Source organism: Agelaius tricolor, unplaced genomic scaffold, assembly GCF_023055355.1.
Source record: "Agelaius tricolor isolate 1412-34295 unplaced genomic scaffold, bAgeTri1.0.p SCAF_50, whole genome shotgun sequence".
NCBI classification, from domain to species: Eukaryota; Metazoa; Chordata; class Aves; order Passeriformes; family Icteridae; genus Agelaius; species Agelaius tricolor.
The window spans coordinates 2,555,213-2,625,862 of NW_027269310.1; the positions used below are offsets into that span (position 1 = coordinate 2,555,213).

The 70,650-nt window shown below is 49.9% G+C and overlaps 1 protein-coding gene and 1 pseudogene across 1 annotated transcript; one reads left to right on the plus strand and one right to left on the minus strand.

Annotated features, from left to right (window-relative positions):
- Nucleotides 1-19,211: 19,211 nt before the first annotated feature.
- LOC139604400 (synaptonemal complex protein 1-like) lies at nt 19,212-41,805 on the plus strand (annotated as a pseudogene).
- A 17,766-nt stretch (nt 41,806-59,571) lies between these two features.
- On the minus strand, nt 59,572-65,326 carry LOC139604401 (serine/threonine-protein kinase pim-1-like). Its single transcript, XM_071455567.1, has 6 exons — nt 65,289-65,326; nt 61,495-62,194; nt 61,319-61,369; nt 60,749-61,115; nt 59,927-60,103; nt 59,572-59,678 (listed from the first exon to the last, which is right to left on the minus strand). Exons 1-6 carry the CDS (start codon nt 65,324-65,326, stop codon nt 59,572-59,574), a joined length of 1,440 nt encoding a protein of 479 aa, XP_071311668.1.
- Nucleotides 65,327-70,650: the final 5,324 nt, after the last annotated feature.

The window sequence follows — 70,650 nt, forward strand, 5'->3', positions numbered from 1 at the left end:
GGCAGCTGCTCCCTCTCTCTCTGGGCTTCGCAGGAGGACGCTGGGAGCTGCTGCCTGGGAAAAGGAATTGGTTGCTGCGGGTGGCCAGAGCAGCTTCCCCAGGCAGGCGCTGTCAGGCGCCTGCAGCACCGAAAGCGTCTCCACTTGGGGCTGCCTTGACAACTGCCCCAGCCCAGCAGACGCCTGAGCCCGGATGGTGCAATCAAAGCCTCACCAGAGGGACGAGAGGACTCCTCGCAGAGCAGATCCAGCTGGGTTTAGTAAGGGAAAATCCAAGGGCCCAGCTGCAGTGAGGGGGAAGAGGGAAACAGGAGCAAGCAGGAACACAACCTCTGCTGAAGGGAACCAGAGGCAAAGAGCCAGGAGCAGGGCTGGGGCCAGGGTATATAACTGGAGGAAGGCAGGAGGGCTCGGGGTACAAATTATCCAATGGGGAAGGGAGTCAGGGCTGGAGTTAAGGTGGGGTGACACGGGACGCACCAATGGGGGAGCAGAGTGGGAGGGGTCTCTCAGGGAAAGCCAATGGAGGAACGGGGAGTACAGAACTTTCTGGAACTGGGGGACGAGCAGCAGTCGATTGACAACAGCACATTCACATTAACAAGCAAAGAACCATGGGGAATTGCACCAGTCTCTCACCTTAACTTAAACAGTGGTGTCCTCCAATGACATCCCAGGTTTGTCTTCTCCATGGCTGTGTCTCACATCTCCCCCTTTTTTATTTATTAAATAAACATTTCCCAGTCTTTTGTGAATTCTTTTCTTAAAACACATCAGTGCTGCTCAAACGATAACAACTATGAGAAGGACCCACAATAAACTTTTAAGAATGGGGGCACCCACACAGGAGCACTCCACTGCATGAGAGTTTTGTCCATCATGTCCACAACTTTATTTTCAGTAAGAAGAATCTTCATTTGCTCTTGCATTTGTTTGATGGTGGCCTGGATGGATGTGCTTTTCCATGACAGGTTAAAACAACAAAGTCCTTTGAAATCTTCACAACCATGGCCACGGGAGAGCAGCAGGAAGTCAATGGCCGCTCTGTTCTGAAGGGTGGCATGTCTGGTGGTTTCCTCATCCGCTAGAAGGTCTGATAAGGCAGCGGATGTAGCCTTGGTCTGCTTACTAAGCCAGCACTCCAGGTGAGAAAGCTCACCGAGGGCCTTCGCAGCTGCAACCCATGGTAGAAAGATGGAAACAGCGACCCTCTTCATCTTCCCCAATTATAAATTTGGCCATCACAATTTTGATTGAATTGGGAGTACGATCTTTTCTGGGGCACCAATTGAGTTTCTTGTTTCCAATTTTTAATTTGGGTAGTGTTTGGGGTGAGGGTAGTAAGCTGACCAAGACTGCAGGGGCCCCCTTTGATCTTCAAGGGGATCCCTGCCCACTCCCTGTCACCACAGATGAGAAACACTCCCTTGGGAAGCACTCTGGGAAACGGAGAGGACTTAGATAATGTTTTGGCAGTATAATTGCACCAGTCAACATCATTGTATCTCTTATCATTTGGTGATATATCTTTTCTCACTATCATCTGTGGTTCAGATTTCTCATGCCAATTTTGTTGGGGTGGCTCGTAGAAAAAGTTGACACAAGAAGTCGCTTTGAGGAGCCCGGTAGGTCTAGTTCTTGGAGCTCCTGTGGTGCATGGGGTAAGATCTTCATCCACTCGTCCCAGGTGTCTACCAGGGTGGGCTTCTTACCTGCACAGGCATATTCATTTGGTGACAGGGGGATTCCCACCAGACATGTAGACAGCGGGTCTTTTGCACCTCCCATGGCCATGCAAAAGTTATCCTGCTTGAGAGATTTCCCCAGTGTGACCCATAGGTTTTCTGTTGGTTGTGGCACGACCCATCCAACCGCTGTTTGGATGCACAGGAGCACAGTGACGGTGGCAGCAGCTGTTAAGGTATTTCGGGGTGTCCTGGGAGTGGCCATCTGGTCCTCCAGTGAGTCAGGTATTGACTGTTTGAGCACTGATAGAAACATGAATGGTCAAGTTAGTTGTCACTGTAATTTTCTTTGTTTTGTCCCCATGGTAGGGAGGGCGAGGGATTGGCAATTGGGGCAGGTGGAGACAATTGCCTTGGCTTGGTCTCTGGAAATCTTAAATTGACCTACTAAAGCTGGAGCATTCTGAGGGAAGAATGCATGGCTTAGACGAGCCTGTTGAAAGACATGTGGTGCAGCGGGGGAAATGTGGGTGGCACTTGCTGCCATTGCTAACAAGTCTGCTCTCCGGCTGCCCTCAGTGATGCATCTTGGCAGCTCTGTGTGCAACGGGATGTGCAGGATGTGATAAGGTTGCTCTCCGTGGGAGATGAACCAATTTAATTCAGAGAGCAAGCTGTAGAATTTTTTATTTTGGACTTCCTTGAGCAGGGCACGCTCTGCCCGCTCTGCTATTCCGGTGACATATGCAGAATCTGTGACTGAATTGAAGGGTGGTTGGAATGTTCGAAACACCCTCACAGCTGCAGCAAGTTCTGCAGTCTGGGGGGAACCTTCAACAACCTGGATATCAGACTCCCACTTCGGAGTGTCCGGGTCCCTCCAGGTGAACACTGACTGGTGAGATTTGCCTGAACCGTCAATGAACTCCGTGATAGCCTTTTTGAGTGGAGTTTTACTTTTATCTGATTTTGGGGCCAAATGAAGTGAATCTTTAAAAAGCCTGTGTTAAGGATAATGAATTGAAGTTTTTCCGGGATAGCTGTCTATTGGAATTTGCAGATGTTCATTTGTTTGTAATAGAGAATCCAATTGTTCCAAAGTATAAGGGAGGTAAATGCATGCCGGATCGCAAGCTGCAAGGGTCTGGAGGTGATGTCGGCCTTTAATAATAAGTTTGGCTACAAGTTCTGGTGGGGTGGTAACTGTTTGATGTGGTTGGTGCGGCAGAAAAAGCCACTTGATGATGATGAGTGGGGTTTTTGAAGTATCATCCCACTGAAAGAGCAGCACATGGAAGTTTGGGCACTTACCAAAAATACCGAGGCTGAGGGGAAGGGACCGGTCTGTCCGATGTGCCTGGCGGTGTTTGATGGCGCTGGCGACTCTCTCCAAAGCCTCCCAGGCTTCTGGCGTTAGCGAGCGTGGGGAAGCCAGGTCGCCGTCTCCTCGTAGAAGGTCGAAGAGCGGTGCCAGTTCTTCTGTGGTGAGGCCGAGGAGAGGTCGGATCCACGTGATGACGCCGCACAGCTGTTGCGTGTCTCTTAATGTCTGGGGGTGCTCGTTGATGGACAGAGTTTGAGGCACGACGGTCTTTCCTGTGATTAAAAACCCGAGGTACTTCCATGGGCTCCATAGCTGGATTTTTTCCTGAGCTATCTGAAACCCCGCGCTTTCGACAGCTGCGACAGTCTTGGAAAGTGCTGTGTCTGAGTTAGACTTGGTGGAAGCACAGATTAGTACGTCGTCCATGTAATGTCGGTGTGAGACTCTGTCCAAAGTTTCTCTCATCTGCCTCACGATCGTCATTGGGGACCACTGAAGAAAAGCCCCTTGTCTGAAGTTTCTGGCCCTGTTGGAGAAAGTTACATGCCAAGGGCTCCGAGACCTGAGCACAGCTGCTGGCATTGCTAAGCTATTGTTCACAGGTGTGTTTGCTGTATGCTACACTGAACCCAGTGAAAGGAAGAAGGGGGCCCCTTGCCTTTTTGCAACAATAGCCTTGGAAGTTGTCCCACCTCTCGGCCTGGCTGGACTTCTCCTGAGTTTTGGGTGGTCCCCCACAGAAGACCCCTCACTTGTCTTACAACGGCCGTGACAGACAGACTGAGATGTACAAGGCCTCTCCATCCATGACCGAGACATGAAATCCCTATGTGAAAAGGCCCCCCCACACTCTTTCCAAGGACTGGGACTGAGACCCCTAACCTGGGGGAGGTGTGTGGGGGAGGCAAGCTAACCAAAGCAAGATGGATGTTGCAGGTGCGAGCAGTGGACCAAGAAGACGATGGCTCTCACCCACTGCAGAGAACATGGACTGTGTGTACCCTTCTCTAAATACCATTTTTTCCCCCAAAAATACAATAGATTACCTTTGATTCGGTTTCATGTTTTACCCCTTCTCCCATTAACAAAAAGAGTATAATAAGAGTTCGGATGAACTGCAACCCTGAGATCTCCCCAGACGTGACCTGGTGAACTCCATTGGCTGGACATCAAAGGACTGCGCCTTTTCTATGTTTGGTAGCTTTATACCTTCCTTTCTCTTCCTCCCTCTTTTTCCCTTTTCCCCAATTCCTCCCCAATGCATTTTCTTGTGGTTATTCAATAAAGGTACATTTGTTTTCATTATCACTGCAGCCCCCTGTACCGTGTCGGTGTTTTTTGCACTCTGAGATCAACCCACGAACCATCACGAAACCCGTTCGTAAGGATGGATTGTGACACTTGCATACATATTATAGAAACCTTCTATCAAACCTTAAAAATTCTCTACAAATTCATTTCCAACATTACTGGGTCTGGCACCGCCCAGATCTGGTGTTTGCTGCCACCTCCAGTGCCCAGATCTGGAAATTCCCTTGTTCCGGCAGAGCCAAGTCCAGCAATTTTCTGGTAAAGAAAGCCAAAATCTGGCAATTTCCCACTGCTGACACTGGCAATGCCAAGATCTGGTGTTTGCTGCCACCACCCGTACCCCAGTCTGGACATTTATCGGTTGTAACACAGCCCAAGTGCAGCAGTTTTTTGGAAAAAGAAGACAAAACGCAGCAATTTCCTGGTGCCACGACTGTCACCACCCAGACCTGGTGTTTGATGGCACCGCCCATGCCCAGATCTGAACATTTCCCTGTGCCACACAGCCCAAGTCCAGCAATTTGCTGGCAAAGAAAGCCAAAAGCAGGCAAATACCTGGTGCCTACACTACTCCGATCTCGTGTGTGCTGACACCGCCAGTGCCCAGATCCGGAATTTTTCAGATGCCTGCACAGCACAATTCCAGCAGTTTGCTGGCACAGAAAGGTCACATTTGGAAATTTTCCAGTGCCAGCACATTCCCCGCCAAGATCTGGTGTGCGCTGGCACTGCCAGTGCCCTCATCTGGCAATTTCCCAGTGCTGGCACAACCCAAATGCAGCCATTTTCTGGCAAAGAAAGCCAAACCCGGCAGCTTCCCAGTGCTGCCACCAGCACCACTGTCTCTGTCTCTCTGGGAGCCTCTCAGGAACCCTGGGCCAGTCCCGAGTCGGCAGACACCGGGGGCAGCCCCGACACGGCCGACAGCGGGGAGACACTCTCTGTGCCCCGAGGGTACTGAGGGCACCTGGGCTGGCCGCCTTTGCAGCACAAGAGACACCAGAGACAGCGGTAGAAGAGAAAGGGCCGACTCTTAGCAGGGGTTAATCCAAGGTTTTATTCCAGGTGTCCCAAAAGAGCCCCTACACCTCAGGGGCCTCCTGCCCAGAGCCCGGGAGATGTGCCAAGGTTACATTTAAAGGGAGGTGGAAACCCAAAGTAGAGAACATTTGACTAACCAAGAAGTGACCCTAAGGGATGGGTCCTGGGGGATGGACATTTAGGACAGCGTATGGGGCAAGGCTTGGGGGGCTGACCCCTGGCCTCTGGCTCATCACTCGACATCCTGGACCGAAGCTTCTAGAGGGAGGGGATGGGATGCTGAGTGATTGACAGAGAGCCAGGGTGGGGATTTGGGGATGATCTCAGCAAGGGCAAAGGATTACACAGGGAAAGGGAGGGGGGTACCATCTGGGATGAGCCATTTCGGAAAAATACGGGGATTCAAAACCTAAACTATCACAAAGTATTACAATGTATGAAAACACACTACAACACACCACCCAGATCTGGTGCCTGCTGCGCAAGTGCCCAGATCCGGAAATTTCCCAGTGCTGGCACAGCCCAAGTCCAGCAATTTGCTGGCACAGAAAACCAAAATCCGGCAATTTCCTGATGCCAATACAGGCGCCCAGACCTGGTGTTTGCTGCCACTGCCAGGGCTCACATCTGGATATTTCCCCGTTCTGGCAGAGCCATGTCCAGCAATTTTCTGAGAAAGAAAGCCAAAATCTGGCAATTCCCTGCTACCGTCATTGGCAATGCAAAGATCCGGTGTTTGCTGGCACCACCAGTGCCCAGATGCGGGAATTTCCCGGTGCCGGCACAGCCCGAGTCGAGGAATTTTCTGGTAAAGAAAGCCAAAACCTTGCAAACACCTGGTGCAGGCCCCACCCACATCTGGTGTTTGCTGGCACTGCCAGTGCTCAGATCCAGCAGTTTCCCAGTGGCAGCACAGCCCAAGTCCAGCAGTTTGCTGGCACAGAAAGACAAAACCTGGCAATTTTCTGGTGTCAGCACCGGCACCACCCAGATCTGCGGTGAGCTGGCACTGCCAGTGCCCAGATCTGGCAATTTCCCTGTGCCAGCACAGCCCAAATGCAGCAATTGTCTGGCAAAGAAAGCCAAAACCCGGCACCTCCCAGATCTGGTGTGTTGGGGTTGGTTTAAAAGAAGAAGGAGACCTCAGCTTAAGGCCGTGGGAAAATCCTCTTTAGTTGGGGTCAGCAGGAGCTCCCGCCCATAATCCTCTTGTTCAGTTATGCAGATTGTTACTAGAAAGTTCTGCGTTCTCTTTGCTACCGTTGGTTAATTTTACTGCAAAAATTGTAATATTCATAATCCTTCCTTCCTCTTGGATCCTTCCCTCAGATCCCACCTTAACCCCTCCCCATATATAAATGTATAAATATCCCTGCTGGACCCTGGGCCCAGGCTTTTTTCTGCTTTGCTCTGTGTACTGTGCACGCCGTCCTGTTTGTTGTGTTTGCCTGCATTAAAGTTCTGTTTCCAGACAAGCAGATGAAAGCAGTCTCTGTCTGTAAAGTGGCCAGAGCTGGTTCTCAGGGAAACCACTGGCCAATGGTCCGGACGAGGACCAGAAGGTTTCACTGGTGTTTGCTGGCACCGCCAGTGGCCAGAGCTGGAAATTTCCCTAATCTGACACAGCCCAAGTGCAGCAATTTGCTGGCACAGAAATCCAAAACCCGGCAACTTGCTGCTACTGGCTCTGGCACTGCCCACATCTTGTGTTTGCTGTGCCAGTACCCAGATTTGGAAATTTCCTGGTGCCAGCACAGCCCAAGTCCAGTGATTTGCTGGCACAAAAGGTCAAAAGTTGGAAATTTGCAGGTTCTGGCTCCAGCACCATCCAGATCTGGTGTTTGCTGGCAGCGCCAGTGCCCAGATTTGGAAATTTCCCGATGCCTTCACATCCCAGGTCCAGCAATTTGGTTTTATCTTGCTTAGGCAGAGAAGTTCCTGGGACTGGGACTTTGCTTTTTCTTGCTCTGGACTGAAAACCCAGAAAAACACCTGCAGCTCACACCTGTGGCCCACCGAGGTCTGGGACGCTGCATTCCAGCACCAGAGGGACTTAGAAGAGACCGAGTGAGCCAACTACAACCCACAAAAAAGGACTTTCTGAATTTGCCATCTCTTCAGCACAGTCAGAGGTTTTATTTAGTATTATTCATTTTTCATGCTTGTGAATACTTTACTTGATAAATAAACTGGGGTTTTATTACTTTTCCCGAGGGAAGTCTTTTCCTGAACTAGTAGGAGGAGAGGCCACTGGAACTTGATTTCTAGACTGACCCTTTTTGGAGGTTTCCTCCCAAAATTTGCCCTAAACCAGCAAAACAGTCACAATGGAAACTTCACCAGTGGCATAATTTCCTGGTGGCAAATCGTGTGACAGAAGCTTGAGCTTGTCCTCCAGGAGAGATTCTTGGCAAGAGCAGACAGGAGAAGATTCCTGGAAAACTGAAACAGCTTTCCAGAAGTGAAATTAAAATGAAAGAAACAATGCAAGATATTTTTCTCTATTTATTTCTGTGCTCCCCTTTTCCATGTTGCACTACTCCATCCCAATAATTCCAGATGCACTGCACCTCTAAGATCAGCGGCTTAGTGATTTTTAGACACTCTAAAGTACCATGAGCCACACACAGTTTTGCTTCCCCTGTTTTTACTGGAAGGCAACACTGGAGATGTAAGTGCAGTGCTGGGCTCAGGTAGGAATCCTAGCCCAAGGGAAGGTGTCCCGCCAGTGTTTGCCCCTCAGCCAGGCCAATGCAGAGCAGCAAGCGAGGGGATTGCTGTGCCAGTGTGCAGGAGTCAGGGCTCTGCACCTGGGCTCAAGGCTGCAAAGTTGCCGTGTTTGGACAGACTCAGGGGCTGTGCCCGGGGCGCGCGGGGCTCGAACGTGGGGCTCGTGGGGCGAGCGGGGAACGGACACGGGGACGAACGGCCCCGGTGCTTCAGTTGCAGCGGCGGCAGCGGCGGCAGCAGCAGCGGCGGCAGCAGCAGCGGCGGCGGCAGCAGCGGCGGCAACAGCGACAGAAGAAGCAAAAGCAGATAATCTATAACGATCTTTCTCCTTCTCTCTTTCTTTCTCTGTCTCTCTTTCTTGGTCTTTCTCTCTTTCTGTCTCTGAGTCTCCCTTTCCTGTTGTCGGGCACCCTTCTCCCGGGGTCCCTTGCCCGGCGTCCCTCTCCTCTCCCCGCCTCCCTCTCGTGTCCCCGCCTCCCTCTCCCCCTGCCGGGCCGGCCCATGCCCCCGGCCCGCCCCCGGCCCCGGGCGGGGCTGCCCCGTGCCCGGCCCCGCCCGTCCCGCCGCGGTCTCGCCTCCGCCCGGCTCTGGCCCTACTGGCGGTGGCGCTGCTGGGCGGGCATCAGTGCCGTGTGCGGGGGCGGCATCGCCGCCCTTCGCCTCCGCCTGGCCCGAGCCCGGCCCCGGCCCCGAGGCAGGCTCCAGCCCCGAGCCCGGCCCCGGCCCCGGCTCCTGCCGGGGCCCGCGGAGGACACAGGCGGCGCGGCCGCTGCCGCCGCCTCCGCAGCGGCTTCCCCGGCCCGAGCTCCGCCGCTCGGCAGCGCGGCCGCCGGCCCCGAGCCTCCCGTGCCGCGTTGCGAGGAGCGAAGGCCTGGGCATGGCCGGCCCGGGGCGGCTGAGGGGCGCTCGGGGGCCGTTGCTGGCCCCGGGCCGAGCGCTGACAGCCGCGTCCCGCCCGCAGGGACGGCGCACGAGGCCCTGCAGGAGCGCTACCGCCTGGGTTCGCTGCTGGGGCGCGGAGGATTCGGCAGCGTCTTCGCGGCCACGCGGCTCTCGGACGGCGCCCCGGTGAGCGGCGGGGCCGGCGGCGGGCGCAGGACGAGGGGGCGGAGGAGGAGGAGGAGGAGGAGGAGGATGGGGCTGGGCAGAGCGGGCGGCGAGCTGAGCCCGCTGCTGTCCTTGGCTTGCAGGTGGCCATCAAGAGGGTGCCACGGAACCGCGTCCGGCACTGGGGCGAGCTGGTGAGTGAGCGGGGCCAGCGGCAGCAGCCGGGGCTGCCGGGCGGGGATGAGCCGAGGCCCGGCACGGTGGAAGCCGCCAGGACGCCTCGAGGGGGAGCGGGCGTGGGCGCAGCGCAGGGCGCAGAGCATCCCGGGCTGGCTCAGGGCTTCCCCAGGCCTGGCACGGCATCGGCCCCACTGAGGGCATCGTGCTCCTCCCGCAGCCCGACGGCAGCAGGGCCCCGCTGGAGATCGTGCTGCAGGCCAAGGTGTCCACTGGCTTCCCCGGCGTGGTGCAGCTGCTGGAGTGGCTTGAGCTCCCCAACGACATCGTGATGGTGCTGGAGCGGCCAGAGCGGTGTTTGGACCTGCATCGTGTCATTCGGGCATGCCGGTTCGTGCCCGAGGAGGTGGCGCGGGAGCTGTTCCGCCAGGTGCTGGAGGCCGTGCGGCACTGCACCAGCTGCGGGGTCCTGCACAGGGACATCAAGCCAGGGAACATCGTGCTTGACCTGGCCACCGGGCAGGCCAAACTGATTGACTTTGGCTGTGGCACCTACCTGCAAGAGACCGCCTACACCCACTTTGCAGGTGAGCCCACGTAAGGGTGTACTCCTGGTCCCGGGATCTCATGGCTCAACATCTCCCAGCCCAAGCTGGCTGTGGCAGCGGGGATTCTCCCTTTTCCTGCCAGTCAGGGGACTGAGTCTTCAGCTGAGTTGCTTTAGAGCAGGGCTGGGTGGGGAGCCATCTTCCAGCCCTGCTGGCAGCCTTTGCCAGCCACTCTGCCCAGGACTGGAGCTGGGCTGGGGCAGCCAGCCCATCCAAAACCCCCGTGGGTGGGGGTAGCAGAGAGGGGGGTGGAACCTGTGCCCCAGCCAGTTTGGTGTGCAGGCGAGAGGAAGGGCTTGCACTGCTCCACTCGCCCTGTTTGCCTTGGCTTCCTAATATTTTTGGGGCAATGCAGACAGGGAGGAAAAGGGCATGTTTTCCCCAGCACAGAGAGGGTTTTTCCTTTGCATGTCATGGTCAGGCTTAGCCAGGGCTTCCTCTGCCCTCTTCTGACACCAGTGGCTTCTTTTCCAAGCCTTAGTTTGTGCACAAGTCCCAGGTGCTGGCGAGAGGGCAGTGGTCACCCTGTGTGCCACTGGGGCAGCCCCCGCAGGCCCAGGGATGCTGGGGCCAGGCTCTGGGAGCAGCAGCATCCCCCTGCTGAACTCCATCTGTATTCCATAGGAACACCATCCTACAGCCCCCCGGAATGGACCCACTTTGGCTGGTACCATGGCGAGGCAGCAACGATCTGGTCCCTGGGCATCCTGCTGCACCAGATGGTCTGCGGGGAGCACCCTTTCAGGAGGGGCCGGAACCTCAGCTGGGGCCAGCTCCCGCTGCCACAAGGGCTCTCTCAAGGTGGATCCTCTTCTCTGGGCACGGGGGGAATCCCAGTGCTGGGAGCCAGCAGCGGGCTCGTGAGCATCCCGCTCTGGCAGCTGCTGAGGAGGTGGCACATGTCCTGCTCTCCTCCAAAACAGGGAATGGATGGGAAAGTTTAGGCCCAGCCCTGAGCGCATCCAGAATGGCCTGGGCATGGCAATAGTGGGGCAAAGCAGACAGGAGCCTTCTCTGGCTGACCGGCAGTTTCTGCTTTCTCTGCCCAGAGTGCAAAGATCTGATCAGGTGGTGTTTATCCGTGAACTCCTTGGAAAGACCCACATTAGAAGACCTGTTCTCTGATCCTTGGGTGCAGGATATTCCTCGGCCATAGAAGAAGGGAGAGAGCCACAGGCACACTTTGATGCAGGGCCCTGGTAAGTTGCAGCTCCACACATGCCTTGGCAATCAGAAGCAAAGGAACCCAGACCTTTTTGTGCTGCCTGTGTCACTGCACCGGGGTCATGGGATGGGCACACGCAGCCCTTGTGCTGCAGCTGAGCTGCTCTGCCCAGCACTGGTGGCCGCCATCCAAGCTGGTTTTGCTTGTGCTGGTTCCCTGACAGCTGGGGCCCTGGGCAGAGCCCTGAGAGCCTGGTCTCCCCCCAGGGAAGGAGAAGGAGCCCCTGGAGAAGCTGTACCGGGTGGGGATGCTGCTGCTGCTGCTGCTGCTGCTGCTGCTGCTGCTGCTGCTGCTGCTGCTGCTGCTGGAGACAGCCAGGATGGCACCAAGGATGAGAAGCTCTTCCTCAGCCTGGCCACTGGAGGCTGAAGGTGATGGACTTTGATTCTGGCACCTTCTTCAAAGCCAGACTCCACAGGGAATTTGCAGATGAGTCCCCACCCGGGGAGATGCTGCCAGATAATGCATGGCCCAGCCTGGCTGGGAAGCAAAGGTTCCCCCTCTGCTGGGGCAGATGCAACTCATTCTTCAGTCCCTGCCCAGCTGCTTTTTGGCAGGGCTGGGGCATGGGCTGGGGTGGGTACGAAATGGGAGTGGGCTCCTGGCCCTGCCAACAGCCCCCAGCAGCCATCGTGGCCTGGGCTGGGGCTGGGGCTGGGGCAGCCAGCCCGACACAAACAAAGCCCCATGGTGGGAGCAGAGGTGGGACTCCAGAAGCTGTGCAGGGGCTGCTTTGCTCTGCAGGCAAGGAAGGGCTGGGCTGCTGCACTGCCCTTGTTTGCTTTGGGATCACGGTGATTTTGGGGGGCAGTGCAGGGTGGAAGTGAGAAAGTGTGGGCTTCCCTCAGCCATGGCTGGGTTTTTCCCTACCATGTGGGAGTTGGGCCTTCCTCAAGGCCCTGACAGAGATAAGATTTTTTCCCGTTTTTCTTGTTTTCCCTTTTTGTCTCTAATCTCTTTTCAAGAATGTGTTGTTTGTTTTTCCAGAGGAAGCGTTCCAGGTGGTCCAGTGCAGATGGGGAAGTGCTTGGGAGCAGCTGTGGCGTGGATGGGCGGTGGCCTTGGAGAAGGCTGAGGCCATGGTTTGGGAGCAGCTTTTCTTGCAGCCGTGGCTGGCGTGAGGTGGGTCCGGGTGTGCTTGGCAGGGTGGGATCAGAGCTTTTGGGAGATGGCAGCGAGCACAGGAGCATCCTGCTCTGGGCAGCTGCTGAGGGCTGGATGTGCCGTGGCTGGCTGCAGGCTGGGCACATGTCCTGCCCTCCTGCTCTGCTGCCAAAGGCAGCAGGGATGGGCAGCTCTGGGCACAGCTCTGGGCACAGCCAGCATGGCCTGGGCACAGCAGGCCTTGGCACAAGGGCACAGGAGCCCTCAGCTGACGGGCACTTTCTGCTTTCTCTCCTTGCAGCCGGGCTCTGCGGCTGCTGAGGCTGCTCTGGGCTCTGCCAGGGCTCTGCTGGGCTCAGCCCTGGGCCCAGCTGGGCTGGCTCTGCCCTCCCATTGCTCTGACAGCTTTGCATCAGACGAGCCCCTTGTGAGCACAGCGCCTGAGCTTTCTGCTTTGGCAGCTGAGTGAGACTCTGCTGCAGGCCCAGAGATTGCAGCTGGGGACACACATCCAATTGGCAAGAACCCAAACTCTCCACAGTCCCAGCTGAACGCCTGGATCTGCACAGGGTGTTTGTCTGTCCCATTCCTCCTTCTTGATTGGCTGGAATTGTGCAATTGCACTTTCTTCCTCCTCTAGAAGTGCCTGAGTGGGCCAAAGCTGGCGAGTGGGCCGTGTTCCTGAGGCAGTGCAGTCTGGAGCTGATGGATGGAGAATTGCCCTTCTGCACTGCCAAACCAGAGCAAAAAGCCCTAAGTGGCACTTTGTGTCTCTAAGAAATCCCTGACAGTTTCAAAGGGAATGTGCAGCTCCTTGCCAGGCTGAGAAGGAAGGGCATCTTCTAAAGGATTTGGGCTTGGACAGAGTTTCCATTCCCAGTCCTGCTTGGAGCGGGAAGGGCACAAAGCAATTTCCTCTTGCTTTGAGCACAATTTCAAATGGCAATGTTGGAAACAAAGCCCAAAATCTTTTCAAAGGCTGCTGGGATCAGTAAGATGGATCCATGCCATCAGTACATTTACAATGTAAATAACTGAGTTCCCCTTTAAAAAAGATCATTTACCTCTTATTGCAAAGTTTCAGAAGTTTTTCACTAACACTTGGGTTTTATTTTCATCTTTCACATTTTATATAGTTTTTTTTCTTTTTCCTTTTTTTCCTTTAAATAGAAAACAGGTCCTACAAAAGGAGTGTCCATTGCTCCTGGTTCCTGTGTGGAGCAGCTCCCTTGCTGCTGGCTGAGCTGCTCAGGCAGAGCCCGGCAGCTCCTGGCCCTGCAGGGCTGAGGCTTTTCCCCGTTGCTGGGCACAGACTGATGGAGCAGCACTGCTGAACACGGGCACACACAGAGGGCCCAGCAGCAGCTGCCTTTGGCCAATGAGGCTCCAAGGCCCAACCTCTGAGCAGCCAGGGCTGGAAGAGACTGGCAGCATCTGATCCCTGACTCTGGGCCAGGGCTGCACAAATGACCCCACAGCAGCAGCAGCAGCAGCAGCAGCAGCAGCAGCAGCAGCAGCAGCAGCAGCAGCAGATGGAGCTGACTTTCAGCACAGCCCCTGGCCCTGTTCCCTCCCGTGTGCAGCGGTGTCAGAGCAGCCTGAGGCACCTGGGAGCCCCCAGTGCCAGCAGGGACTTGAGATGGCAGCCCTGGGCTCCTGGAGGCTGTGCAAGGAACGGAGCTGGGCACTCCCTGTCAATGGGGAGCTTCCAGATGGAAAAGGCTGCTGTGCCAGTGCCACAGTCCTGGGCAGCAGCCAGCCAGCCCTGGGGGAACAGAGGGCACAGCAAGAGGGACAGAAGCAGGCAAGGGCAGAGACTGGGAAGAGCCAGGCCCGCGAGCAGGAACAGCTGCTCCATTGCACTCTTGGAGAAAGCTCTTGGCTGCTTCAAAGCGCTGAAAGGCGTGAAGGGCAGAGAGGAGGCCACAGCAAACAATGCTCCTGTTTGCACAGCCTCCCCTCTCCGTGTCCCAGAAGGAATTGGATGGACTGGATTCGTCTCTCCGAGTGCTCTCGTTCAGCATGAGCAGCTCAGCACCAGCAGCTGAAGGAGCTGAAGCCTCAGGCCACAGGAGCTGGGCAAGAGGGAACTTCTGGAGCAAAGTAATGCTGCTGAAATAGCCCCAGCTGAATGCAGCGGATCTCATCATGGAATCACAGAATCCTTTCTGTTGGAAAAGCCCTCTGAGCTCACCCAGTGCAGCCGCTCAGCCAGCAGTGCCAAGCCCAGCACTAAAGCCCGTCCCTGAAGTGCCAAGGCCTGGACAGCAGCCCTGAGTGAGGCCTGGACAGCAGGCCCTGAGCCCAAGGTGGCCTCTGGATGAACCTTCCAAGCAAAGGTTATCTTTGTATCTGCTCCCTGCTGAGATATGCATGGTCATTAGCACTGTGATAGATGTAGCCACTCCTTAGTGAAACATGGATGGACCTTTGTGTATTTAGAAGCCAGAGAAGGCCATGAAATCTGACATCTGGCCTTGTGTGGGGCTGAAGGATCAAAGTCAGCTGCCTTGGCTCCTCCTTGAGGCCTGGCCAGGCTTTGGGAGGGAGCCAAGAGGAGGATGAAAGCAGATGTTGGCACACTAGCAGTGCTGTCAGTTTGTTCATGCAGCACTGTCAGAGCTGGGCCCTCTCCCAGCGGGCCTGGAGCCTCAGCTGGGGCTGGAGGCACCTGCAGGAATTGCCAGTGCCCAGGAGTGGCTCTGCAGCCCTTGGCTGTGACAGCTTCCCCAGCTGCTGTGTGCATCTGGGGGATGGCAAAGGCTGAGGGGAAATGCTGCTGCATCTTCCCTAATCCCTGCAGGCAATCTTTGGTGGGGATGATTGGGTGCATTGCTGAGCTGCTCCTTTTGTGATTCTTTGCTGCTCTGAACTGCAGGAAATGACACTGATTCCTTCAGTTGGAGTCTGTGTCTTTGGTGCTGACTTTGGCCACTGGTCAAACCAAACTGGCCCAGTCTGGCCAGATCCCAACCAAATGTCACTTGTTCAATGTCAATGTGAGGCATCAGTGCCATCAGAAATTCCCAGATGGGAAGCCCTTCCCTGGAGTTCCCTGGCTCTGGAGTGGGCTGAGGTGGGAGCCCCGTGGGAGCAGTGGGGCAGTCGGGTAAAAGAAGCTGCAGCCCTGGATGTCTTCAAATGCATCCAAAAACTGCACATGGAAAAGGAAAAGGACTTGTGGGTTTGGGCAGACAAAGATGAATTTGTTAAGAGTCCATTGGAAACAGCACCTTCAGAAGGAACAATTATTGTTGGAATGCTCCCACATGGAGCAAGAGCAGAAGGTTTTAATCTTGAGCTCAGCTGCATTTGTGCCAGTGAAATATCAATATGATAACTAACTATATGTATTTATTGTATAATAAGACCTCAATATATATATATATTTGTACATTTATATATATATATATACATTTTATATATATGTCTGTATCTATCTGTCTATATGTATATCAATATGTATATCTACATATGAAATAATAGTAATGTGAAATAGTGCTGACAATACTAATTTGGTAGCTTTGGCTGCTCAGGGATGTAACTCTAAATACCCTACAGAACAGGATTGGCCAGGGCCCTACTGTCAGTGGTCAACTTTGTGAGATTGTATACAATGTAAAAAGGAGGAAGGGAGGAAATTGGCTATTTTCCCAGGGTTTGCTGATACTGTGATGCAGAGGGCTTTGTCTGTTGCTGTGAAAAATACAGGGATGAAGCCTGCAGGGTTTTTCATGTACCAGACTATGCACAAGCTGCAGGATTGGTTGAACGGGTGAAGGGGTTGTTAAAAGAGCAGTTGAAAAAATGAGGAGATGGGAACCTTTGCCCATGGAGAACCCATCTCCCAGATGTGCTCCTTGCCCTTAACAATGGCCCACGGGGGAAATGGAAACCCCCTGGCTGTGCACGGCTGCCCCCAATTTGCAAATCCAACCATGGGCAGTGAGACTTGGACTGCCTGGGAAATTGTTCTGGCTGTGATGGCCCCTGGCAGGGCCAGCCCAGAGGCTGCAGGGCTGGGCCTTCATGCATTGGAATTCATGAGGAGAAATTCAAAGCAAATGAGAGCCATCAATACTGAAACAGGAATTCAGATTCCTCCAGGACACTTTGCTTTGGTAACTGCTCCCTTGGAGCATGGCCTTGCAAAGTGTTCATGTCATGGCAGGAGGAATTGATGCAGAATATCCAGGAGAAATTAGAGTAATTCTGTTAAACAATAGTGAACAAGATTGGATTATTCAACCCCGTGACAGGGTAGCACAATTATTGATATTGCAATTTTAGGAACGATTGTGAAAAAAGGAGCTCCAGCTGCAATCACCACCGTTTGTGGAGATAAAGGGTTTGGATGCAGCAGTCCTAATAATGGAGCCAGAGTGTGGGTCTGGAGGCCAAATGGCCCTCCCGAGGCAGCTGAAGGAGCAGCTCCTGGGAAAGACAACTCTGAGTCCTGAAAGCTGGGCAGGAGCAATGGGAATGTGTCCCTGCAGCCAAGGATTGTGTGTGAGAGCAATAGATCTGACAGGATATTGTTTTACACATGCTGCCAGACCAAATCTCCCTGTTTGCCCCAAGGGCCCCTTTGGCAAATGCTCTGATCCACGGGGCTCCATGGGAAGGCTGCTGTGACACTGAGGGACTTGCACAGGAATTGCATCCAGGAGCCCGGGTGCCCCTCAGGGACTGGGACCCGGCCCCTTCCAGCCAGAGGGGAAAGGGCCCCCCAAGCCTTGTTAGCCCCAGACAACATGGTAAAGCTGAACAGCAAAGGGCCTGGGGGCATTATTCTGGAATTATAAAGGCGCCAGCTCCATGGACAACAGAATTCTTGTTCCTAACTCCAAGGAGATTGAGAAAAAAGAATGAAGAACGGTGTCACCGAAGTACTACTGATGTCTGTAAGGTGTACCTTGATAGTCAGCCAGAATCTTTGTCTGCCACAAACACCTCTAGTGTTTGACCAAGGGGTTAGTCATCAAAATGTAATGATGAGTACTGATGGATTGCTGAGCTTCTTTTGTAATTCTTTGCTAATGATGATGTGCTTTGCTGAGCTTATCCTTTTGTAATGCTTTGCAGCTGTGCATGATATAAATGCCACAATTCCTTCAGTTGGTGTCTGTGTCTTTGGTAGTGACCCTGCCCACTGGTGAAACAGGGCCCCCTCTTGCCTAAGTGTTAGCTGGGAAGGCAAAAAGCCTCCCTCCAAAATTCCCCCCTTGCTCCTTGTTCCCCCCCTTCATAGCCTGAGCATGATGTGCTCTGCTCTGGGCTGTGCCCGGGGTCAGTTGGGGTCACCTGTCCTGGCTGTGTCCCCTGCCAAGCTCCCCCGCAGCCCCAGCCCCTCCCCAGCGTGGCTGGACGAGGGGCAGGACAGGCCTTGGCTGTGCTGCAGCTCAGCAAGAACAAAACCATCTCTGCGTGCTCAGCGCTGTGCTCAGCACCCGGCCCAGCAGTGTCTCAGTGCCAGGGGCTGTGCCCTCAGTGCCTGCCAGGGCTTTCCATGGCAACTGCCAGGCCAGGTGCCCCAGGTGTCCCCCCCAGTGCCGGTTGCCATGGAAACAGTGCCCAGCCCTGCCCCTTTCTGTCTGGCTGACCTGGCCTTTGGCCCTGGCAGTGCCCTTGGCTGCTGGTTCCTGGTGCCTGAGCGGCCAGCGCGGCACAGGGCAGGTGGCCATGGCACAGCCCCAGCAAGGGATCCCCTCTGGCTCTGGGCACTGACACCAGCCCTGAGCAAGGGGCCCAGGGCAGCTTTCCATGCCCACCAACCATCACAATGCTTTTGCGCAGAAAAAGGTACTTGGACATCCATAACTCTTTGTTCTTATTGTCTCGTATTCTCCTAAATCCTAATTGTCCAAATTTTTATTGCTTTAATTATATTACTGTTTTATAAAACAATTTAATTGTTTTATAACATTTTTTTAAAAGTTTAAAAACAAGTGATTGGTGTTTTTCACACAGTGCCCAACACACAACATCCCATGTACTGATGTTTCTGGGGGAGCCATTTACAACACCGCGGGGTCACAGGATGTGAAAAACGTCAATCACTTGTTTTTTAAATTTTTAAAAGTTTAATAGTAATAAAATGGTTAGAAAATAGCAATATAATTTGAGTAATAATAACTTGGATAATTTGGGTTAGGACAATATGAGGCAATACCAAGAAAAAGTTATGGACATCTGGGTACCTTTTTCTGGGTAAAAGAAGCCTGAAAAAAGACACACTTTAAGAGAGGATTCACCCTTAAAAACAATAACCTGTTGCATATTCATACACCTCATACATGATGCATAAATTCCATTCAAACCAAGGAGTCTGTTCAGTGTCAACTTCTTCCTCTGAATCCTGATGGCGTCTTCAGGGCTGAGCAGGCAGGAAGAAGTTCGTTTCCTCTGATAGGAAAGCAATAAATTCTCTTTCTCTGAAAGATTTAGGTGTCCTGTGGCTGCTATCTCGCTGCAAGTCCTTTCTTTTAAAAAAAAGTATCTCACATAGCATAGTTTTCATTTTAACATTATGTTATACCCTAAAACTAGATTTAACACACTACTTAAGAAAATTAATACAGCATAACTTTCTGACATAACACATATAATATTCATTTGAATATTTGCGAAAAGCCAATCATAAAATACGCATTTTTCCCACAGGAGGACTGAGCTCCCCCAGTTATTCCCTGTACAGGCGGGACCTCCCCTTCCCCTCAGACCTCTCCCGCCTTCCCCGCGACGGCCAAAGTCCCGCTGTGCTGCCCCCGGCCGGCGACCACGGCGACATCGCCAACCCGCCCGGGCCCCCGGGCTGCCCCGAGACCTCTCTGGCCTCCACGGGCGACGAGCAAGCCCCGCCGATGGCCCCGCCGATGGCCCCGCCGATGGCCCCGCCGATGGCCCCGCCGATGGCCCCGCCGATGGCCCCGCCGATGGCCCCGCGGCCGCCGCTCTGTCCGGCCGGGCCGTGCCCGGGCCGTGCCCCGCGAGCTCCGCTAGGCGGCGCCCCCGCCCCCGCGCTGAGGGGCCGCTGCCGCTTCCCGCCCTTCGCGCCCGCCCTCAGCGGCCGCCGGGAGCTGGGGCCGCTCCGCCCGCCCTTTTATCGGAGCCATGGAGAAGGAAAACCGCTTTAAATTGTTCATGCCGCCGCGCCTGAGCGCTGGGCAGGTGTCTGCGGGCAGATCCCAGGTGAGCGCTCGGCCGCGGGGCCGCTGAGGGCGGCCCCAAACCCCCCCTCCCCGGCCGCCCCTCGGGCTGTGCTGCTCTGGAGGCCGCGGCTGAGGAGGGGACGGGGGGAAAGCGCTGGGGCCCTTCCCCGGGGACACGGGGACAGTGCTGGGCCCGGGGAGTGCCCGGCAGAGCCCCGGGCTGGAGCACACACACACCTGCCCCTTGCCCCGGCACAGCCCCGGGCTGGAGCACACACACACCTGCCCCTTGCCCCGGCACAGCCCCGGGCTGGAGCACACACACACCTGCCCCTTGCCCCGGCACAGCCCCGGGCTGGAGCACACACACACCTGCCCCTTGCCCCGGCACAGCCCCGGCCTGGAGCACACACACACCTGCCCTTGCCCCGGCACAGCCCCGGCCTGGAGCACACACACACCTGCCCCTGCATGGGCCGGGACGGCTCCTGCCTACTCGTTTCTGGCATATGCACAGACATCTTCGGTTTGAATTTCAAAGACTTTTGTTGTTGTTTTCCATCAAAACTGAAGGGAATCATCTTCTCGAGCATCCGCTCTGTGCTGTAAGTCCGCGTTTGATGTGGGTGATTCAGCCCAGAGAGCGAGCAGGGCTCTATCGCCGGCCGGGCTCTGTGTACAAATCACAAACGGGACGGGACTGCTGAGGAACTGCCTTGAGCTGTTTTCTTTTCCAGCATCAGTCTCATTACATGGTGATGACAATGGGAAGATGCCAGCAGCTCACATCCCAGGCAGCAGACCAAGAACTTAATGTTACAACTTACTTTCAAAGTTTTTTGACCAATCACACAAAGCAAAAGCATATTGACAGTAGTTCTATCCAACCACTGTAAGCACAGGTACCTTTGGTGCAAACAATGCTTGCCTTTTTTGAATACAATACCAGCTGCTTGTAAGCCTTAAAACACAATGCACGGAGCTCCATTATTAAGCTTAGAACTTCCTAATATCTCGCTAGATAAACTTCTCTGTAACTTAGGGAGTTATTCTAGACAAGCGTTAATACACAGACCATTGTTCTATTTGCCCTTACTTTTCTACTTTTTAAATAATTTTTCTGCTGACCTATCTCATGGCTACTGCTTGGCTCTAATCACAGTTCTGCTGTCTCTGAGGCTGCCTTTTGCAGCTTTCCCAAACCCCTCTGATTTGATGGATTCCCACAGGCCCCACTCAGATGCTTGCACTGGTGTTGGTGTCTTGGTCTCACCAGATCAGGTGTGCAGGGAAAATGTTCTGTCCCCACACTGAGTTATGGGAATTCAACAAGTTATTTTTTCATGTTGAAGTTCCTTATGAAATATGTTGAGATTCAAATGGGACATTCTGACAGCAGATGAGTTAGCTGTTTACAGGATGAACTTCTGTGACTTAAAAACCTTGTAAAAGGGTATTTTCATGCTAAAACATAATCAGATAGAGTTTAGAAGTGCCCTTGAAAGTAAAGCAAAACAGAACTATCAACTACTGGTCTCCAAAAAAGTAATTTGTCTCCTTGAGTCCTTTGCCATGCACCAGGGCCCAGCCAGGCAGGAGCTGCTGAGTTCCCTGCATTGAAAGCTCCCCTTTGGCCACAGTCTATAAATCAAACTGCAGGACACCAACAGTTTGATCAACCACTGGGCAGGAAGAAGTGAGTTCCAAAGCCATTACCAATACCTTGGGCTTTGAAATTTGTAGGCAGCTGTTTTATTAATGGCAAATTCTATTTTCACATCATCTGTAGGGATTTTTTATGGATTTTATAATTCTTCTTTACAAATCTACCCATAAGGAACTAATGTTTAAATTTGTGCAGGGTTTGAACAGATGCTCAGATGATGACTTTAAGCTGCCATTTGACGTGTCGAACCGTGGCGAAATCACTGATTCAGGTACGATTGGAACATTTGCCATGCACCTTCTTTAGATTTTTATATCTTGTCAAGGTTTAATTTTCATGAGTAGTCTCACAGTTTCATATCTGTAACTGTTAAACACAGTTTCACTGTTACTTTTTTTTTAGAAAGACATTGACCAAAATCTCTTCATGTTTCAGATACAATTTCACAGCAAGTGAAACTTTGCTCTGAAGTAGATGAAGAGGTCAGCTAAGTATCAACTCTGCACATCTAATTCCTTGGGGTCTTTTGAATTTGTTCCCAAACAGTGCCTAAAGCATTATTCAGTAGATATTTCAGGGCTAAAGGAAGTAGTCAAAAGGGAATAATGTTTTCTGTCTCCTGTTTAAAGCTGAATCACTTAGAAGAGATATTTGTGATTTAGTGAACATGCCTGGAAACAAATCTTTAAAAATTAAGGTGATTGCAATATTGCTGTTGTTCTTTCTTTGTTTGAAGTGCCTGTGAAGTCCATGAGCTTTAATTAGAGTAAGATTTAAACACTTAAGTATCCTTGTGGAACTGTATCTGAATATTCTGTTGAGGGGCAGAAGGGTTGAAATCAGAGTATTCTTTGGAAAACTGAAGTAGATTATCCCCATTGCCTTGTCTGGCTTTGTTTTATCTGTAAAACAATGAATTGAGTGGTTTCCAGCCTTGTCTGGCTTTGTTTTATCTGTAAAACAATGAATTCAGTGGTTTCCTCAAGCACTGGATTCTTTTGACAGTGTCTTTACCAGCAGATCTCTGCTTTAGCACAACTCAGTCCAGCTCATTTTTTTTGCAATAGCTTCTGTACTTTGCAGCTACAAAACACTCTTTGCTACCACAAAATAAAACACATTTCTTGCACTCTCCCTGCTGATTTTCATATCCCTGACAACTTTTTAGACTTTTTAATCCTAAGCTATTAAAGTACCATCAGGACTGGAACAAAACTGTGATGCAGCCAAAACAAGGATGGTGTCTGGGGGTGTTGTAAGTGAACCAAAGGGCCCTTTGGGCTCGTGTGTTGCTCTCCCTGCCTCGACCACTGGCCCAGCACTGCTTGTAGGACACTTTCAAGGTGTTCTAAGGGCACAAGGGTGGTGGTTTTCCTTCCTGCTGCGTGTGTGAGCAGAGAACTGCTGGGACACTTGGATATTTGTAAATCCCTGGGTCCAGATGGGATCCATGCCAGGGTGAGGAGGGAGCTGGCAGATGAGCTTGCCAAGCCTCTCTCCATCATTTATCAAGAGTTGTGGCTCACTGCTGAGGTTGCAGATGATTGGACACTGGCCAGTGTGACACCCATTTACAAAAAAGGTAGGAAGGAGGATGCTGGTAATCACAGGCCAGTTAGCCTGGCCTCAGTGCCAGGTGAGATAATGGAGCAGTTCATACTGAGTGCTATCCCACAGCACTCACAGGATGGCCAGGCTATCAGACCCAGCCAGCGTGGCTCTACGAAGGGTAGGGCATGTCTGACCAACCTGGTCTCCTTCTGTGACCAGGTGACCGCCTGGTGCACGCAGGAAAGGCTGTGGATGTTGTGTATCTGGACTCCAGCAGGGCCTTTGGCACTGTCTCCCCCAGCACACTCCTGGAGAAGCTGCAGCCCATGGCTTGGACAGGAGCACTCTGTGCTGGGCTCAGAACTGGCTGCATGGCCGGGCCAGAGAGTGATGGTGAATGGTGCTGCATGCAGCTGGCAGCCAGGCACCAGTGCTGTCCCTCAGGGCTCTGTACTGGGACCAGTTCTGTTCAATGTTTTTATAGACGACGGGGATGAGGGCATCGAGTCCTTCATTAGTAAATTTGCAGAGGACACTAAGCTGGGAGCTTGTGGTGATCTATTGGAAGGAAGGAAGGAAGGAAGGAAGGAAGGAAGGAAGGAAGGAAGGAAGGAAGGAAGGAAGGAAGGAAGGAAGGCAGGCTCTGCAGAGAGACTTAGATCAGTTGGATGGATGGGCAGAGTGCAGCAGCATGAAGTTCAATAAGTCCAAGTGCTGAGTTCCACATTTTGGCCACAAAAATCCCCCACAACGTTCCAAGCTGGGGACAGTGTGGCTGGACAGTGTTGAGGCAGAAAGGGCCCTGGGGGTGCTGCTGACAGCCGGTTGAATATGAGCCAGCAATGTGCCCTGGTGGCCAAGAAGGCCAATGGCTCCTGGCCTGCATCAGGAATGGTGTGGGCAGCAGGAGCAGGGAGGTCATTCTGCCCCTGTGCTGGGCACTGGTGAGGCTGCACCTTGAGTGCTGGGTCCAGTTCTGGGCCCTCAGTTTAGGAAGGATGTTGAGGTGCTTGAGCACATCCAGAGGAGGGCAACAAGGCTGCTGAGGGGTTTGGAGCACAAGCCCTGTGAGGAACGTTGGAAGGAGCTGGGCTTGTTTAGCCTGGAGAAGAGGAGGCTTAGGGGTGACCTTATTGCTCTCTCCAACTGCCTGAAGGGAGGTTGTAGCCAGGTGGGGTCGGTCTCTTCCACCGGGCAGCACTGACAGAACCAGAGGACACAGTCTCAAGCTACAGCAGGGGAGGGATAGGTTGGAAATTTGGAGGAAATTTTTCACCAAAAGAATAATGAAGCACTGGAATGCTCTTCCCAGGGAGGTGGTAGAATCACCATCTCTGGATGTGTTTATAAAAAGACTGGACATGGCACTTGGTGCTATAGCCCAGGTGTTGGGGCAGAGGTTGGACTCGATGATCTGAGAGGTCTCTTCCAACCTCATTATTCTGTGACTCTGTGATTCTGTGTGTGTTCATGGCAAGATCACAGGTACTCTTGGGCAGAGTCTCTGAAGCTGCTTTTACTTAACTCAGCAGTGTCTGTCAGAAGGAGAGGACAGAAATGGTGTGAAGAACCTGCTAGAAGGAATTTTGGCTTCACTGATAATTCTGGCAAAACTTTATTGATTTTGGTGGACTGCAGTTATCCATGTCTTTAAGCCCATCTATTTGGTGATGTCTGAAGGGGGTTTGGGATATTTCATTGTATTTGTTTCTCCTGTGTGCTCTGTAAAGCCTTTTGATACATACATAGAGGATGCACAGATTTGTGCATCCTCTGCATAAACTTGGGCTCCTGATCATATATCAACTTATATCACCATTTGTAGAAAAATATTACTCTTGTGATGTTTCTAAGAGATAAATACATTATCTACAACAGTATGAATTAGATATTATGTACTATTAATTAGATAGTATTTGAGATTAAATTGTGGAACCTGTTTCAATAGAATACAGAAACAATGAATGAATTGTTCTCAAAACTCTACAAAGAGGCTGAGAAGATCAAGCAGTGGAAACTGACTGTGGAAACTGAATTAAACCAGAAAGAAAGAAAGCTCCAGGAAAATAAAAAGACTATTGAAGCACAGAATAAAGCCATTCAAGAACTGCAGGCCAGTATTGTATAGTATACATTCAATAAACAAAGTTAAGTGCTTCCTGATTCAGTATGACACTATTATTGATACAATTAAATCTTAAAGACTGTTGCAGTTTGGTTTGTGCCTTGAGAAAATGATTATTTTGAGAAGTTGCAGGCACCTGTCCTGTGTGAGTGTTTGTCTGAAGAATATACCTGTAAGTGTCTCATTTGCTGCTAAATTATTGTTCATTAATGATTGCATCTTTCATGCAAAAGATGACTCAGCATGTAATACCAGCTAAAACAGACTTCTGTCTACTGATGTCCCAAATTACTTTTTCATGAGGGATTTGAGAAGTCAAAGTGCATTTCTAATCTATTTTCAATAACAGTGTCTTTTTGCATTTATTCCCTATGAAATTAGTTTGAAAATGAAAAACTCCATTTGAAACTGGAAGATGAGATATGTGAAAATAAAGATCTCTTGAAAGAGTAAGTAATAGAACCAAGTATATATTCTTGTGGTGAAAATAATCAGTTTCCATGTGGGCAGTTTTATGTAGCTGTTAAATTTTGAAGGTCATTTCCATTGTTACTCCTTAGGTACACAAAGTACTGTGCACTCCTGTGCAAACAGGATATTTTTTCCCTCCTTTAGAGCTGCTGCTTCGAGGCATCTGTGTAATGTGCTCAAGGAAACCTGCACTCGCTTCACAGAGAAGACCAGCAAACGTAAATGCTTTTTTAGCTTTTATTGATCAGAGTAAATGTACTTCTAGCTTGCTCTAAATTCACAAACAGAAGAAAGAAGAAGAAATTTCTCGTGCTGTTCAGAGAAGTTCTCCAGTTGGGATCGACTGGATGTGGCTCTCAGAGTGAAAAGTGAATTTTAAGTGGCTCACAAGATTGGAAGTGAAGCCCCAGGTCTAACAGACTTTTGGTGTGTAATGCTGAATGCAGAGGGCTTTTGAAGCCAGTGAAATTGTTTGCTGAAAGGTGCCAGCCTGGGAGCTCTTTGGGTGCCCAAACAGTGACCCAGGGTTGAGGCCGTGCCCACAGCCCTGACTGGCCCTGGCAGCCGCTCCAGAGCAGGGCAGGGCTCCTCAAGGCTGCTCAGCCCATTGAAGGTTTGCAGGGCCATCCACACACTGGGAATATATTAAGACAGAAGAAGTGACACTTCATGCCTGTTTTTAGGCAGTAGAATCTACTCTAAATTCCCAGCACTCTCTAACAAATTTCCAGAGCTGACATTTCCTGTTTTCAGCCATCACACATTTATGGGGAGAAAAGGTCTTAACCCCAAGGTATAATGAGTAACTGGAATTCTTCTCATGAAACTGAACAAGCCAAGACAGTTGGATAACTTAATGAAGTTTAAATTCTTGAGGTTTTAAAATATGTTCTTGATTGGAAGTTCTACTTTATATGCAATTTAGAATTGTTATTCTAATCATTAGAATTTTACTAACTTGATCCTGGATACTTAAGAAGTGTCGATTTCTTTTTAGCCTTAATTCTAGAAACACTTGTATATAGATGGACTGTTCTTTTTTGATAGCTGTTTCTTTTACTGGTCTCTTTTTAATTGTTTTCTTGGGGAAAAATAGTATCAATTACAAAAGTGAAAGAAGGAAAATATGGACATGGAGTGTTGCAATTTTCTAATGACAGCTCTGTGGTTATAGGTATCTGCTGATAGGAAGAAATTCAGTGCTAAACCCTAGATTACAGTTTAGAAATACTAACAGTCTTGATACATTATTATTCAACAGCATTAATGCTATAATAATTAATATGGTCACATCAACTGATCCAGAATTACACTTTTCACAGAAAAAAATATCTTAGGAAGGAAATTTAAAAGCTGAGCTTGCTTAATGTTTCAATGAACTACACATTTTCCCTAAATTCTGTAACTTTTGGCACCATGTTTCATAAGGACTTATTAAATAAGAATGGAGCTGGTAATTCCTTTTTTAATTCATTATGCTGATTAAGTATAATGACTTGGACAGCTGGCATTCTTGTTCAAAAGAAAAACTTTCTCATATGCTCTTGCTTTGATAGATGAACAGGAAAAGGCAGAAACAATACAATTGTATGAGGAACTTCATAGCAACATAGAAGTAAGTGACCAGGCTTGATGAAAGGAATGTGAGTTATGTGAGCTGAGCTGAGTTCCATGTTTATGTTGGGATACTGTTTGTATCCATCATGTGTGGGTATCATGTCGTGTGTGATGCAGGAAGTTGGGCTTTCAATCCCTTTTCAAGAATGATTTTTGTGTTCCATAAAACACATTCAATGGAGAAAGTGCAGCAGTGTGTGGGATGTGGATCCCTGTGATCTGTGGGATGGGTGCTTAGTGCTGGGTCACTGCCACAACTTCTGGCTTCTTTCTGGGCTCTGTTTCACCCACCTGCTGGTTCCTCAGAATGGCTGAGGTGGGCAGCAGCCCCTGGAGAAGTTCCAGGGTTTCCAGTATTGAACTTCAGATATTAAATTTTGTTTTTAGAGACTGACAGCGGCATTTGAAGAGCTTCGTGTGCAAGCAGAGAACGACAGATCGGAAATGAGTTTCAAATGTGAGAATTCAGTTTATTGTGTTTATGCAGCTGGCTCAATTTTGTACTTCATAGCTTGTGTTCCACATGCAGGGCCAGGGCAGACAGATGTGAAGGGCTGGAATGGTGAGCAGGTCACCCTGAGACACTGGGACCCTTCTTTTATTCATGCAGCCTTTGTTCACTGCCTGGCCCCTTCTGTTGCTGTTCCACTGGGCCAAATTGGGAACTTTATTTTTCAAACTGTCACTCAACATTGAAGTTTTGTCTGTGAAGTACAGTCTAGAGATCAATACTTACTTCACATAGTTGGTTTATTTAAATGATAATGCACTAGTGTATAGCTACAGAAACTTTAGCTAAATGCTCTCTCTCTGTATGTATAGCCTGGTATGTTCCTGTTTCATTTTCACATGCTCTTTTCTGTTTGTATTTTGATTATAAAATCAAACATTGCCTCAACAATTACTCTTGGGAAACAAAAGGTACAGCTGTACAATTCCAAGCAATCTTAAAGTGGAAGTTGTATTGAACTTGGAGTATATTTCAGCTAGAATGTTAACTGTGGATGTTTACTGTATCTCAAAAGTAAAAGAAGAAGCAGAAAAAGTGGACAAGTTTGAAAAAGAATGCAAACTGGAAGTCAGTCAAAAGGAAAAGCAGGTTTGCTCATTTTACCATCTCATATGTAGAGCTTTATTTGTGACTAAAGGGGCAATGCAAGAGCCAAGAAGTGTTTCTGGGTATTAGTAAAAAAGACAAAATAACATCTGAAGCTGCATTTAAGTCAAATTCTGCTAAGTTTAGTGATCTTTCAGTACCTTTAGTCTACTGGAATTTATGGTTTGATTTTGAATTGGAGAACTTTTTTCTTTAGAGTAATGTGACTTGATCAATATTTGACTAAGATTATATCTAGCCAAATATTTTCTATCTGTCTGTCTGTCTATCTATCTATCTATTTAATCTAACTTGAATGACAGCAAAATATCTGCTTATCATACCTGGGGTACAAATGAAAATTAGCATCTGTCCCTTTTCCAGACTTCATGATGATATTTCTTGCATTTTTCTAGATTTCAGCTCTCACCATAGAGACAGATGAAAAAGATGTTATCATAACAGACATCAAGGCTCAGCTGCAGACATCACAAAATAAGATTGCTGACTTAATGGAAGCAAACTGTAAGAGTTCTGCCTGCTGTGTTCAAATGTAATTGTTTATAGAATTTAAATGTAATTGTTTATGATTGTTTATTTATGATATGTAATTGTTCATAGAAGCATAGGAAACAGGATCATGATGGTTTTATTCTGTTGCTGGTTGGCAGCAGAATTTTGGGGCCTTGAAGGCCTTATTTTTGTTTGGAACAGGAGCTGCTCCTGTGGGAGCAGGACTGGCAGTGTCGTTTTTAGGGTGAGTCAAGCACTGAGAGCTTTGGAAGATTGCAAGGGGAAAATATGTTGCTTCAGTTTTGCAAATTTACAGTCAGGCAGATGTCACTGAGGAAACTTACTTTTCAGAACTTGATTTTCAATATGTTTAAGCCATCTATATTCAAATTTTATCTATTATTTTATACTATATGATGTTAGTACCATTGGTCTTTATTAAATTCTTTAAATGTATGTAATTTTCCATTTTTAGCAGTACTTTTTAGTAAATATCCTCTTTTTAAAAATATTAACATCTTTTTTTGTTTAGTACATCATGAAGAAATGTTAACGGAATTCCAGGTCAGTAAAGAACATTTGAGGGCAGAGCTGGAAGAGGCTAAAATGTCATTGCAAAAGGCAGAGGTACCCCTTGCTTATAGTTTTACAGTAGAAATAGACTAGAGGAGTATTTGCATAAATAATTATGGATACTTTAGACATGAAACAGCTGTAGCTGTTTGTTGAAAAACATGTTTAGAAATGATATCATGTCTTGAAGGTTACTCAAAAGAACTTGGAAACTGAGCTCCAGACTAGAGTGAAAACATTAATTCAGGTTACTGGAGAAAAGGAAGAGCAGGAGGAAGAATGTAAAAAAATGAAGGCTTTGCTTGCAGCCCTGACAGAGGAGTTGGAGACTTCTGTTGCCAATTTGAAAAGCTTGCTGCAAGAAGAGCAAAATAGGTAAATTAATGAGTTTCAATTCCAAGAGTGATCTTACAGGTTGCAGTCTATGACAAAATCAAGAACAATTGGAAATGAAGCTGAAATTTGGAGGTTTTTTCCACACAGTGGTCTAAATGCAGAGAATTGAATGTAAATTTTTTTGTTGGTGATAGTTGATAGTGGTCTATAAAAAGTAAATTTTTGCCCCCTCCAACTTCCATAACTCTGTCTTTAAGAAATAGAGATTTCTGTAGGTATATATTTGTTTACTTTTATGTCTACTGTTCTGAGGTTGTAAAAGTGTAATTTGATATGTGCTGCAGGCAGATTCATCATCTGCCTGTTGAAAGGTAAATGTTCTTAAAGTGCTTGTGCTAAGACTTTGTCTTATTGTCCTTGAAGTTTCAAATGCAGTGAGTGCTTTGTACCCTACATTTGGGGTTTTTAATTTACCATTTTCTTAGATTAAAGAAATATGAAGATGATTCAAAGCTGCTTACCTTGGAGCTCCAAAAGAAATCTGCTGAACTGGGTAAGGCTTGTAGAAAGGCAGAAAATGAGCCAGGCAGTAATAAAAATGCTTTCTGCTGTTGTCTGGAAATGGACTGTCTCTAGTAGGTGGAGAAATGATTTTACAGTACCTGTACCTATCAGGAATGCCTGAATTTATTTTGACTCAGCTGATCCCTTTTCTTTGGGGGTCATTGGTACTGGCAGCAGCCAAAGGGCAGTGCTGTGCAGAGCTCCAATAGTGAGACCATTCCTGCATGAATTCTTCTGGAGGTAATTTTGGTTTCCAGCTAAGAGCAGCAGCACTGCAGGTGCCAGGAGTGACTTCTGCAGCAGAGATAAAACCCTCCCATTGAGGTTTCTGGGACCCTGCCCGTGCTGGAAGTGGAATGATGCTGGCAGGGGTTGTCTTTAAATATCATAAATTTGATATCCTGTGCTTTCTAGGGATGTGCTCCTTAGTCCCCAGAGTAAGAGCTCTGCCTTGCTGTTGAGAACTTGCAGAAAATACCAGCACTGTCAATGTGCACATAGAAACCATTTGGAAGTCAGTAACAACTGGTTTCCTTTCTCAGCATATCCATGTGGTACCTTCAGCAGTTCAGATTTTTTTCTGGAACAATGCAGGTGCATCAATACTTGCAGAATACTCTAGTCTAACAGTCCATGGTTATTTGAAGTTATAATTGTGGAAAACATAGAAAGGCTCTAAATTTTATTTAAGATAAATATTTAGTTTCTCTTCAGATAGAGATTTGCTAATGTCTGAATCATTTTTTCAAGTCTACATTTAGATTAAGTCATAAATTAGCTTTTCAGCTTCTTAACTTAATCCAACAAGTTTTGAGAACTGGGTATTGCAAAGGGGTAAATGTTTTATACTGCCTGCTAAATCTGAAAAATCATTTCTGTTCCATTAATTTTACATTCCATGTGCTGTAGAAGCGATGACTAAAGTAAAATATGATAAAGAAGTGCACCTTGAAGAGCTGTCAGAAACTCTGGTAAATATTCATTTTATTAATCTCATGGCATTTGCTCTTCATATGAAATTCCTCTTGCTTTGTAAGCATCTTAAATGTCATAAATAAACACCATCTAGTCTACCTTAACATTTCTACTAAACTTTCTCACACACAATTTCAGTGTTTTCTTTAAAGAACTTTTTTATTGCCACTGTTTTTCTTGTCTCCTGTGCTTTTGGTTTTTCTTGTCTCCCATGTTTTTGGTTTTCCTTCTCAAGGTTTTTGGTTATTTCCTTCTTTGTTCATGCCCATTCAAATGCCACTCCCTCTGGATATAAAGTTTTCCCGTTTGTTCTTCCTTACAGGCAGGTAATTAGCTCTGGCCTCTGTGAACCCTGCTGTACTGTGACACAGGCCCATTTTCTGTCACAGAAGTCTCAGCTGTATGAAATACACTCTGAACAGAGGTTTCTTTTCATTATGATTTTAGATTTACAAGCCTAACAAGAATCCATATCAACTCAAGTTAAGATAGTGGGAAATCAGGTGTGCATTTCACTGTGTTTGCTTGTTGTTCTAATCTGTGCATTGAGTGTTCTGAACTGAGTTTCCCTCATTTTCTAAAATGGGCAAATTGGAGGACTTTTACTGAAGAAGAGTCTTGAGGCTACTGTAGAAAATATGCAGAGAGAGAAAAATGTGGAGAGAGCAATGAAAATGCTCTCCAGATGAGAGAGGTCTGAAGTAGGGCAACAGTAACATGTTTTTAGAAATAGTGAAGTTGCACATCATGACTTGGACACAAGTTTCTGCATAAGAAACAGCACCCAGAGCAGTGTCCCACCCTAATTTTGCAGCCCAGGTAATTAAACTCACAGCAGGGGACAGACATGAACAGCACTGGTGTCACAGTTCACTGTCTCACAGCACTTCCAGATCCCAGCAGAGACTGGAAAGATCCAACCTGGATAATCCATGCCATGGATGTTGTTGGGTTCTTCTGAAAGCCTTGTGCTCTTAGTTCATGTCTGATAACCTCCAGCAGTTGGAGTTTGCACATGGATACTCAAAACTCTTCCTTTTCATTTTGCAGAAAGAATTCCAGGATTTGAAAGCACAGCTGACAAGTACAGCTGAGAAGGAACAAGATTATTTAAAGCAGCTTGTGACTCTGAAAACAGATCTTGAACAAGAGGCGTATGACCATTTTGAAAATATAATATTTAATTCGTTTTGGTGGAGTTGCTTTAATCCACAGTGAAATGAACTAGGATTGTTTTCTAATCAAACTTTTGAACTACATATATGCCATTAATTCTAGACTTACATTTCTAAATTCCACATTCTCCATTTGTATGTATTCTATGGCATATGTAGTTGTTCCATATCTCTTTGACTTATTTAACAAGAAGAGAAAGTTTCTGAATTCATGGTTAATCTTGCTTTGAACTACATCATCTTCATTAACCATGAGATTTATATAAAAGTTGACTCTGATTTTCTTTCCTTCTTCTGTCACCTTTTGACATCTCTCTGACTCTGCTGCAAAGCTTATATTTGTAGATAAAGGCCTGGACTTCTTTCAGCATGGAATAAGACTTGATAATGGGTATGTTTAATTTAAAAGGAGATTTCAAAAGGCATCTTCTTATTCCTCTTGGCCATTTGTTTGAAATTAGGTTAAGGAATGAACAACTAACAGTGTATCTCAGTAAGCTTTCACTAGAGAAAGAACAAACAGCACAAGAGAAAAATGCTGTGGCTGCAGAAGTCAAGAAACTGCAAGAACAACAAGAGGCAAGTTGTAAACTTCCAGGTTTCATGAAAGGGCAATACTCAATTTGACAAATTACTCAGTTTTACAAATTAGATGATGAGCTGCAACATGACTTGGGTCTGTAGAGTACCTGAGCTGTTTTTTGTGTTTGAGTTGGAAAGGAAGTGTATTTACACTTGTGAGCAAGGCAGGTCAGTGTGCTTTGGATGTCTTTGAATTTTTTAAGAAGTCACTTTGAATTTTATTTCTTTGCTGACACATGGGTCTTTATTTAGGATAGTAAGAAAAAAGAAGAAAATACAAAGCAGTTAGTTGAAAATCTAGAAGAGGCAAATAGCCAGCTAAGGCAAGTAAAAACAAATATTAATAACTGATATTGTGAAAGGAAGTAGACTCAAATAGTTAATTGTGTTCAAATGCTGCTTTCTGGGATTTTTTTGATTAATATTTTTTCTAGATTATATAGCTAAACAGAAACTATTCAGAATTGCTGTTAGCCAAGTAGAAATTTTCTCAGATCAGAAATACCAATTGCTGCAGGAACAGTGTTTGCCATCATTTTGTATTACATAGTAGGAGCTGTCTTGTTGTGCATTAGACACCTCAGGTGAGAAGGCAATGAAAATGGAAGGTGAAGGTTATGGATTAAATGTGACAAGGCAAAACCGGGTAAGAGTTACTCTCTGTATCACCAGTTCAATAGACAGGCAGCTCCCATGTTTCACAGCTGCATTGCAATAGTCCAGGTGAGGATGTATTTTCCTTGGCTTAGCTGGAACATCTTTTCCTACTTCAAAAAAGTATGGACAGTTCACACATTGACTTACTGGGCATGTTGCTGCATTTTAAGAACATTTTCATTGAGCAGCTTATGAAGTTCCCATCAGCATTAGCAGCTCTTTTTAGAAAATAAAAGAAGGGTTTCTTAGAAGTACTGAAAATAAGTTAAAGGCAAGAAGGAAATATTTACTAATGCTTGTTAATTTGGCACTTAGAAATGAACTGGAGTCTTTGAAGGAGAAAATGGCAAAGACAGGTGAAGAGATGAGAAGTACCCTGGATGAAAGAGAAGAAAATGTATGTCATGTGTCATGAAAATATCTTACAGAACCTGTAGGAGAGCATTAAATGTAAAATCTGTGTTGGGATTTTTCTGCAAAGCTCTGCCTGGGGGATGTGATCTCTGCCAGAGGTTTCTTCTCTCTCAGCTGCTGCCAGCTGTGCCATTGTGTGTGCCCATGCTGAGCCCTGGTATTTCAAAAGACAAGCACAGTCACGGGGATCTTCACTCTTTGCTGCAAGTTTCATATTAAAGATTTGGTTGTTTTCAGGCAAACAGAGAACCTGCTTTTCTGATTTTTCATATACCCACACAGTGATGGATGGGCTCTGGATTAGCTTTTTATATGTAGTGTGAGGTTTAGCTTAAATAGATTCAAACATTTCTACTTTTCTTTCTATTGGTTCAAAGCCACCTGGGGTTTTTAGCAAATTTCAAAATTTCATTGTAACAGTCAAAGATTTACAATTGTCATTTCAGGTTAAGAGTTCTGAAAATGAAATTTCAAGAAAGGAAAAACCATTGAAGATTCTAGAAAATAATTGGGAAATTCATTTTTTCATGGATGTAGGGAACTTCATGCAAGTGTATTTTTAAATTGTGAAGATATTGGGGTTTTTTTTCTTCTTCTTTCTTAATTCCATTACCACTAAGGAACTGGTTCACTGCTATTGATTAACATCTCGTGGTACTTTATGGCTAAAACTCTGATTATTCTAACATGTCAGCTGGTGTTGCAGTCCCATTGGAACAAACCAGACTGGTGCAAGTGCAGGTTTGAGAACATTTGCAGGAATTGCTCACATAGGGAGTCATTTGTAGAACTTACTAATGAATGTCTGAAATCTCTCTTTCAGATGAACAATTTAAAGCAGCAGGTGGAAAATAAAGCCAAATGCATTGAAGAGTTGCAGCAGGAGGTGGGTAGAGATTTTAATTTCACAAATACATAAACACATTATATTTTGGGTTGCCTTTTCAGCAGGTTTGTGTCTGCTGTGATATCTTTAGATACACCTATGTAATTTAAAAATTCTCCTTTCTTATCCTAACCCTGAGCAAATTAGGGAGTCATCTCAGGAATCACTTGATTTGTTAAATGTGCCTTAATTTGAAAAGAGCAATTACAAAAATAATATCTTTAATGAACTTCTACTCTTTTTCATTTAGTGCATGGTGTTATTTTTGTACTTGTAATAAGTATCTCAGTTACCACTTGTAGAAAATAATTCTGCACTGGCACAAACTGTAGTAACTTCACTGTAAATATAAAGAACTTGTATTTTTTGTCATGACATCTTCACACCTTCTGTCAGCAGCATCTTAGTTGTAATTCCCATTCTGCACCTCATTTGTTATTCCCTGCTCTTGCTCAGGAGGAGCCTTTCTTAAGGTCATGAAGAAACAGTCATTATCACAGAAATTAGTTGAACATTCATTTGTTTGAAGAATTGTTCTGGAACCTGAGCTGCACAACAGAGAGTTATTTGCCTGATGAAAGCTGGAATTTCTTGATGCAGTTAAACCATTACATAATTCTATTTAGTTATTAAGGTACAGTGCTTGTTTTGTCTTATTTCACCAGAATAAGGTGCTGAAAAAGAAACTTACTGCAGAAAGCAAGAAAAGCAATACTTATGAAGGGAAGGTAGGTTTAAATAACATCCTGTAGAAGATGAGGTGAGTGTTTTTAAGTGCCACTGTAAGTAATGATAATACTTGTTCAATACGTTCTGAGCTGCTTTGGGATCTGGGATACAGACTTTGCAGGAATGAGCTCACAGTTTTTAGAAGATGCTTCCATTTGTAATCATTGGGCACTGACTGTTGGACATTTAAGAGATGGATTCACATTGCTATTAATGATGTTTCTAATCTGTTCCTTTTTTTTTTTCTTTTGTTGATAGTGGACTGAACAGGGTTCAGCAACCTCATTGTAACAGAAAAGCATTTAAAAGACATATACATATATGTATATATATATATTACTTTTTTAAGGCTGTTCTTTAAATGTATTCTGCAGTGGCAATCCCTCTGATGGGAATATTGTGTCCAGCTTTGGGTACTGCACTTGAAGAAAAGTGGACTTTTTTGAGGATATTCATATGATAACCTTAAAAGGAAAAACTGTAATCAAGATGCACAGCTGGGAGAAAAATGTACCATAAAAGCTGTGAAAATCTGATACAGATTTACAAGAGAGGGAATCAAATCTCCATCTGTATTTGTTTTTTTCTGAGGCATTCACAGCATTTCGGGTGACTGCTTAGGGCAGTCTTCCCCACTGGGCTGTTCCCATTCTTTCTTTGAGTATTTTCCAACTCACTTCAGGCCAAAGTTCAACTCTTAATTAAAAAAAAAGCTGAACTTTTAAATAGGAAACACTTTAATCATATACCTGAACAGTAACAGTGTGTTTGTGCTCAAAAACAAGAGGTAAGAAAAAATCATTAACACAGTAATTCCTAAACAAATAACAGCAGCAATTCTGCATTCTCAAAAGGTGAATAAATTGCAGTTAGAGATGGAAAATATGAACAAGCAACATAAGGAAGCAGTTGACATCTATCAAAACGACATAGAAACAAGAAAAGGAAATGAAAATAAACTTCGTGAAGAGGTGAGAGGTGTTAATTTTTACTGCAATTTAATTTTTTTTTAATTTAAAATGTTTTTTTGAAGCTTTATTGGCCAGAGTCCTTGCTCTTCCATTTCAGACATGAATGGAATTTGTGTATGCCTGTGAGCAAAGCTTTAGTACATGAGGTGCTTAGGCTGACGTATTTGAATATGTCTTTGAAAATAAGAACTCCATTAAAACTTCTTGCTTTCAAGACATAGTTCAAAGAAATTCCACCCTTGGTATAAAGTCAGCATAGTTAAATTAGATTATAACTTCTCCCATATTAGTATTTTTCTGCCCACACTTTTTTTTTTTTTTATGGCAATGCTAAGAAATGTTAGGGCAGAGTGCTTGAAATGGCCTTTTGGTTTGAAGTGAACTTGCCTGCCATGGCTGTACCTTTGATCTTGCCCATTTTAACAATCTGCAGAAAAGATGAGGGATTTGAAAGGGATCTTAAAAGCAAATAAAGCCCAAGTGGGACTGCAAACTTTGCACCCACAGGGGAAAGAAGAAATTAAGATTAAAAAGAAATATATGGTTATGTTGATGAATGAAATGCAATTTATTACTGACAGGTAGAAAAGATGAGGTTGCTTTGTGATGAAACAGCAATGATACAGAGAGAAACTGATGCCAGATGTCAGCACAAGATAGCTGAGATGATGGCACTGATGGAAAAGCACAAGGGAAGAGATTTTCCTGCTTGCTGTGGTTTGCAGTGTGTGATACCATGTTAACAGCATGTTTGTAACTTGTGGTACCACGTTCATGACCTTTCCAAAGCAGAAACAGGCCTGAATCTGGGAAAAGGAAGCTGAACACATGCTGGACTTTGCATCATCTAAAATCAAATTCATTTGAAGATTTTCAAAAGATTCCTATGGGCAGATAAATTCCATTCATCTAAACTTCTGGGATTTTTAGATTTTTTTCAATTCAGGCTTCCTTTGATACCATCTGAGTGCAATATTTTTCAGTATCAGTTTGGCCTCTTTCTCTGAGATGCCTTAGTGACTGTCAGCAGTTTAGCCTGACACATTTTAGTTTTCCTTTCTGTTCCTCTATTTTGCAATATCTTTAGCAGATACATTAATAAAGATGGCACAGCTGGCTCTTAGTGCTGAGCACATATTGCTGCACAGAAATCAAGCACTCTCTGCCAGCCCACAAAATAATACTTGAATTGAGCATTTTCTGGTTTACAGTTTCTGCAGAAGCATCAATGAATCTTTTCTTTCTGAATCTTAAGAGCCTGGTTTGAAAAAAATGATGTTTTAAGACTGGATAACTCTATAATTGTAACATTTAGTCACATGTTTTGAGTTTGTTGTTGGTTTGGTTTTTTTAACCCAGAATGAATATGATAAAATGGTTGAAGAAAAAGATGTAGAGTTAAAAGTCTATAAAATGAAACAGCAAAAGCAGTTCTCATCAGCAAGAGCACTGGTAAGGAGTACTTTCCAATGTTCAGTAATTCAGTGAAGGGGCTGATGTCCTTGTGGAGTGGTTTTATACTGGCTAAGGGCCAGGCACACACAACAAAAACATTCACTCATTTTTCTCTGCTGTAGTTGAGCAGAGGAGGGGAAAGAAAAATTCAAGTTGAGGTAAGGATTAGGAGAAAAACACTTTGAGGGTAAAGCAGATTCAAACCTAAATAGCATCAAAAGTTTTATTATTAATAGGATTAAAAATGGGTAATGAGAATTAAAATAAACCTTTAAAACACCTTTTTTCCCAATCCCTGCCTCTTGCCCACCAACAGCACAGAGAGACAAAAGATGTGATCTTCAGTCAGTTTGTGACTTCTAAAAATCTTTTTTCAGTTTGCTTAGACAGTTTCTTTTTCCTGCTGTGCTCTGGGGTCTTTCCCACCAGAGACAGTTCTCTGGGAACTTTTCCAGTGTGGTTTTAATTTTTACCAGTAGCAGTCCCACCCAAGCTGCTGCAGCAGATCTTATTCTGGGCACTAAAAACTCCAAATGTTTCTAGAAATGAATTGGAGTAGCAGTGTGTTTGTGTCTGCTCTTGCAGATAGTGTGTCATGCTCTGACTTCCCACTTGGAATAGGAAACTTTTGTTTTAAATATTTCGATTGTGCCCTCTCAGCCCTGTTCTCCCAAGTGTTTTAAGGTCTTACCTTGAACATTTCTGATCAAGTTCCTGTTTCTTATAGTGCTTCAGTCTTTTTAAACAAGCTAAAGCAAAGCTTCAAGTATAGGGCTGAAAAGCAAATAGAATTCTCTTGTGTATCTAATGAGTGTCCCTGTTAATTACTGTCTCACTTGGGACTGTTTTCTTTTTTCTGGGCTGTGCAGAGTTAACCCTGTCCTTTATTTAATGGTTTGTAGGAAAATGAGCTGTCATGTTTGAAAAGTGAACTGGCCTCCCTTAAGGAACAACTGAAAGCAGAAATTGAAGAGAAGGTGGAGTTTTTTATTCACTGTGCAGTGGGGGTGAGAGGTGTGGCCTGGGCTTGTGCTGTGGGAGGAGTTGGATAAGAAATGAAACTGAACAGAAAAACAGGGACTTTTGAATGCTGGGGTTGTGCTAAACCTGGTCATGTATTTGTGTGAACTTTGTAACAGTCTGTGATTATAGATTATATATAAATTAACAACAAAACAAAACTCTCCTTTAGTTTAGTTAATTTTAACTAGCTAAAGCAAAAAAGTTCCCTAAACTGTAGGGGTTTTTTCAGTGACTTTTGAATGCTGAGGTTGTGCTAAACCTGGTCATATTTTTGTGTGAGCTTTGTAACAGTCTGTGATTATAGACTGTGCTGTGTAATTACACCAAGAAGATTTTTAACAACTGAATTCAAAGAAATATTTCCTTGCTGTCACATAACTCTTTTGTAGGAGAATCTTGTAAAAGAGCACTCTCACAGTATGATTCCTGAAAGTGAAAAGAAACACAAGGTAACTTCAACTTTTTAATTGCTTCTAGAATTTGGTAGTGTTTATATGTGTAGAATCAATTGAAGTGCCAAGATAATTTATTTGCATTCAACAAAAGACACTGGAATGCTTTGGACTTCAAACTTTTTAAATTATAGAAAATAAAAATTTATGTTCCTGGGACTCCTAAACCTTGTTTAGATCTATACAGTGAATCTACTCATGTAAAAATAGAAAGTCTCCAAATTATATTCCTAAAATAAAAAAAGATAAAAATAAAAAATATCTCCTTCAGTTCAGGAAGCCCCTTGGGCAGTCCAACATTGAAGTTTTGTAGCTCCTAACAGTGAATTTTTCTTGTTGCATTTTTCTGCCTGTATTTCTTACTTCTCTGTAGATGATTTTTTTTTCCCCCCTGGGATAAGAAGGGATTTTAAAGGGTCCTACCATTCCATGGAGATATTAGACAGCAGTTTCTGGAAGGGCTCCCACTGTGTAACTTTTCTTGCTCAGTTGTTGATTTTTTTATGTCTCTGGAATTGTTTTACTCAGTCTTAAAAGTGTCCATTTGAAAAGGCACTTTTCCTCTATGGAAGAGAACAAAGCTGATCTAGCTGTAAAAATGGTCAAAGTGTCAAAGTAGTCCTGACTGCAGAACTTACCCTTCTTCCCTGTCAGGAGTTCACTTGTGGGTTTCATATTGGAGCAATGGAATCCAGCACCACTTTGATGTTATCTGTCTGAAAAAGGACTGCACTGGACCATTCAAGGCTTCTCAGTTTAACTTCTAGTGAAAAGACTATTTTAAGTAACACCAATCTTGATATAGCTATCAATCTTTCTCTGAAAGCCTTTTCCTGCAGTTTTGTTTGTTCCCATTTTCTTTGATGTTTGATATGGTCCACATGTAGTGGCTACAGTTCAGAATAACCTGAATTTCTGCAGATAAGCATGAAGAACTGAAATACAATGTGCCATGAAACTCAGCTCTTCCATAGCTTCCCCTTCATTCTCCTCATTTGGCAACAAAAATAATATCAAAAATGCTATTTCCACCCCACCCCACTTTGTTTGGGTCATTGCTTCATGTTTGGATGGAAAGAGAAGAGTTCCACCATTTCTCTCAGGTGAATTCTTGGACACTCAGACTGTAAACTGGCTCCTGAGTTGGGCTTTAGATTCCATTCTTGCCCCACAAAATAAAATCTAAAAATAGAAACGTTTTCTTTCCCAGACATATGCTATCAAGACTCCTCCAATGGATAAGATGCACAGTGGAAGAAGCACAAACCTGCCTTCAGAGCAGAGCAGCAGGAAAAAGCAGAAAGTGCTTGTGCAGCTGGACACTCAGTCAGACAGCTCTGAGCACACTGACCTCCTGGTAAGAGTCAGAGAGCAAATCCTGTGCTGAGCACTTCTTTGTGCTCACTGCTGGCTCTGAGAATGAAAATAAACAGTTTGGGCTTCCACATTCAAGCCAATATTTATGTGTATATTTTTAATTGATTGGTTCTTTCTGGAATTGTATGTACATAATTAACATGCTTTTTATTGAACTGTTTTGCCTTATAATGACATCTTAATTTTTTTATTTTTCATAGTTTAATATCCTTAGGGGGAAAGAAAAAGTAGTTTTTAATATAGTGTGAGTAAGTAACTTTTTCATTTATTAGAGCATAGTCTCGGAAGAAGAAATGTTTAAAAATTTGTACAAAGATTATCCACAAGCTTCACAACTACATTCCACAGCACCAAAAAAGGTATGTTAGCCTTTCCTAAGATTAAAGCAAGCAGTTAATCAGATTGTTTACAGAAACTAAAGGATGGCTTTATTTTCCTTCCTGGACCCCAGCTCCATCCAGTGTGAAATCTCCAGGCTCTGCTCTGAAACTCAAAACCATGAGGAGAATGCGCGAGGCGGGCTGGGCTGCGCTCTCCAAAATGGACAGGAAAAGGAAAATTAAAGATGTTGTAAAGTTCTTTGCTTAAAATGCAGAAATACCCACTGCCCTGGCATTGCTTGCAGGGTTGTTTTTCTCTCAGAGTTAGTGCTTTGTTGCATTTTTCTGTCATACTCAGTGTGTTCAATACTGTGTTCATTCCTTCACACATATGAACTTTATAGATCTATAACTGCAACCCCTGCAGAGCCTTTTCCACCTTTCCTCCCTTGTGCTTCAAAATGTTGGGACAAAAATTGGCCAATTTTAAATTCTGAAATAAATAGAACTGCATAGAAAGTTGTTTCAAAGCTGTTTCTGGCATTAGAAAGTCTGGTTTTAAAGAACTTCTGTTCTTTTAAATTTACTCCATTTTTTTTAACACATAAATACATAGTGGAAGAAATGTTGCTGTTCAATGTCTGTTCTTTTACCTGAAGTCCTCTTGCTTTTTCCTGCATTTTAATGGCTGTTAGACCTGTCTTTTTAGACTGTTTTGTTTTCAGTATGTTAAAATGGTTTTGAAACTTCTAAAATTGCAGTAGAATTGCTTGTATTTAAAAAGATTTCAGCTTCACAAGGAGTAAAAGATGCACGGTATAAGATCGTGAAAACAATGTTAAGATGCCATTAAATTGTTTATCTGAAATATCAAGTATGGGACTATTTGTTATTGCTTTAAATATTTGAACACAGACAGAAATCACCCACCAGCTTTCCTAGGGACCAGCAGAAGTCCAGAGATAGATTAGAACATCTATTTCTGTATTAATCCTTGATTAATCTTGGTTTCACAACAACGACAAACCCTACTTCAGAGCCTAGACATAACAAGAAAACTACAAGTACATGTTAAAATATAATGCAAAATCAAAAATCCCAAATGCAGGTGAACTGGGAAGCAAAATAGATTTGTTTTCTTCTTTTTGTGTAGTCTTAGGGATAGGCCAGTAGTTTGGGTTCCTTATGTTGAGCTGTTGAGCAGCGATGTAAATGAGATTTGTTATTGTATGTAGCTAACAAATATTGTGCAGAGATCTGAAAGAATCTGCTGTGCTTTCCCCATGAGCACTTGAAAGTGAAAAATGGAAGTTTGTACTGCCCACTTCTGGACTCAAACAGTAACTAATCAACTAGAGCCTTGGTATTTCCTAGGGACATGAATCCATGGGATATCACAGAATTCTCCTGATCCTGTGAGTGTGTCCTGTGAGGTGTTGTGTAAATCACCTGAAAAAGTACAAAAATATTGCCAGCAACACTGCAGAAAGCTTGCAGGAAATGCAAACAGCAGGGAAGGGTGTAAAATCCCATCTGCCCGTTTCTGTGCCTGATTTTATTTATGGGCTGAGGGTGCCCTGCTTGCTGCCATGGCCACAGTGCACAGCTCCATCTCTCCTGTCTCCTTCTCTGGCCTCAGGCCCAGTTCCTGGGAGCACCCCATGGGGGAGAATCCAGGCAGGGAAAGAGACAAAGAGCCCAAACTCCTGGGCTCAGACTCAGACAGGTCCATGGGGGAAGGAAAAGCTGTGCAAGGAAGCAAAACCAGGAATTCATTCCCTGCTTCCCACGGGCAGGTGGGTGTTCATCCGTGCCCAGGTGAGCAGGGCTCCAGCCCAGGCAATGGTGACCTGGGGACACAAATGCCATCACTGCCAGCATCCCCCCCTTTCTCTTCTTCCCCCTCTTTCCAGACTGATTCTTCTTCCACATGGTCTGGGAATGCCCTGGGGTCAAGTCAGGTCACTGTCCCAGCTGCGTCTCTGCCCCTTTCTGGTGCTCCCCAAGCCCTCGCTGCCAGGGCAGGATGAGGAACAGGAAAGGCCTCGGCTCTGGGCAGGAACAAAACCCTCCTGGAACCTTCCCTCTGTTTCCAGGCCAAATCCAAGCCCTGCCCCAGAGAAGCCCCTGGAAGGAAGTTCAGTCTCCCCAGCCCAAAGCAGTCCCCAGTGCCCATCCCCAGCACCAGGCACTGCCTTCCCCAGGGCGTCTCCTCTAGGAAAGGGATGGCTCAGCGAGCACCAGGCCGATGGCGATTGCAGCTCGGGGGGAAAACAGGCGGGAGGGGATCCCTGCTTGGAGTTCCAGGGGTGCTTTATGGGCCAACACACCCGAGGGGTCCAGGCACCAAGAACCAAGAACAAAGCAGGGTCCAGGCTTTTATATGGGACAAGGGAGGGGGAGCTTTGGTGTCGCCATGATATTTTCTGAAACTGAGAAGCTGAGAAGCCTCACAGCAAAAGAAAAACAAGAATTATCTGCTGCTGTGGAATGCAACAGGTGCATCTTTGATTGGTCCATGTTGGTTGTTTCTAATTAATGGCCAATCACAGTCAGCTGGCCCGGACTCTCTGAGAGTCATGAGCTTTTGTTATCATTCTTTTCTATTCCCTGCTTGCCTTCCGATGAAATCCTCTCTTCAATTCTTTTAGTATAGTTTTAATATATCATTTTCTTTTAAGATAATATATATGATCAATAATAAATCAGCCTTCTGAAACATGGAGTCAAGATTCTCGTCTCTTCCCTCGTCCTGGGACCCCTGCAAACACCAGCGCACTTTGGGCCTGAGAGCCAATGGGCAGAGGGAACAAGGGTGGTGCAAAGGCGGGACAAAAGGGCAGCAACCAACTGGGATTCAGGGGAGGAGCTGCAGGCAACGGGAACCAATAGGAAAGCAGGAGTGGGGAACATTCTAGAACTGGGGAGGAGAACAAGGATGATGGAACTTGGGTCATCAACATGTAAGGGACATGATGCCACCAGGACACACACCAGGGGACAATGTCACCACACCTGTGGGGACGCTGCCACCAGGACGCCTCCAGTGACACCCAGCATGGGCCCACATGGCCCCTGTGGGTGACACTGACCCTTGCCCTGTCCCCAGGGGCGGTTGGGGTCCCCTGAGCACGGTGGCCCTGGGACACCCTGGTGGCTGTCACTCACTCCTGGGCCACTTGTCACCAGCTGAACAAGTTCCCATCCTGCCCTGGTGGGTGGTGACATTCGTCTGGGACACCACAATGGTGGCAGGGGGGACGCGGTGGCAGGAACTGCATCAGGCAGCGCCATGGCTGAGATGAAGGTGCTGGTGGCACTGTGGTGGCACAGGTGGTGGCCTTGATGCTGTCCCAGTTCATGTCCCCATCCATGATCATGTCCTCTCATGTCACCATCCATGGCTGTGTCCCCCCATGTCCCTGTCCATGGCCACTTCCAACTCAGGTCCCCACCCAGGGCTGTGTCCCCACGTGTGCCCATCCAAGCCTTAGTTCAATGTCTTGATTTTTACCCCAATTTCAGGGCTTTCAAAAGTATGAACAGAAACCTTTGTGTTTGAAGGCAAAACCAAAAGGATTTATGTGTCCCTGCCAGAAGAGCATCCACGTGCTTGGGTGGGTGGGAAGAAGCTTTTTTGGAGGGGTTTCCAACCCCACTGTCTCCAAAATCATGGGTTTTGCCCCAGTCTGACCCGATTTGGTTGTAGAAGATGCCTGTGGGGCAGAGAGAATTAAAATGATGGATTGGTATTGGAGAAGACCTCCAAGGCCACCCAGCGTTACTTGATGCCACCAGGAAGACGCAAGAAGTGAGATTTTTCTGGGGTCAGAAGTCGACAAATCTGCTCCATGTCGCTATAGGACATGAAACAACACGAGCGCACACACCACTGTTCTCAAGGTGAGAAAAGGGAAGTTTATTTCCTGACTCCAACATTTATAGTTTTCCAAAAGTGACAGTGGATTGGAGGGTGACAGTGCCACCTCTCCAATGACACTGGACAAACCAACAGTCCATCAAATTTCTTCTCCTCCATAAAAGAATGCAAAACAATAAGTTATTTACAGGAAGTATGTGAAAAAGTTTGCTACAAGAATGTAAACATCAGAAGGCCTAGAAAAATCTTCAAAAGTCAGGGCGACAGCTCTCCACAATGGATTTCTGATGTTGGTCTGTGGATGTGTCCAGGTGCTCACGGGGAGCCAGGAGCCAGCCAGGTGTCTTCCTAACACAAATCAGCAGCACCACAGATCACCAGGGCTCTGCCCAACGGGGTCACTGGGGATCATCCAGTGCTGATCCTCCAATGAGGGATGGAGCTGTGGAGCTGGAGCAGCACACAAAGCTCTTCCCGCCCTGGGAGCACTCCCACAGCTTCCCTCAGTGCTGGATGAAGCGGTCCAGCTGGAGAAAGATTGATTGATTGTCCTTCTCGGACGTCCCGGCCGGCTGTCCAGCACCGCTAGCAGTAGGGGGGCACTATCCCGATCTCCGTGGTTCGGGACAGCACCTAAGGCAAACGCTCTGTGCTGTGACAGCAGTGTTACCTTGTGGCAGGACGTGGCTTGGCTTATGGCTACAGTCAGCAGAAATGAGAGAGCGCTCTCCAGCTGTGGTGAATCCAGGTTTATTGGGTCCCAGGGGAAACCGACAACCAAAGAGAGCGAGGGGGAAGTTGCAACAGCTTATAAGGAGGGAGGGACACAGGGGAGGAGTCAGTCCTTGGACGAATAGGGTTTCAGAGGGGAGTGGGATACAAAAGATTGACTTAGGGAAAACCCCAATGGGGATAACTTGAGGGTGGGGCCCCGGCCCCTGAGCCAATCACTCGACGCTCCAGCTGAAAGTTTCTAGAGAGTTCTAGAGAGAAGGGTGGGAGCGCCGAGTGACGGACAGGGCACCGGGGAGGGATTTGAGGAAGGGTACATTAATCTCCAAGGCAACTGGGGAGGAGTTGGGATAACTGGCAGCATAAAGGAGGAAAGGGAGAACCAGGGCAGAACCATTGCATGATAGGGGGAACAGAACAGTCCAACTTATACAGACAACACAACAGCTGGATGCGTTGGTGTTGGGTCAAGGCTGACCTCTGGGAGAAGCTCTTCCCACACCAGGCACACTCATAGGGCCTCTCCCCGCTGTGGATGCGCTGGTGGGCACTCAGGTGGGCGCTCGTCCTGAAGCTCTTCCCACACTCCCCACACTCGTAGGGCCGTTCCCCTGTGTGGCTCCTCTGGTGGGCAGTCACTTCATAGCTGGTCTTGAAGCTCTTCCCACACCTGGGACACTCGTAGGGCCTCTCCCCGGAGTGGATGAGCTGGTGCCTGAGGAGGCTGCACTTGTCCCTGAAGCCCTTCCCACAGTCGGGGCAGCAGAAGGGCCTCTCCTCTGTGTGAGTGCGCTGGTGATGGAGGAGATTGGAGCTGATCTGAAACCTCTTGCTGCATTCATCACACTCGTAGGGCCGTTCCCCGTGTGGCTCCTCTGGTGGAAAATCAGGCTGGATCTGGCTCTGAAGCTCTTTCCACACTCAGGACATCCGTAGGGCCTCTCCCGGTGTGGACGCGCTGGTGGTGGATCAGGTTGGAGTTGTGGCTGAAGCTCTTCCCACACTGCCCACACTCATAGGGCCTCTCCCTGGTGTGGATTCCCATGTGGGAGTTCAGGCGGGAGCTCCACCTGAAGCTCTCCCCACATTCCGAGCACTTGTGGGGCTTCTCCCCATCCTGAAGCTCCTCAGGGACCCCCAACTCTGACCTGTGGTCACCTTCCCGGCCCAAGGTGGGTCTTTCCTCCTCGGATCCCCGTGATCTGCCTTTGCAGCCCCTCCTTGTGTGGGATCTCTGGGACTTTTCCTCCCCGTTGGATTCCTGTGCCCTGGAGCCACTCCAAACGGCCTCAGCCACCAGGTTCTGCTGTGGGGATTTGTCCTCCCTGCTCTCCATGCTCAGCTCCTTCCCTGGGGGAGGAAGGACAAGGAGAGGATGGGATTTGCCTCCGTGCCACAGGGAAGGGGAAGGAGATCCCCCCAGTGCATCCCTGGCTGGGCAGCATCAGCAGTGGGGCTGTCCTGCAGCCGGGGGCCGTGCTGGGCTGGGAGATGGAGCAGGAGAGAGGGGGAAAGGGGCACTGACTTCCTCCTCACCTGCCTGGGTGTCCTGGGGCATCTTCTTCCTCCTCGCAGCCTCCTCCTCCACCTGGCCAAGGTTTGGGAATGGGAAATCCTGGTTTGGGGGGCAAAACAAGGGCTGAGCGTGTCGGGTTTGATGGTCCCGGTGCCCAAGTGCAGCTGGAGAAGTCAGCGCCCCTTTCAGCCTCGGGGGGCCCGGACCCCGCTCATCCCCAGCCTCCCCCACCCCTCCAGGCTGCCGGGGGTCCCTCTGCACCGGGATCGCCCCTCTCCGCCATGGATTTGGGGCGACTCCCCCTCCCCGCTCACCTGCGCCTTCCGGAGGGGGCGGAACCGGGGCAGCCGCGGCCCGAGCGGGGGAACCGCGTGGGGTTGGTGCTGCGGCTCCTCCTCCCGCTGCTCCTCTTCCTCTTCTTCCCGCTCCTCTCTCTCTCTCTTTCCCTTTCCTTTTCCTCCTCCTCTGTCCCTCCTTTCCCTCCCGCTCCTCCTCCGCTCCCAGCCCGGCCCGGGCAGTGCCGGCACCCAAAAGCAGCCGCGCTCTGCCCTGGGGGGGTTCCAAAGCGGCCCCGCCACGCCCGGCACTGGGAGCGATACTGGGAGCACTGGGAACGATGGTGAGAGCAGCGGGCAGGAGCTGGGAGCGCTCTCCCTGCCGGTCCCGCTCTTACTGGGAGCACTGGGAACGATGGTGAGAGCAGCGTGCGGGAACTGGGAGCGCTCTCCCTGCCGGTCCCGCTCTTACTGGGAGCACTGGGAACGATGGTGAGAGCAGCGGGCGGGAACTGGGAGCGCTCTCCCTGCCGGTCCCGCTCTTACTGGGAGCACTGGGAGGGAACTGGGAGCAAACAGCGCCCGGACGCGGCTGCAGCCGGCGGGGGCGGGGCCTAATCTGAGGTCGTGGTTATGCAAATTTGGGAGCGATCGCGCGCTGGGATTGGTGGGCGGGAGCAGGGCGGGATTTGCACGGTCACGTGAGGGCCGAGGGGAGCTGGAGCGATGGCGGCGGCGTCCGGGGAGAGGGAATGGGGAATGGGAATGAGGACAGGGAATGGGGAATGAGGACGGGGAATGGGGACGGGGAATGGGGATGGGAGATGGGGAATGCGGACAGGGAATGGGGAATGGGGACAGGGAATGGGAATGAGGATAGGGAATGGGGAATGGGGGATGGGGACAGGGAATGGGGAATGGGGACAGGGAATGGGGGATGGGGACGGGGAATGGGGATGGGGACAGGGAATGGGGAATGGGGGATGGGGACGGGGAATGGGGAATGGAATGAGGACAGGGAATGGGAATGGGAATGGGAATGAGGAATGGGAATGGGAATGGGGACAGGGAATGGGAATGAGGAATGGGAACGGGGACAGGGACAGGGAATGGGATCCATACTGGGAATGGAGCAGGACGGGACTGGGAGTGGGGTGACACGGGAATGGGCGGAGGAAAGGGGAGTGACAGCAGGGAGGGGGATATCCGCTACAGGGGACACCAGGAAGCGGGACAAGGGGACACAGGGACAGTTCCAGGCCAGGAGGTCCTTGATCAGCAGCCCCAGAATCTCCACCAGCATCTTCCAAAGCACCCGGAGCCGCTCGGCCTCGTGTCCCCAAAGCCCTGAGCAAGCCCCAAGTCCTTCCCAGGAACTCTCAGCTCCCTCGGACCCAGCATCCCCCACACCTCTGGAACAGCCCCCCACTTCTCAAGCCCCATCTTAGTTCAACATCTTTACTTTTACCCAGGTTTTGAGTGTTTTGAAAGAATGAAGAAATGTGAAAAGAAGACCCAGGCCATGAGGAGCCAGGAGGATGTGGAGCCCCCAGCCAGGTGTCTTCCCAACAGGGATCACCGGCACCACGGATCACCGGGGCTCTGCCCACCGGGGTCACTGGGGATCATCCAGCGCGGATCCTCCCGTGGGGATGGAGCTGGAGCAGTGCACGGAGCTCTTCCCACACTGGGGGCACTGGCAGGGCTTCCCTCAGTGCTGGCTGCGTTGGTGTTGGGTCAAGGCTGACCTCTGGGAGAAGCTCTTCCCACACCCAGTACACTTGTAGGGGCTGTGACATCCCAGGAACAGGGCTGGGATGGGCTCTGGTGCCTGGGACATCCCCAGCAGCAGCGGGGCTGGGATGGGCTCTGGTGCCTGGGACATCCCCAGCAGCAGCGGGGCTGGGATGGGCTCTGGTGCCTGGGACATCCCCAGCAGCAGCGGGGCTGGGATGGGCTCTGGTGCCTGGGACATCCCCAGGAGCAGCAGGGCTGGGATGGGCTCTGGTGCCTGGGACATCCCCAGCAGCAGCAGGGCTGGCTGTGATGCTCTCCAGTGCCTGGGCCATGCCCAGGGGTGCTGCTGGCTGGGGTTGGGTTGGTGCCTGTGCAGTGCCCAGGGCAGGGTCACAGCGGGGCAGCTCTCAGTGTCCCCAGCAGGCCACGCTGTCCAGGGCAGCCGTGCCAGCGCTCACTGCGCACTCGGGGCAGGCTGGGCTGGACGGGGCTCGGGGCACAAACGCCGCCCCCGGGGCTGGGCTCTGCCCCTGCCTCTGGGGCCCAGCCCCTGCTGGCAGCGCCTTGGGCAGGGCACGGGGCTGCTGCTGGCCCAGGGGGACAGGCCTTGCCCCCTGCCAGCTGCCCGGGCCCCTCGGGTGCCTGTGCCACAGCCCTGTGCCTCCTGTCCCCGCTACTCCCCGCCACCTCCACTGCCTCCATCAAAGCCCCACTCAACCTCTGCACTGTGACCTCTGGAAAGAACAAAAGAACAGAAAGAAAGAATGAGAGAGGGAAAGGAAAAAAAGGAAAGGAAAGGAAAGGAAAGGAAAGGAAAGGAAAGGAAAGGAAAGGAAAGGAAAGGAAAGGAAAGGAAAGGAAAAAGGAAAGGGGAAAGGAAAAAAAGTAAAAAGAAACGAGAAACATGTAGCCATTTGGCCCTGCCTGGATGCCAGGCACCCACCAAAGCTGCTCTCTCACTCCCCTCCAGAGATGGACAGGAGAAAAAACAGAATGAAGGCTTCATGGCTTGAGTTAAGGACTGGGACAGATCATTCAGCAAATGCCATCATAGGCAAAACATTTTTGAAATTACAGGTATTAATTGAATTTATTTCTATCCAGATCAGGGCAGGATAGTGAGAAGTAAAATAAAGCTTCACAAACACCTTCTGCCTGTTCCTCCCTCCTTCCCAGCTCTGCTCCTCCCCCAGTGGTGCAGGCAGACAGGCACTGGGGGCTCTGCTCCGTTCATCACCCGTTGTTTCTCTGCTGCTCGGGGAGAGGAGTCGTTCCCCTGCTGTGCCAGGGGTCCCTCCTGAGACACTTCTCCATGAACTTCTGCAGGGTGAGTTCATCTCACGGACAGCAGCTCTTCACAAACTGCTGCAGCTGCCTCACTCTCCCAGGGGCTCACAAGTCCTGCCAGGACTCTGCTCCAGCGTGGGCTCCTCTCTCCACGGCTTTGCAGGTCCCTGCCGGGTCCCTGCTCCAGCACAGGTTTCTCATGGGGTCCCAGCCCCTGCTCAGGCACCCCCTGCTCCAGCACGGGCTCCTCCAGGCGCTGCAGGTGCATCTCTGCTCTCCGGGCCCTCCATGGGCTGCAGGGGCCCAGCTGCCTCCCCAGGGGCTGCCCAGGGAATCTCAGGGCAATCAGCTCCAGCCCCTGGAGCAGCTCCTGCCCCTCCTCCTGCCCTGCCCTGGGGTGTGCAGAGTTGTTCCTCTCACGTGTTCTCATCCTGCTCTTCCCTGCTCACAGTTACACCTACACCATCACCCATTTTCCTAAATCTCTTGCCCCAAAGGTGTTACCACCATTTCCAACTGGCCCAGCCTTGGCCAGCAGCCGGTGCATCCTGGAGCTGGCTGGAATTGACTCTGTGGGACACAGGAGCAGCTGCTTCCAGCAGCCTCTCACAGAAGGTGCTCCTCGAGCTCTCCTTACCAAAACCTGGCCATGCAAACCAAGTATAAGCATGGCAGGGTTTTTATTACCATTATTAATTCTTCGTTTTGCTATTGTCACTATTATTGCCCCTGTGATTTCACACTTTCCCTGTGATGTCACACTGCCCCTGTGATGTCACAGAGCCAACTCTATGTCACCTTGTGATGTCATACAGCAGTGCTGTGAAATCACAGAAGACTGATATCCCAAAGTCATCCTGTCATGTCACAATCTGTTTTGTGACGTCACAGCCTGCTCTATGATGTCACACAGCCACCAGGTGATGTCACCACCCACTCTCTCATGACACAGAGCCACCCTCTATGATGGCAGACTCTGCTCTATGGCCTCATAATATGTTCTGTGATGTCACAGCCAGCTCTGTGATGTCACAGCCAGTTCTGTGATGTCACCACCCCCTCAGTGATGTCACAAAACCCTCAAGAACTCAGCTATAATAAAACACTGAAGTTTCTTGTACATTGAAGAGATCCCTGTCAGGGACACAACTGAGAAAGTGTCCCCAGGTTCCAGCTAGAGCAGAACACTGCAGGCAGTGATGCCAGGTGGTCACAAGCAAGGCAAAGGCGTCTCTGGTGCTGAGCACACCTGGATGTGTTTCAGGAATGCAAAGGGCCAAGGCCTGAGCCCCAGGGCCTGGCCAGGCAGATCCTGTCCCTCCCTCCTGGCTCAGGGCTCTTCCCGGGATGGGCACTGGCATGTGGGGATGTGCAATGCCAGGGGCAGGAGCGTGGGGTGGCCCCTGCCAGGCTGCTGAGCAGGGACAAGGAGGCAATGAGGCCCCAGGCCTGCAAGGGTCACTTGTCCCCTCCTGGCCCCAGGCCCAGCAGCCATGGCCAAAGTGCTGCCCAAGCTGGCTCTGGCAGGGCTGTCTTGCAGCTGCTGCCCATCCCTGTGCCCTGTGCAGCCCAGGCTGTCCCACGGTGTCCCTGCCCTGCGCCTCTGTCCCTGCAGGCTGTCGGCATCCCCCGGCTGCCCCACCTGGCTGGGCCCTTCCTTTGCTGACAGCTCTGCCTGGCCACTGCATGGTGTTTGCAGGGATTGAGCAATTAGGGCAAAGCTGTATCGCACTGCCTGTAAGGGGAGGAGTTCCTTAATAAATACAGTAGGATATGATATAATATAGTAGAATAAAGCCATGGATCAGCCTTCTGCAATCATGGAGACAATGCTAATTATTACCTGGCTGGGAGCCTGCAACAACAGGCAAACACTGCAGTACTGATAAACAGAGGTACAGCCAGGGGAGGGAGGCAGGTGGAAAAGGCTTTGTGCAGTCCCTGCTCTGAGGGGATGCTCAGCATGGCCTGAAGGTCTGCATATAGGAGAAAACAACAATGAACACAGAACAGCCAAATGATAAACAGGCACCAACAGCAAGAAGCCCAAGTTCCCTGGGGTTGGAAGTTTGAGGATCTGGGGGATTTCACAGAAGAACTGGCCCAGGGCATTGCCATGGCACAGGGGCAGGCAAAATGTATTGGCCATGTGCAGCGGAGCAGTGAGAAAGCCCCTGGCCCAGGCAGCTGCTGCCATGTGGGCACAAGCTCTGCTGCCCAGCAGGGTCCCGTGGTGCAGGGCTTTGCAGATGGACACGTAGCAGTCGGAGCACGTGAGGGTCAGGAATGAAAGCTCTGCTGTGATAAAGAACAAAAAGAAAAAGACCTGTGCAGCACATCCAGTGTAGGAGATGGTGCTGGTGTCCCAGAGGGAATTGTGCATGGCTCTGGGCACAGTGGTGCAGATGGAGCCCAGGTCAGGGAGGGCCAGGCTGAGCAGGAAGAAGAACATGGGCGTGTGCAGGTGGTGGCCGCAGGCTACGGCGCTGATGATGAGGCCGTTGCCCAGGAGGGCAGCCAGGGAGATGCCCAGCAAGAGCCAGAAGTGCAGGAGCTGCAGCTGCCCCGGCTCTGCCAATGCCAGCAGGAGGAAGTGGCTGATGCAGCTGCTGTTGGACATTTGCTGTGGCTGCACGTGGGCACCTGTTCATGGAGAAAAGGACAGTGAAGGGTTAGAGGAGATACCTGTAACCAAAATCAAGGTGACCCCAACTGACCCCGGGCATACCCCAGACCAGAGCACATCATGCTCAGGCTGTGAAGGGGGGGAACAAGGAGGAAGGGGGCAATTTTGGAGGGAGGCTTTTTGCCTTCCCAGCTAACACTTAGGCAAGAGGGGGCCCTGTTTCACCAGTGGGCAGGGTCACTACCAAAGACACAGACACCGACTGAAGGAATTGTGGCATTTATATCATGCACAGCTGCAAAGAATGACAAAAGGATAAGCTCAGCAAAGCACATCATCATTAGCAAAGAATTACAAAAGAAGCTCAGCAATCCATCAGAACTCACATTACATTTTGATGACTAACCCCTTGGTCAAACACTAGAGGTGTTTGTGGCAGACAAAGATTCTGGCTGACTATCAGGGTACACCTTACACACATCAGTAGTACTTTAGTGACACCGTTCTTCATTCTTTTTTCTCAATCTCCTTGGAGTTAGGAACAAGAATTCTGTTGTCCATGGAGCTGGCACCTTTTTAATTCCAGAATAATGCCCCAGGCCCTTTGCTGTTCAGCTTTACCATGTTGTCTGGGGCTAACAAGGCTTGGGGGGCCCTTTCCCCTCTGGCTGGAAGGGGCCGGGTCCCAGTCCCTGAGGGGCTCCCAGGCTCCTGGATGCAATTCCTGTGCAAGTCCCTCAGTGTCACAGCAGCCTTCCCATGGAGCCCCGTGGATCAGAGCATTTGCCAAAGGGGCCCTTGGGGCAAACAGGGAGATTTGGTCTGGCAGCATGTGTAAAACAATATCCTGTCACATCTACTTGTTCTCACACACAATCCTTGGCTGCAGGGACACATTCCCATTGCTCCTGCCCAGCTTTCAGGACTCAGAGTTGTCTTTCCCAGGAGCTGCTCCTTCAGCTGCCTCGGGAGGGCCATTTGGCCTCCGGACCCACACTCTGGCTCCATTATTAGGACTGCTGCATCCAAACCCTTTATCTCCACAAACGGTGGGGATTGGAGCTGGAGCTCCTTTTTTCACAATCGTTCTCAAAATTGCAAAATCAATAATTGTGCTACCCTGTCACAGGGTTGAATAATCCAATCTTGTTCACTATTGTTTCACAGAATTACTGTAATTTCTCCTGGATATTCTGCATCAATTCCTCCTGCCATGACATGAACACTTTGCAAGGCCAAGCTCCAAGGGAGCAGTTACCAAAGCAAAGTGTCCTGGAGGAATCTGAATTCCTGTTTCAGTATTGATAGCTTTCATTTGCTTTGAATTCATCCTCATTAATTCCAATGCATGAAGGCCCAGCCCTGCAGCCTCTGGGCTGGCCCTGCCAGGGGCCATCACAGCCACAACAATTTCCCAGGCAGTCCAAGTCTCACTGCCCATGGTTGGATTTGCAAATTGGGGGCAGCCGTGCACAGCCAGGGGGTTTCCATTTCCCCCGTGGGCCATTGTTCAGGGCATGGAGCACATCTGGGAGATGGGTTCTCCATGGGCAAAGGTTCCCATCTCCTCATTTTATCAACTGCTCTTTTAACAACCCCTTCACCCGTTCAACCAATCCTGCAGCTTGTGCATAGTCTGGTACATGAAAAACCCTGCAGGCTTCATCCCTGTATTTTTCACAGCAACAGACAAAGCACTCTGCATCACAGTATCACCAAACCCTGGGAAAATAGCCAATTTCCTCCCTTCCTCCTTTTTACATTGTATACAATCTCACAAAGTTGACCACTGACAGTAGGGCCCTGGCCAATCCTGTTCTGTAGGGTATTTAGAGTTACATCCCTGAGGAGCCAAAGCTACCAAATTAGTATTGTCAGCACTATTTCACATTACTATTATTTCATATGTAGATATACATATTGATATACATATAGACAGATAGATACAGACATATATATATAATACATATAATACATACATATATATATATAATACATATATATAATACATATATATATAAATACACAAATATATATATATATTAAGGTCTTATTATACAATAAATACATATAGTTATTTATTATATTGATATTTCACTGGTACAAATGCAGCTGAGCTCAAGATTAAAACCTTCTTCTCTTGCTCCATGTGGGAGCATTCCAACAATAATTGTTCCTTCTGAAGGTGCTGTTTCCATTGGACTCTTAACAAATTCATCTTTGTCTGCCCAAACCCACAAGTTCTTTTCCTTTTCCATGTGCAGTTTTTGGATGCATTTGAAGACATCCAGGGCTGCAGCTTCTTTTACCCGACTGCCCCACTGCTCCCACGGGGCTCCCACCTCAGCCCACTCCAGAGCCAGGGAACTCCAGGGAAGGGCTTCCCATCTGGGAATTTCTGATGGCACTGATGCCTCACATTGACATTGAACAAGTGACATTTGGTTGGGATCTGGCCAGACTGGGCCAGTTTGGTTTGACCAGTGGCCAAAGTCAGCACCAAAGACACAGACTCCAACTGAAGGAATCAGTGTCATTTCCTGCAGTTCAGAGCAGCAAAGAATCACAAAAGGAGCAGCTCAGCAATGCACCCAATCATCCCCACCAAAGATTGCCTGCAGGGATTAGGGAAGATGCAGCAGCATTTCCCCTCAGCCTTTGCCATCCCCCAGATGCACACAGCAGCTGGGGAAGCTGTCACAGCCAAGGGCTGCAGAGCCACTCCTGGGCACTGGCAATTCCTGCAGGTGCCTCCAGCCCCAGCTGAGGCTCCAAGCCCGCTGGGAGAGGGCCCAGCTCTGACAGTGCTGCATGAACAAACTGACAGCACTGCTAGTGTGCCAACATCTGCTTTCATCCTCCTCTTGGCTCCCTCCCAAAGCCTGGCCAGGCCTCAAGGAGGAGCCAAGGCAGCTGACTTTGATCCTTCAGCCCCACACAAGGCCAGATGTCAGATTTCATGGCCTTCTCTGGCTTCTAAATACACAAAGGTCCATCCATGTTTCACTAAGGAGTGGCTACATCTATCACAGTGCTAATGACCATGCAGATCTCAGCAGGGAGCAGATACAAAGATAACCTTTGCTTGGAAGGTTCCTCCAGAGGCCACCTTTGGCTCAGGGCCTGCTGTCCAGGCCTCACTCAGGGCTGCTGTCCAGGCCTTGGCACTTCAGGGACGTGCTTTAGTGCTGGGCTTGGCACTGCTGGCTGAGCGGCTGCACTGGGTGAGCTCAGAGGGCTTTTCCAACAGAAAGGATTCTGTGATTCCATGATGAGATCCGCTGCATTCAGCTGGGGCTATTTCAGCAGCATTACTTTGCTCCAGAAGTTCCCTCTTGCCCAGCTCCTGTGGCCTGAGGCTTCAGCTCCTTCAGCTCCTGGTGCTGAGCTGCTCATGCTGAACGAGAGCACTCGGAGAGACGAATCCAGTCCATGCAATTCCTTCTGGGACACGCAGAGGGGAGGCTGTGCAAACAGGAGCATTGTTTGCTGTGGCCTCCTCTCTGCCCTTCACGCCTTTCAGCGCTTTGAAGCAGCCAAGAGCTTTCTCCAAGAGTGCAATGGAGCAGCTGTTCCTGCTCGCGGGCCTAGCTCTTCCCAGTCTCTGCCCTTGCCTGCTTCTGTCCCTCTTGCTGTGCCCTCTGTTCCCCCAGGGCTGGCTGGCTGCTGCCCAGGACTGTGGCACTGGCACAGCTCCAGTGCTCCAGAGCCTCCTTTCTGTGCCCTTGGAGCTGCCTGGGCACAGCAGCCTTTTCCATCTGCAAGCTCCCCATGGACAGGGAGTGCCCAGCTCCGTTCCTTGCACAGCCTCCAGGAGCCCAGGGCTGCCATCTCAAGTCCCTGCTGGCACTGGGGGCTCCCAGGTGCCTCAGGCTGCTCTGACACCGCTGCACACGGGAGGGAACAGGGGCAGGGGCTGTGCTGAAAGTCAGCTCCATCTGCTGCTGCTGCTGCTGCTGCTGCTGCTGCTGCTGTGGGGTCATTTGTGCAGCCCTGGCCCAGAGTCAGGGATCAGATGCTGCCAGTCTCTTCCAGCCCTGGCTGCTCAGAGGTTGGGCCTTGGAGCCTCAGGTGGCCAAAGGCAGCTGCTGCTGGGCCCTCTGTGTGTGCCCGTGTTCAGCAGTGCTGCTCCATCAGTCTGTGCCCAGCAACGGGGAAAAGCCTCAGCCCTGCAGGGCCAGGAGCTGCCGGGCTCTGCCTGAGCAGCTCAGCCAGCAGCAAGGGAGCTGCTCCACACAGGATCCAGGAGCAAAGGACATTCCTTCTGTAGGACATGTTTTCTATTTAAAGGAAAAAAAGGAAAAAGAAAAAAAACTATATAAAATGTGAAAGATGAAAACAAAACCCAAGTGTTAGTGAAAAACTTCTGAAACTTTGCATTAAGAGGTAAATGATCTTTTTTAAAGGGGAACTCAGTTATTTACATTGTAAATGTGCTGATGGCATGGATCCATCTTACTGACCCCAGCAGCCTTTTAAAAGATTTTGGGCTTTGTTTCCAACATTGCCATTTGAAATTGTGCTCAAAGCAAGAGGAAATTGCTTTGTGCCCTTCCAGCTCCAAGCAGGACTGGGAATGGAAACTCTGTCAAAGCCCAAATCCTTGAGAAGATGCCCTTCCTTCTCAGCCTGGGAAGGAGCTGCACATTCCCTTTGAAACTCTCAGGGATTTCTTAGAGACACAAAGTCCCACTTAGGGCTTTTTGCTCTGGTTTGGCAGTGCAGAAGGGCAATTCTCCATCCATCAGCTCCAGACTGCACTGCCTCAGGAACACGGCCCACTCGCCAGCTCTGGCCCACTCAGGCACTTCTAGAGGAGGAAGAAAGTGCAATTGCACAATTCCAGCCAATCAAGAAGGAAGAATGGGACAGACAAACACCCTGTGCAGATCCAGGCATTCAGCTGGGACTGTGGAGAGTTTGGGTTCTTGCCAATTGGATGTGTGTCCCCAGCTGCAATCTCTGGGCCTGCAGCAGAGTCTCACTCAGCTGCCAAAGCAGAAAGCTCAGACGCTGTGCTCGCAAGGGGCTCGTCTGATGCAAAGCTGTCAGAGCAATGGGAGGGCAGAGCCAGCCCAGCTGGGCCTAGGGCTGAGCCCAGCAGAGCCCTGGCAGAGCCCAGAGCAGCCTCAGCAGCCGCAGAGCCCGGCTGCAAGGAGAGAAAGCAGAAAGTGCCCGTCAGCTGAGGGCTCCTGTGCCCTTGTGCCAAGGCCTGCGGTGCCCAGGCCATGCTGGCTGTGCCCAGAGCTGTGCCCAGAGCTGCCCATCCCTGCTGCCTTTGGCAGCAGAGCAGGAGGGCAGGACATGTGCCCAGCCTGCAGCCAGCCACGGCACATCCAGCCCTCAGCAGCTGCCCAGAGCAGGATGCTCCTGTGCTCGCTGCCATCTCCCAAAAGCTCTGATCCCACCCTGCCAAGCACACAGGGACCCACCTCACGCCAGCCACGGCTGCAAGAAAAGCTGCTCCCAAACCATGGCCTCAGCCTTCTCCAAGGCCACCGCCCATCCACGCCACAGCTGCTCCCAAGCACTTCCCCATCCACACTGGACCACCTGGAACGCTTCCTCTGGAAAAACAAACAACACATTCTTGAAAAGAGATTACAGACAAAAAGGGAAAACAAGAAAAACGGGAAAAACTCTTATCTCTGTCAGGGCCTTGAGGAAGGCCCAACTCCTACATGGTAGGGAAAAACCCAGCCATGGCTGAGGGAAGCCCACAGTTTCTCACTTCCACCCTGCACTGTCCCCCAAAATCACGGTCATCCCAAAGCAAACAAGGGCAGTGCAGCAGCCCAGCCCTTCCTTGCCTGCAGAGCAAAGCAGCCCCTGCACAGCTTCTGGAGTCCCACCTCTGCTCCCACCATGGGGCTTTGTGTCGGGCTGGCTGCCCCAGCCCCAGCCCCAGCCCAGGCCACGGTGGCTGCTGGGGGCTGTTGGCAGGGCCAGGAGCCCACTCCCATTTGTACCCAGCCCAGCCCATGCCCCAGCCCTGCCAAAAACAGCTGGGCAGCGACTGAAGAATGAGTTGCATCTGCCCCAGCAGAGGGGGAACCTTTGCTTCCCAGCCAGGCTGGGCCATGCCCAAATCTGGCAGCATTTCCCCGCATGGGGACTCACCTGCAAATTCCCTGTGGAGTTTGGCTTTGAAGAAGGTGCCAGAATCAAAGTCCATCACCTTCAGCCTCCAGTGGCCAGGCTGAGGAAGAGCTTCTCATCCTTGGTGCCATCCTGGCTGTCTCCAGCAGCAGCAGCAGCAGCAGCAGCAGCATCCCCACCCGGTACAGCTTCTCCAGGGGCTCCTGCTCCTTCCCTGGGGGGAGACCAGGCTCTCAGGGCTCTGCCCAGGGCCCCAGCTGTCAGGGAACCAGCACAAGCAAAACCAGCTTGGATGGCAGCCACCAGTGCTGGGCAGAGCAGCTCAGCTGCAGCACAAGGGCTGCGTGTTCCCATCCCATGACCCTGTGCAGTGACACAGGCAGCACAAAAAGGTCTGGGTTCCTTTGCTTCTGATTGCCAAGGCATGTGTGGAGCTGCAACTTACCAGGGCCCTGCATCAAAGTGTGCCTGTGGCTCTCTCCCTTCTTCTACGGCCGAGGAATATCCTGCACCCAAGGATCAGAGAACAGGTCTTCTAATGTGGGTCTTTCCAAGGAGTTCACAGATAAACACCACCTGATCAGATCTTTGCACTCTGGGCAGAGAAAGCAGAAACTGCCGGTCAGCCAGAGAAGGCTCCTGTCTGCTTTGCCCCACTATTGCCATGCCCAGGCCTTGCTGGATGCGCTCAGGGCTGGGCCTAAACTTTCCCATCAATTCCCTGTTTTGGAGGAGAGCAGGACATGTGCCACCTCCTCAGCAGCTGCCAGAGCGGGATGCTCACGAGCCCGCTGCTGGCTCCCAGCACTGGGATTCCCCCCGTGCCCAGAGAAGAGGATCCACCTTGAGAGAGCCCTTGTGGCAGCGGGAGCTGGCCCCAGCTGAGGTTCCGGCCCCTCCTGAAAGGGTGCTCCCCGCAGACCATCTGGTGCAGCAGGATGCCCAGGGACCAGATCGTTGCTGCCTCGCCATGGTACCAGCCAAAGTGGGTCCGTTCCGGGGGGCTGTAGGATGGTGTTCCTATGGAATACAGATGGAGTTCAGCAGGGGGATGCTGCTGCTCCCAGAGCCTGGCCCCAGCATCCCTGGGCCTGCGGGGGCTGCATCAGTGGCACACAGGGTGACCACTGCCCTCTCGCCAGCACCTGGGACTTGTGCACAAACTAAGGCTTGGAAAAGAAGCCACTGGTGTCAGAAGAGGGCAGAGGAAGCCCTGGCTAAGTCTGACCATGACAAGCAAAGGAAAAACCCTCTCTGTGCTGGGGAAAACATGCCCTTATCCTCCCTGCCTGCATTGCCCCAAAAATATTAGGAAGCCAAGGCAAACAGGGGGAGTTGAGCAGTGCAAGCCCTTCCTCTCGCCTGCACACCAAACTGGCTGGGGCACAGGTTCACCCCCCCTCTCTGCTACCCCCACCCACGGCGGTTTTGGGCGGGTTGGCTGCCCCAGCCCAGCCCCAGTCCTGGGCAGAGTGGCTGGCAAAGGCTGCCAGCAGGGCTGGAAGATGGCTCCCCACCCAGCCCTGCTCTAAAGCAACTCAGCTGAAGAGTCAGTCCCCTGACTGGCAGCAAAAGGGAGAATCCCCGCTGCCACAGCCACCTTGGGCTGGGAGATGTTGAGCCATGAGATCCCGGGACCAGGAGTACACCCTTACGTGGGCTCACCTGCAAAGTGGGTGTAGGCTGTCTCTTGCAGGTAGGTGCCACAGCCAAAGTCAATCAATTTGGCCTGCCCGGTGGCCAGGTCAAGCACGATGTTCTCTGGCTTGATGTCGCGGTGCAGGACCCCGCAGCTGGTGCAGTGCCGCACGGCCTCCAGCACCTGGCGGAACAGCTCCCGCGCCACTTCCTCGGGCACGAACCGCCGTGCCCGAATGACACGATGCAGGTCCTGACACCGCTCTGGCCGCTCCAGCACCATGACGATGTCGTCGGGGAGCTCGCTCCACTCAAGCAGCTGCACCACGCCGGGGAAGCCAGTGGACACCTTGGCCTGCAGCACGATCTCCAGCGGGGCCCTGCTGCCGTCGAGCTGCGGGAGGAGCACGATGCCCTCAGTGGGGCCGATGCCGTGCCAGGCCTGGGGAAGCCCTGAGCCAGCCCGGGATGCTCTGAGCCCTGCGCTGGCAAGACGCCCGCTCCCCCTCGAGGTGTCCTGGCGGCTTCCACCGTGCCGGGCCTCGGCTCATCCCCGCCCGGCAGCCCCGGCTGCTGCCCCTGGCCCCGCTCACTCACCAGCTCGCCCCAGTGCCGGACGCGGTTCCGTGGCACCCTCTTGATGGCCACCTGCAAGCCAAGGACAGCAGCGGGCTCAGCTCGCCACCCGCCCTGCCCAGCCCCATCCTCCTCCTCCTCCTCCTCCTCCTCCTCCGTCCCCTCCTCCTGCGCCCGCCGCCGGCCCCGCCGCTCACCGGGGCGCTGTCCGAGAGCCGCGTGGCCGCGAAGACGCTGCCGAATCCTCCGCGCCCCAGCAGCGAACCCAGGCGGTAGCGCTCCTGCAGGGCCTCGGGCGCCGTCCCTGCGGGCGGGACGCGGCTGTCAGCGCTCGGCCCGGGGCCAGCAACGGCCCCCGAGCGCCCCTCAGCCGCCCCGGGCCGGCCATGCCCAGGCCTTCGCTCCTCGCAACGCGGCACGGGAGGCTCGGGGCCGGCGGCCGCGCTGCCGAGCGGCGGAGCTCGGGCCGGGGAAGCCGCAGCGGAGGCGGCGGCAGCGGCCGCGCCGCCTGTGTCCTCCGCGGGCCCCGGGAGGAGCCGTGGCCGCGGCCGGGGCCGGGGCCGGGGCCTGCCTCGGGGCTGGAGCCTGCCTCGGGGCCGGGGCCGGGCTCGGGCCAGGCGGAGGCAAAGGGCGGCGATGCCGCCCCCGCACACGGCACTGATGCCCGCCCAGCAGCGCCACCGCCAGTAGGGCCAGAGCCGGGCGGAGGCGAGACCGCGGCGGGACGGGCGGGGCCGGGCACGGGGCAGCCCCGCCCGGGGCCGGGGGCGGGCCGGGGGCATGGGCCGGCCCGGCAGGGGGAGAGGGAGGCGGGGAGAGGAGAGGGAGGCGGGGAGAGGAGAGGGACGCCGGGCAAGGGACCCCGGGAGAAGGGTGCCCGACGGCGGGAAAGGGAGACTCAGAGAAAGAAAGAGAGAAAGACCAAGAAAGAGAGAACGAGAAAGAAAGATAGAAAGAGAAAGATCGTTATAGATTATCTGGTTTTCTGCTTTTGCCGCTGCTGCTGCCGCTGCTGCTGCCGCCGCTGCTGCTGCCGCCGCTGCCGCCGCTGCAACTGAAGCACCGGGGCCGTTCGTCCCCGTGTCCGTTCCCCGCTCGCCCCACGAGCCCCACGTTCGAGCCCCGCGCGCCCCGGGCACAGCCCCTGAGTCTGTCCAAACACGGCAACTTTGCAGCCTTGAGCCCAGGTGCAGAGCCCTGACTCCTGCACACTGGCACAGCAATCCCCTCGCTTGCTGCTCTGCATTGGCCTGGCTGAGGGGCAAACACTGGCGGGACACCTTCCCTTGGGCTAGGATTCCTACCTGAGCCCAGCACTGCACTTACATCTCCAGTGTTGCCTTCCAGTAAAAACAGGGGAAGGAAAACTGTGTGTGGCTCATGGTATTTTAGAGTGTCTAAAAATCACTAAGCCACTGATCTTAAAGGTGCAGTGCATCTGGAATTCCTGGGATGGAGAAATAGTGCAACATGGAAAAGGGGAGCATAGAAATAAATAGAGGAAAACATCTTGGATTGTTTCTTTCATTTACATTTCACTTCTGGAAAGTTGTTTCAGTTTTCCAGGAATCTTCTCCTGTCTGCTCTTGCCAAGAATCTCTCCTGGAGAACAAGGTCAAGCTTCTGTCACAAGATTTGCACCCAGGAAATTATGCCACTGGTGAAATTTTCCATTGTTACTGTTTGTGCTGCTTTAGGGCAAATTTTGGGGGGAAACCTCCAAAAGGGGTCCATCTAGAAAGCAAGTTCAAGTGGCCTCTCCTCCTACTAGTTCAGAAAAAGACATCCCTGGAGAAAAGTGAAAAGAAACACAGTTTATTTATCAAGTAAAGTATTCCCAAGCATGAACAATGAATAATATTAAATAAAACCTCTGACTGAAGTGCTTAAGAGATGGCAAATTCAGAAGGTGCTTTTTGTGGGGTGTAGTTGGCTCACTCGGTCTCTTCTAAGTCCCTCTGGTGCTGGAATGCAGCGTCCCAGACCTCGGTGGGCCACAGGTGTGAGCTGCAGGTGTTTTTCTGGGTTTTCAGTCCAGAGCAAGAAAAAGAAAGTCACAGTCCAAGGAACTACTGTGCCTAAGCTAGATAAAACCAAATTGCTGGACCTGGGCTGTGAAGGCACTGGGAAATTTCCAAATCTGGGCACTGTCAGTCCCAGCAAACACCAGATCTGGATGGTGCTGGAGCCAGAACCTGGAAATTTCCAACTTTTGACTTTCTGTGTCAGCAAATCACTGCACTTGGGCTGTGCTGGCACCGGGAAGTTTTCAGATCTGGGCGCTGACGCTGCCAGCAAACACCAGATCTGGGTGGTGTCGTTGGTAGCGACAGAAATCTGCTGGATTTGGGCTCTGCTGGCACCGGGAAATTTCCAAATCTGGGTACTGGCACTGCAAACACAAGATGTGGGCGGTGCCAGAGCCAGTAGCAGAAAGTTGCCGGGTTTTGGAATTCTGTGCCAGCAAATTGCTGCCCTTGGGCTGTGTCAGAATAGGGAAATTTCCAGCTCTGGCCACTGGCGGTGCCAGCAAACACCAGTGAAACCTTCTGGTCCTCGTCCAGACCATTGGCCAGTGGTTTCCCTGAGAACCAGCTCTGGCCACTTTACAGAGAGAGACTGCTTTCATCTGCTTGTCTGGAAACAGAACTTTAATGCAGGCAAACACAACAAACAGGACGGCGTGCACAGTACACAGAGCAAAGCAGAAAAAAGCCTGGGCCCAGGGTCCTGCAGGGATATTTATCCATTTATATATGGGGAGGGGTTAAGGTGGGATCTGAGGGAAGGATCCAAGAGGAAGGAAGGATTATGAATATTACAATTTTTGCAGTAAAATGTAACCAATGGTAGCAAAGAGAACTCAGAACTTTCTAGTAACAATCTGCATAACTGAACAAGAGGATTATGGGCGGGAGCTCCTGCTGACCCCAGCTAAAGAGGGTTTTCCCACGGCCTCAAGCTGAGGTCTCCTTCTTCTTTTAAACCATCCCCAACACACCAGATCTGGGTGGTGCCGGGTTTTGGCTTTCTTTGCCAGAAAATTGCTGCATTTGGGTTGTGCCAGCGCTGGGAAATTGCCAGATGAGGGCACTGGCGGTGCCAGCACACACCAGATCTTGGTGGGGAATGTGCTGGCACTGGAAAATTGCCAAATGTGACCTTTCTGTGCCAGCAAACTGCTGGAATTGTGCTGTGCAGGCATCTGAAAAATTCCGGATCGGGGCACTGGCGGTGTCAGCACACATGAGATCGGAGTAGTGTAGGCACCAGGTATTTGCCTGCTTTTGGCTTTCTTTGCCAGCAAATTGCTGGACTTGGGCTGTGGTGGCACAGGGAAATGTTCAGATCTGGGCATGGGCGGTGCCATCAAACACCAGGTCTGGGTGGTGACAGTCTTGGCACCAGGAAATTGCTGTGTTTTGTCTTCTTTTTCCAAAAAACTGCTGCACTTGGGCTGTGTTGGAACCGAGTATGTCCAGACTGGGGTACTGGCGCTGGCAGCAAACACCAGGTCTTGGCATTGCCAGTGTCAGCAGTGGGAAATTGCCAGATTTTGGCTTTCTTTACCAGAAAATTGCTGGACTTGGCTCTGCCGGAACAAGGGAATTTCCAGATCTGGGCGCTGGAGGTGGCAGCAAACACCAGATCTGGGCAGTGCCAGACCCATTAATGTTGGAAATGAATTTGTAGAGAATTTTTAAGGTTTGATAGAAGGTTTCTATAGTATGTATGCAAGTGTCACGATCCATCCTTACGAACGGGTTTCGTGATGGTTCGTGGGTTGATCTCAGAGTGCAAAAAACACCGACACGGTACAGGGGGTTGTAGTGATAATCAAAACAAATGTACCTTTATTGAATAACCACAAGAAAATGCATTGTGGAGGAATTGGGGAAAAGGGAAAAAGAGGGAGGAAGAGAAAGGAAGGTATAGAGCTACCAAACGTAGAAATGGCAAAGTCCTTTGATGTCCCGCCAATGGAGTTCACCAGGTCACGTCTGGGGAGATCTCAGGGTTGCAGTTCATCCGAACTCTTATTATACTCTTTTTGTTGATGGGGGAAGGGGTAAAACATGAAACCGAATCAAAGGTAGTCTATTGTATTTTTGGGGGAAAAAATGGTATTTAGAGAAGGGTACACACAGTCCATGTTCTCTGCAGTGGGTGAGAGCCATTGTCTTCTTGGTCCACTGCTCGCACCTGCAACATCCATCTTGCTTTGGTTAGCTTGCCTCCCCCACACACCTCCCCCAGGTTAGGGGTCTCAGTGCCAGTCCTTGGAAAGAGTGTAGGGGGGCCTTTTCACATAGGGATTTCATGTCTCGGTCTTTGATGGAGAGGCCTTGTACATCTCAGTCTGTCTGTCACGGCCGTTGTAAGACAAGTGAGGGGTCTTCTGTGGGGGACCACCCAAAACTCAGGAGAAGTCCAGCCAGGCCGAGAGGTGGGACAGCTTCCAAGGCTATTATTACAAAAAGGCAAGGGGCCCCTTTCTTCCTTTCATTGGGTTCAGTGTAGCATACAGCAAACACACCTGTGAACAATAGCTTAGCAATGCCAGCAGCTGTGCTCAGGTCTCGGAGCCCTTGGCATGTAACTTTCTCCAACAGGGCCAGAAACTTCAGACAAGGGGCTTTTCTTCAGTGGTCCCCAATGACGATCGTGAGGCAGATGAGAGAAACTTCGTACAGTCTCACACCGACATTACATGGACGATGTACCAATCTGTGCTTCCACCAAGTCTTACTCAGACGCAGAACTTTCCAAGACTGTCGCAGCTGTCGAAAGCGCGGGGTTTCAGATAGCTCAGGAAAAAATCCAGCTATGGAGCCCATGGAAGTACCTCGGGGTTTTAATCACAGGAAGGACCATCGTGCCTCAACCTCTGTCCATCAACGAGCACCCCCAGACATTAAGAGACACGCAACAGCTGTGTGGTGTCATCACGTGGATCCGACCTCTCCTGGGCCTCACCACAGAAGAACTGGCACCGCTCTTCGACCTTCTACGAGGAGACGGCGACCTGGCTTCCCCACGCTCGCTAACGCCAGAAGCCTGGGAGGCTTTGCAGAGAGTCGCCAGCGCCATCAAACACCGCCAGGCACATCGGACAGAGCGGTCCCTTCCCCTCAGCCTCGGTATTTCTGGTAAGTGCCCAAACTTCCATTCGCTGCTCTTTCAGTGGGATGATACTTCAAAAACCGCACTCATCATCATCATCGAGTGGCTTTTTCTGCTGCACCAACCACATCAAACAGTTACCACCCCACCAGAACTTGTAGCCAAACTTATTAAAGGCCGACATCGCCTCCAGACCCTCGCAGCTTGTGATCCAGTGTGCATTTACCTCCCTTATACTTTAAAACAATTGGATTCTCTATTACAAACAAATGAACATCTGCAAATTTCATTAGACAGATATCCCAGAAAAATTTCAATTCATTATCCTAAACACAGACTTTTTAAAGATTCACTGCATTTGGCCCCAAAATCAGATAAAAGTAAAACTCCACTCAAAAATGCTATGACAGAGTTCACTGACGGTCCAGGCAAATCTCACCAGTCAGTGTTCACCTGGAGGGACCCGGACACTCCGAAGTGGGAGTCTGATATCCAGGTTGTTGAAGGTTCCCCCCAGACTGCAGAACTTGCTGCAGCTGTGAGGGCATTTTGAACATTCCAACAACCCTTCAATTCAGTCACAGATTCTGCATATGTCACTCGGATAGCAGAGCGGGCAGAGCGCGCCCTGATCAAGGAAGTCCAAAATAAAAAATTCTACAGCTTGCTCTCTGAATTAATTTGGTTCATCTCCCACAGAGAGCAACCTTATCACATCCTGCACGTCCGGTAGCACACAGAGCTGCCAAGATGCATCACTGAGGGCAAGCGGAGAGCAGACTTGTTAGCAATGGCAGCAAGTGCCACCCACATTTCCCCCGCTGCACCACATGTCTTTCAACAGGCTCGTCTAAGCCATGCATTCTTCCCTCAGAATGCTCCAGCTTTAGTAGGTCAATTTAAGATTTCCAGAGACCAAGCCAAGGCAATTGTCTCCACCTGCCCCAATTGCCAATCCCTCGCCCTCCCTACCATAGGGACAAAACGAAGAAAATTACAGTGACATCTAACTTTACCATTCATGTTTCTATCAGTGCTCAAACAGTCGATACCTGACTCACTGGAGGACCAGATGGCCACTCCCAGGACACCCCGAAATACCTTAACAGCTGCTGCCACCGTCACTGTGCTCCTGTGCATCCAAACAGCGGTTGGATGGGTCGTGCCACAACCAACAGAAAACCTATGGGTCACACTGGGGAAATCTCTCAAGCAGGATAACTTTTGCATGGCCATGGGAGGTGCAAAAGACCCGCTGTCTACATGTCTGGTGGGAATCCCCCTGTCACCAAATGAATATGCCTGTGCAGGTAAGAAGCCCACCCTGGTAGACACCTGGGACGAGTGGATGAAGATCTTACCCCATGCACCACAGGACCTCCAAGAACGAGACCTACCGGGCTCCTCAAAGCGACTTCTTGTGTCAACTTTTTCTAGGAGCCACCCCAACAAAATTGGCATGAGAAACCTGAACCACAGATGATAGTGAGAAAAGATATATCACCAAATGATAAGAGATACAATGATGTTGACTGGTGCAATTATACTGCCAAAACATTATCTAAGTCCTCTCCGTTTCCCAGAGTGCTTCCCAAGGGAGTGTTTCTCATCTGTGGTGACAGGGTGTGGGCAGGGATCCCCTTGAAGATCAAAGGGGGCCCCTGCAGTCTTGGCCAGCTTACTACCCTCACCCCAAACACTACCCAAATTAAAAACTGGAAACAAGAAACTCAATTGGCGCACCAGAAAAGATCGTACTCCGATTTCAATCAAAATTGTGATGGCCAAATTTATAATTGGGGAAGACGAAGAGGGTCGCTGTTTCCATCTTTCTACCATGGGTTGCAGCTGCGAAGGCCCTCGGTGAGCTTTCTCACCTGGAGTGCTGGCTTAGTAAGCAGACCAAGGCTACATCCGCTGCCTTATCAGACCTTCTAGCGGATGAGGAAACCACCAGACATGCCACCCTTCAGAACAGAGCGGCCATTGACTTCCTGCTGCTCTCCCGTGGCCATGGTTGTGAAGATTTCAAAGGACTTTGTTGTTTTAACCTGTCATGGAAAAGCACATCGATCCAGGCCAACATCAAACAAATGCAAGAGCAAATGAAGACTCTTCTTACTGAAAATAAAGTTGTGGACATGATGGAAAAAACGCTCATGCAGTGGGGCCTTCCTGTGTGGGTGATCCCCATTCTTAAAAGTTTATTGTGGGTCCTTCTCATAGTTGTTATCATTTGAGCAGCACTGATGTGTTTTAAGAAAAGAATTGACAAAAGACTGGGAAATGTTTATTTAATAAATAAAAAAGGGGGAGATGTGGGACACAGGCATGGAGAAGACAAACCTGGGATGCCATGGGAGGACACCACTGTTTAAGTTAAGGTGAGAGACTGGTGCAATTCCCCATGGTTCTTTGCTTGTTAATGTGAATGTGCTGTTGTCAATCGACTGCTGCTCGTCCCCCAGTTCCAGAAAGTTCTGTACTCCCCGTTCCTCCATTGGCTTTCCCTGAGAGACCCCTCCCACTCTGCTCCCCCATTGGTGCGTCCCGTGTCACCCCACCTTAACTCCAGCCCTGACTCCCTTCCCCATTGGATAATTTGTACCCTGAGCCCTCCTGCCTTCCTCCAGTTATATACCCTGGCCCCAGCCCTGCTCCTGGCTCTTTGCCTCTGGTTCCCTTCAGCAGAGGTTGTGTTCCTGCTTGCTCCTGTTTCTCTCTTCACCCTCACTTCAGCTGGGCCCTTGGATTTTCCCTTGATAAACCCAGCTGGATCTGCCCTGCGAGGAGTCCTCTCGTCCCTCTGGTGAGGCTTTGATTGCACCATCCGGGCTCAGGCGTCTGCTGGGCTGGGGCAGTTGTCAAGGCAGCCCCAAGTGGAGACGCTTTCGGTGCTGCAGGCGCCTGACAGCGCCTGCCTGGGGAAGCTGCTCTGGCCACCCGCAGCAACCAATTCCTTTTCCCAGGCAGCAGCTCCCAGCGTCCTCCTGCGAAGCCCAGAGAGAGAGGGAGCAGCTGCCCTCAGCCCTGTCCTTTACCGCATCCCAATTCTCATGTAATGTCCCCCCTGGGAGAGAAACTGCCAGAGAAGAGAAGTGCGACCAGATCCCCCTCTCCCCTGAGCTTGAACACTTCTTTTGTTTCTTAAGGACCCAGTCTTATCAGAGCAGTGGTATTGCACTGACAGCTGGGACACCAGCAGGGGATCACCCCACAGTGCCCAGTGTGCACCAGGCTCAACAAGGTCTCCTTCCCCCCTGATTCCACCAGGCCTCTTCCCTTGGCTGTGGTTTTGCTGGATAGTGGGTCAGGACAGTGAGGATCTCCTTCATCCATTCATTCACTGTTGAGGGTCCTGCAGAGACTTCCTCAATTTCTCTCCATGGTGACCTCAGAAAACCAATGACATCCCAGCTCTTGTCCATCTGATCAAGAATTTCCCACAGGGACACTCTGGTGTCTCCTCCAAGGCCCAAAGCATCAAAACCCCCAAGGGAAATCATCCCCCTTGGGCCCTGCACCTCCTTGGGTGAGTTCCAGAGCAAACAATCAAGGCAGTGGCCTGAAATGTTTTCCCAGCTGGGCCATAACACTTCTCTGATGGATGCACATTGTCCCTGGGGAAAGAGATGTGCAGAACCCTTCACTAATGCCCTGGAATGTCAAACAGGAATCCCAGCCGTGGACAGCTCTCAGGAACCACTTCAGTGTGGATTTTCCTTCCTGGAAGCCCAAGATGTCTGAATGTGCTCCTGGTGCCTCAGGGCCTGGGTAAACAGGGCTTGTCAGAGAGGCTGGCAGGGCACCAACACCCCTCCTCCTCCTCACAGGGCACCTCTGTTACCCCAATTAGCTCCGAGTGGCTGCCTGGGGACAGGTGCCCACTTCCCCATGTGCCTGGGATGGGCACATCCTGCTCAGGGCCAGTGCTGGCCTGGGCCCAGAGCCAGGGCCATGACCCAGGTGCTCTGGGAGGGCTCCGTGGCTGCAGGTGTGACAGGATGAGGGGCAGGGCAGGGCATATTCCCCTCGGGACAGTGCTGTGGGCATGGAGCTTGGTGGGGTTTGGCATCTGCAGGGAAAGGGTATCGGGTTGTGTGGATGTGGGAATTGTCACTCCTGAGGCATTCCCCAGGCCTCAGCCTTGTCTGCAGGTGCTCAGCATTGCCCAGTGCTGCCCAGTGTCTGCAGTGACTGAGATGCCAATCAGCCACCTGATCCCATGT

Coding starts and splice junctions, on each gene's coding strand:
- LOC139604401 (XM_071455567.1), bottom strand. CDS start 65,326: ATGAACTGCAACCCTGAGATCTCCCCAGACGTGACCTG. Junction 62,195..65,288: donor ATCTCCCCAGACGTGACCTG/GTGAACTCCATT, acceptor TCTTTCTCTGAG/TCTCCCTTTCCCGCCGTCGG. Junction 59,679..59,926: donor GCCACAAGGGCTCTCTCAAG/GTGGATCCTCTT, acceptor TTCTCTGCCCAG/AGTGCAAAGATCTGATCAGG.